At 41.7% G+C, this 72,089-nt stretch overlaps 3 protein-coding genes across 3 annotated transcripts; 1 reads left to right on the top strand and 2 right to left on the bottom strand.

Annotated features, from left to right (window-relative positions):
- Nucleotides 1-24,856: 24,856 nt before the first annotated feature.
- LOC131693143 (uncharacterized) lies at nucleotides 24,857-35,966 on the top strand. Its single transcript, XM_058980724.1, has 5 exons — nucleotides 24,857-28,748; nucleotides 28,914-30,073; nucleotides 30,165-30,251; nucleotides 35,013-35,057; nucleotides 35,832-35,966. Exons 1-5 carry the CDS (start codon nucleotides 24,857-24,859, stop codon nucleotides 35,964-35,966), a joined length of 5,319 nt encoding a protein of 1,772 aa, XP_058836707.1.
- Nucleotides 35,967-36,373: 407 nt separating this feature from the next.
- On the bottom strand, nucleotides 36,374-37,087 carry LOC131693146 (uncharacterized). Its single transcript, XM_058980730.1, has one exon. The coding sequence runs from the start codon at nucleotides 37,085-37,087 to the stop codon at nucleotides 36,374-36,376; it is 714 nt and encodes a 237-aa protein (XP_058836713.1).
- Nucleotides 37,088-37,196: 109 nt separating this feature from the next.
- LOC131693150 (uncharacterized) lies at nucleotides 37,197-41,325 on the bottom strand. Its single transcript, XM_058980745.1, has 3 exons — nucleotides 40,988-41,325; nucleotides 39,093-40,798; nucleotides 37,197-39,031 (listed from the first exon to the last, which is right to left on the bottom strand). Exons 1-3 carry the CDS (start codon nucleotides 41,323-41,325, stop codon nucleotides 37,197-37,199), a joined length of 3,879 nt encoding a protein of 1,292 aa, XP_058836728.1.
- Between the last annotated feature and the right edge of the window lie 30,764 nt (nucleotides 41,326-72,089).

A 72,089-nucleotide genomic window follows, 5' to 3' on the forward strand; every position in this document is an offset into this window, starting at 1 on the left:
AGTAATAAAAGAAAAAATACGTTTTTATCCATTTAGTGCGCGTTAATGGAAAACGCGCATAACTTTTATATTATAAGTTTTTATGTGTTTATTTTTGCATATGATTGATTATGAAATATACGACAATATTAGGCCGAAATGACATTGAAAATCGATTGAAAAGTCACAGTTATTTTTTTACATCATACACAATTTTAATTGGAAGAACAACTCATCGGCAGAATCGATGCTACCAATCGTGTCGCATTAATTTTTTTTTTTATTTAAGGACCTTTTTAACCAATGTCATTTAGGTCCGTTGAGAAGCTATATGTACATTTCATTTTTCAAAAATAAATTTAGATTCCGTTGTATAGTTTGATTTCTTTGAAGAATGTGAGAATTTTCTCCGCTCTTTCCTGATCGTCCGCCAGTGCTTCCCTCATGTTAGTCGGTATTCCTGCGCGCGTCCGCTCTTCGATCAGTCCTGTGCAGTTCACGATTACGTGTTTCACCGATAAGGCGTCATTGCAGAATTGGCATCGAGGTGCCTCACTCCTCTCGAGTAAGTAGCTATGTGTAAACGCTGTGTGTCCTATTCGTAGTCTCGCTAATTTTACACTCTCCTGTCTGTTTCTTCCTGTCGCCTTGGTAAAAGGTATGACGGTGTTTTTAATTTCACGTAGTTTGTTAAACTGTTCTTGGTCCCAATTCCGTTGCCACAAGTAGCATATACGATTCTTTATGACAGTTTTAAATTCATTTATGTCGATCGCCTTCTCGTCAATCTGTTCTGCTTTTAGGGCCTCCTTCGCCTCTCGGTCCGCCCTTTCATTCCCTGTGATTCCGATATGGCTTGGAACCCAACACACAATCACTTCTGTTCCGTTGTTCTTAGCTTTCCTGTACAGTGCTCCAACCTCATCTTTCCATCTACTCAGAGTTTTCCACCTTTCAAGAGACGTGAGTACGCTCATGGAGTCGGTGCATATGAGAAAGGCTCCAATATGCTCTTGGTCTGCCTGTTGGAATGTTATGCCTCTCCCAAGGTGCAATACCTGGGCGCGTAAATCGTTTTAGCTTTGGCAGTGTTAATTGAAGTTCATTCAACACTTTATCTCCTCTGGATCCTGTTGAATTCACTTCCTTAGCCGTGCTCGGCATTGTTCCCCAAAGCTCTCCACTATCCTGTGTCTCTTCACTCGATGTGAAATCATCATTGCTTACCATCTCATTTTCCCTGCTGGTAGCGTCGTCCTGAGCATCATCGATGGCTCTTCTCCGCGCCGTAAATATTGCGGTTCTCTGCTCGAACAGAGTGCGTATGTCCGGGATGTCTGTTTCTGCTAGCAAGCTGCTGATAGGACTCGTATGGAATGCTCCTATTATCGTTCGAAGTCCAGTATTGTGGATAGTCTCCAGTCTTTTCAGTGAAGCTTCGTTCATTCCTGAAATTACCGTTGCAGCGTACAGCAGTTTTTCCAGTACTGTTGCGCGATACAGTTTTAGTAACGTACTTCTATCCCCTCCACAGTTCCTCGCGGCTACGCTGCGTATAAGCTGTATCCTTTGCTGGCAACTGGCTCTCACTTCTTCTGCATGTTTCCTAAATTGTAAGAATTGGTCAAAAGTCACTCCTAAACATCTGTGGCTGTTGTCTCGTGGAATTGTTGTACCGTTCAGTTGTAGTGCATTCGCGTTTCGTGGTTTGCGAGAGCGCAGATTTCTAAATATCACTGAAGCACTTTTTTCGGCGGATATTTTGAACCCGGTTTCCGCTTCCCATATCTCGATCATGTCTAGAGCGGATTGTAGTTGGGACTCGACTGCTGTTGCATTTTCTCCGCTAGCGAGAAGAACTATGTCGTCTGCGTATATTAGACATTTTACATTCGGCGGCAAGTATTGGGTTATAGTGTCTATTGCGATTAGAAACATGCTTACACTAAGCACCGATCCCTGACAGTGTCCTGTTTCCATCACTTTTTCGTTGGAGAACGCGCCGTTCGCTAGAACTCGAAACGTCCTGACACTTAGCATTTTTTCCAGGAATCGGAGCATCTCCCCTCCAATATTCCACTCCTTTATTCTCTGAAGAATTAGTCTCCTCCATGTGGTATCGTAAGCTTTGGTTACGTCCAAGAAGACTACTTGCGTGTAGTGATTTTTGGCCATCGCGTTTCTAATTTCTTCCTCCATTGTCGCAAGATGGTCGACCGTGGTTCTACCTTTTCTGAACGCGTACTGATGCTGGTGGAGCAAATTTCTTGTTTCAATCAGGTGGATTAAGCGGTTGTTTATCATGCGCTCAAAGACCTTGCCCATACAGCTGTTGAGATATATGGGTCTATAGCTTCGCGGGTCCGTGCGCTCTCCTTTCCCCTTGTAAACTAGTACCACTGTTGATTTGGTCCACTCTGCGGGAAAAATCGATTCTGACCACAGCCGATTGTATGCTTCAAGGAGTTGCATTTTACAGTCTAGCGGTAAATGACTGATCATCGCGTAATGAACATCGTCGGGGCCGGGGGTAGACCCACGGAGTCCTTCCAGCGCTTCTTCCAATTCGTGAAAACTGTAAGCTTGGTTGTACTCAGCTTCCGGTTGTTCTGGGATGTCTAGAGAAATTGCTTCGTTTCGATTTTTTCGTTCCAGGAAGTCCGGATCGTATGCAGCATTGCTAGAAATCTCTTCGAATGAGTTTGCTAGAAGTTCTGCAATCGCTGGATCCTCATTAGCGGTGTGTCCATTTAGCGTTATAGCATTGATGCGTTCGCTTTTCCTTTTGCCCTGTATCTGGCGGTATTTACTCCACATTTCTTTGGTAGGTGTTTGTACGGTGAAGCTATTCGCCGTTTTTTCCCAGCACGCTTTCTTCGCATTTAGAATCGCCTCTCTGGCGGAGGTTCTAGCCTTGCGAAATGCTTCGGTAGCCACTTCCTTTTCAGTTTGCTCGTTTACTGATTTCAGCTTCCTTAGAGCCTTTTTCCTTGCTTTGATCTTGGAAGCTATGTCGTCATTCCACCAATGGACGCACTTTTTGCCTGTAAAACCCTTTGTTCTCGGAATAGCTGCATTTGCTGATTTGAGTATCTGCTGCGTGATTTCTTTGATTTGGTTTGCAGCATCGTTTTTCCGTTCGAAATTCACTGAGGATTGGTACAGCTCCCAGTTAGCCTTTTCGATTTTCCATTTAACTCGCGTCTTTTGTCGCAGGGGCTCTCCAGGCAAGGTAATGCACATAGGTATGTGGTCACTACCATGAGAGTCGTCGTACATGGACCAATCGAGTAATCCTGCTAGGTCAATCGAGCAGCAAGCAATATCAATGCACGATAAGGTCCCTGTAGCATGATTGACGTGGGTGGGTTCACCGGTGTTCAACACGGTTAATTCACTCTGCTCTACGAAATCCATTACGATCTGCCCGCGTGCACTGATATTAGTGGAGCCCCAAAGGGGGTGGTGGGCGTTCAAGTCTCCAACCATCAGGAGAGGGTTTTCTGTCTGTGAGGTCAGCTCAGTCAATCCACTGCAGGTAACTTCTTCACTGGGTGGGAGGTAGATGTTCATTATGTTCGGGTTCAACGGTTGGCCTACCTTGATGGTCATGGCTTCAAAGCTAGTGTCGGTGTGTGCTTCCTCGCTGTCTATTCCGTTTTTGACAGCAGTGATTATGCCGCCAGCGGCTCGTCTGCCACCTTGTCGCTCACGGTGGTATACGGTATACCCATTGATCTTGGGGGCGTTACGAGATGAACACATACTCTCTTGGAGGCAGATAACTGCCGGATCCCTTTCTTTGATAATTATGTCCAATTCTGCTTTGCTCGTACTTAGTCCCTGAATGTTCCAGGATATCACTGATAGTGGTTGCGTTCGGGATGCTTCCTTATTGTGGTTGGCAGAACGTCTGAGTGACCGTCGGAGCACAGGTTGGGGTATAGCGTCCTCGCTCCCGTCCTCAAAATCGTTCTCTCCTTCTTGAAGGAGTGGGGAGGCTACTTTCTCTTCACTCTGCCCCAACCAACCTGTATCGTGTATCACGTGGTTCTCTTGTTCGTTGGTTGTATCGTGCAGTCCTGCATGCGGGGAGGGTATTTCATTATCGTTAATAATTTCGTTATTAATATCATCTTCGTATCCGTTGTCAGTGCCAATATCGTCGCCAGAGATTTCATTTAGTGTAGGTTTGGTTTGTTCGGTCATTTCAATGTTTTCGCGGTCTACCCCTTCCCTTTTTGACAAGGATGGGGTGTTTTCCAGGCTTCGGTATTGCTCCCGTCGATTTCTCGTCAGCACTTCCTCGGGGATCGGTTTCACTGTCCGTCCCTTGAATTTTTCTTTTCGCAGCTGGTGCCTTCACTTTTTCATCCTTTTTGGCTCTGTCTTCCTTAGAATCACTTGCATCGGACATCGTCTGGTCCTGGTAGTCTTCAGATATATCGACGTACTCCATACTTTTCATCTTTTTCATTTCTTCCAGCTCTTGTTTCATTTTGTTGAATTCGGCTATCATTTTTTGCATTTGAGTGAGTTCGCTGCGCAGTTTCCGGATTTCAATGTCCTTTTCTGTCTCCTTTGGCAATTCCTTGAGTTTAAGAATTTCTTCTTTCAGCATTCGAATTTCTTCATCCTTCCTTATGTTATTCAGTCTGTCTTGTGCACTGCAATCTGCTGCGAGTGATTGCTGTCCGTTCTGTTTATTGTACTCCTTTCTAGCTTCGCTAAACGATATCCCCTTCTCGATCTTCAGCTTTAGTATTTTCTCTTCCTTAATGTACATGGGACACACCCTGCTGGTAGGTGAGTGGCTACCTTTGCAGTTTTTGCAGTGAGCTGGTTCTTTGCACGCGTCTTTCTCAAGTTTGTGAGCACCTGAGCAGTTTTGGCACACAGTATTGCCGGGACATTTGTCTTTTGTGTGGCCGTAACTGCAGCAGTTGAAACAAATCATTGGATTTGGGATGAATTCTCGTGTTTCCACTCGTAGGGGACCAAAGTAAATGTGCTTGGGGAATGTAGTTCCGTGGAAAGTTAGAATCAATGTGGGCGTGTTCACTCGAGTATTTTCTATCCGTCTTGTGATTCTACGAACATCTATCACCCCCAATGGTGCCAGCTCTTTAAGTAGAACTTCTGTTGGCACGTCAATAGCATCTCGACAACTCAACACGCAGCGTACTCGGTTCAAGATTGGGTGAGAGTCAACCACAACCTCCGTACCATCGATCAATTTATGCATGTTCATTAGCTTTCTCGCTTGTTCGGTACTTCTGGTTCTCAGAACATATTTGGAACCCCTATCCTCTGTGTGGGCTGATTCAATTTTTCCTCCGCAGATATTCTCAATTGATTTGCCTATAACAAATGGGTTTTTTGGTAGTAGCCCTTCCCCAGCGGCTCGAAGCTGTAGAACTATTCTTTGTCCGTGCATGCCAGAGTGGTCCATCCACTCAGGCAGCGTTCGTTCGTTGGCGTTTATTCTACCGGTTTCTGGTGGATCACCTGGCGGTGGGTCCCCCAAAGAAATGGCACTTGCTGACGCCATTTTGTCAGCAAGCCCTGTCGGGGTCGTGATTAGGCGACGATCAGCACAGCAGATTTTCAATCAACGGGTTTCTCGACAAATGCTTTGGATGCGTTCTTGCCTAAGCAAGTAACGTCTACCCTTTAACCTAGTTTTAATCTGATCCACCCAAGGGTTAAAGGTACTGATGGTCAGTTATGCGACTCCGCCGAGGCGGATGGCGACTACGCTTTTTCCTTCAACTATCCCGGCCAAGCGTTAGAAGGTCCAGCCGAAATAGGAACGTTTTAACCTCGTTAATGTATCCTGCCCAATGCGTTCAAAGGTTCTGACAGGTACAATGCGCACCAACGCAAAAAATTTTAAATGTGGTTTCTTGGTACTTTGTGCGTACTCGCAAACACGTGGTCTACCGCAATCGGCTTCTGCTTTGATGCCTCCAACGGTCAAAGGCAGGTGGCTCTCGGAGTGACAGAGAGCTCTGTTTTGTTGGAGCTTTCAATTGCGACTAGCTGTGGGCGGGCAGAGCCTAGTTGCATACAATGTTGCAAGCAAGCCTGCGAAAGCTAATCGGCTTGTTGGTCTTGTATGGGTGCGTACTTTGCTTCACTGACAGATCAGCTGACTAGTGTTTTCTCCAGCTGAGTGAAAGCGAAACCCGGGGTTCGATTTCACTCTTACACACACGGAGCAACGCGCACTCCGTAATTTCCAACTTCACCGCCTGTTGAACTATTATCACCACTACAATTTATCACCGATCTCGACCGATAAGAACTCGAAAATAAGAATCGAAAAACTAACGAAACTCAGTACTGCTTTACTGTGGCACAGATATAAACAGATCTGTGTCGCATTAAATAAAATTCAAACTCATTGTTGAATAAAGTAAATAGCTATAACTTTGAAACTAATTCGGATTTCGAAAGTCTGTTCAAATTGTATTTTTTTATTTACCATTGTGAATCCATTAAAACAAATTTTACAGAAAAAGTTCGACTGACGAAAATTTGTTTGCACACTTGGGAGATTTAGACTCATTTTGCAATTGGTTCAGAAGGGGTACGAGATGAAAGGTCATGTAGCCTTACATCTATATAATCATTTTCAATACATATATGGTCAATAGAGTGGGGCATGGTTATATGAAAAAAAAATATAATTTCGCTCCGAGTAACTTTTTGGGTACCATTTAGCTCCCAGAACAACTCTCCAAATTTTCAGATCGATCGGTGGAACTATATTTTTGCGCCCACTGTTTAAAGTTTGCATGGGAGTTCGCATGGGAAAATCGTATTTTGCAAAATAATTCTGCCAAGAGTCGCCCATTACCTCCTAAAAATAAATAGATGACTGATTTTTATAGAAAATTTGTCAAGGGAACAAAATCTATAAGACAATGAAACGATCTGATGTTTGTGGAAAAAGTTGTTAAGCAATAACCGATTGATACCCTGAAGATTGATGAAAATTTTACTTTTCATAGCGTCACTGCTGCTGACGGTCGAATTATATACAAAATCTTCAACTTTCCCTTATTATGTACAAAAGAAGCCACAATTTATCCCTCAAAACTCTTGCGAAGAGGCCAAACAGTATAGATAAATGATTTAGACATATTAAGAGAAGATCGAAGCAAAATTGCATATAATTAGGCAACCAACAGCAGTGCTGCTAGAAAAATTGTCAGAGCAGCAATCGGTTTCTGCTTAATTACTTTTTTCTGAAGCGTCAGATCGTTTCGTGGTTCTCGAGACATTGTTTCTTTGCTAAATTGCCTATACAAGCCACAAAACAATTTATTTTTAGCAAGTAATGGGCTACTCCTGGAGGAATTATTTTGAGAAAGTTAATTTTTCCATACAAAATCCCATGTAAAATTTAAACAGTGGGCGCAAAAATATAGTTTCAGGGATCGAGCTAAGAATTTGCACAGTTGTTCTAGGACTCAAAGGTTGCTCGGAGCTGGAATCTATTTTTGTTCCACCCTAATGGTCAAGGCTTCTGTCTGTCACGTTATAAGTTTACGCATATTTCATAAGATAAGTACGTGAAAACGAATAAAATCCGAATCAGTTATTTTGCATCATGTACGGTTTTCGCTTTATTGTCATTTTAATACGTCTGTAACGTTACACAATTTTTTCGCAGTGAGTTTGGAGGTCACCCGACTAAATTGCATAGGTCTGTTCCGTTGGCCTCCAAATTTGCGTAAACACAGCTTTAAGTTGAAGTTTGGAAAACAAAGTAGAGTTTGGTATATAGTTTTCCTGAAGAAAAACTTTTTTCCGAGTTTATGGAATATGCTCATTGATCTGTCACGTTACAACGAAAATCTGTCACGTTACAGTTGTATATTTTTATTGAAGCAAGGATATCGGGACAGTCATACACAAAACATCCTTACTCCAGAAACTGAGCATTTACAGGAAATTTTATGTTCATTTTGAAAAACATATTGGTTTTAATGAAGAAACGTGAATAACTTTTGAAAAGGTCGTAATTTCACGAAGAAACACTTTATGTCTAAAAAAATCTAAAGTAAATTGAAAACAGCTTCATTTTAAAGTGCAATTTTTCATGAACATTTTGAATTGAAAAAACATTTTGAAATACATTCTATAACTAAATTATTTAAAGACGTTGCAAATTGAATGAATTTTTGAAATATGTTTCAAGTTTTTCTTATAAAATCTTTTATTGTCATTTGCTCCATAAAACAATTATATTTAAGACATTTGCGATTATATTTTAAACGTTTTATGTGTTTTATGTTTGGTATTTGTGAATAACTTATTAGAAGGGCGAATTTTCATTACTTGATATTTTTATTGAAAAAAAAAAATGCAATATTTTGGAAAATTTTCTTTGGAGCATTTTGCTTCAAAATGACATTTAGTAGCAATATTGTATAAGAAAATTATATTTATGACAGGCAATTACTAAGAAATTTAGAAACATACTTGAAATCGTTGATGAAAATGCTTTCTTACTAACAGTTTCTTCATAATGCAATCACGGTTTCTTCTATTTTTAGGCTTTTTTGTAATTGCATTTTTATCATTTTTCTTGCTTATTTTTGAAAAAATGCCTCATACAGAGGAATTAATTCCCAACAACTCGCTACCGATATTCGATCAATATATTTTAAAAGTAGTGCTTCAAGATCTCATACGGCCTGTTTAATTATTATACTTGAATAAAAAGGGTTTGTTTAACTGTGGAAAATACTTAGTCTTCCATACAGATAAATTGTAAAATGCTTTATTAGAATAGAAGATGGTCACCATGTTTGACGTAATTGAATTGATCTTGATGGAATTGCTTAACAGCAGAAAATATCTGTCGAGTTACATGAGTTCAACTGTGTTTTCTCAAAAATGAATAAAACTTTAAGGTTTTCACAATAGTCTTTCAAAAAGTAGACTCAAAGTAGTTAGAAAAAACGTATGTTAGACATTCTGTTAGTGTGGTCCATAAAACTTTTTGGAATTTTCGATCTGTCACGTTACAAAGTTATTTATTTTTCATTACATCACAATTTAAAATAAGCATTCATCTATTTTCACCTCAAATCTTCAAGCAATATCATTAAATTTAAATTAAACTACGATGGAAAAATGTGGTTCCAGGCAATATGTTGAAAATGTCGGTTTTATTAACCTTTTCATCTCCGTGCGTCGCGTTGCGTTTCGTAAGCACGGTATACTTCGTAGATTGCAGAATGATAACTCTCATTTCCAGCCAGACTACTTGAGGAGCATTGTTTGGGAATAACAATTGATCCAGTCCAAGTGAGAGTTTCGCCTGAGAGCCACCATTGCGGGCCACGACCATCTTTACCGTAACTTGGAATGAGAAAGGAAGTGTTGATGTGGTACTTACTTAACGGAAGGCCCCGACTCAGTGACACTCCCATAAGTACCACAGATTGGGTAGTGGGTGGGTTGTTAGTCAGGATTCGCTTCAAGCAAGCGATGCGACTGAGACTATATTTTCGTGCATGTTTGAATAGTTTATTGACTGTAGGATACATAAATCTTCTAGGCGTTTAAACTCTGGCTAATCGTTTATCGAGATTGTTTCATCGAAAACAACTTGATCTCCGGACAGCCGGCTGTCGGGAGTGTTGTCGACAATGTAAAATGGACCGTAAACAATGAGGTTAAAAGTGGGATGGTGGAACATTCAAAAATTATGTCACGCGAAGATTACCCAATACTAGCTAATTCTCTGTCATATTACTACGTTATTTTTCCCCTTGGTCTAATACGAATCAAATTCTTTTAGTTTTTCCTTCGTTTTGTAGTGGCACTTTTACGCTACTCGCAAAAGTGTTCATGTTCTATGGAATTTTCTTTATACATGGCGCAATCGTGCGTAAAACGGTCGATTGCGTCAAAGCACATGACGTGCTCCCCTCCCATTTATGTCACAATTAGTCATATCTCTTCCTCCTAATAGCGTGGCAGAATTCATAAATGGTCCTTATTGGTATAATCACAAGCATATTGAGATCCCGTAACATGAAATTTGCCACCTCGTTCGAGTTAAACGTTCCGATATTACAATGAAGACGAGAAACAGAAAAAATATAAATGCTGCGTTCCTAAACGAAATTAACATCATGCACGAATCAAACACCCCTCGTTTCCAAACAGTACGTACTTATTCTTAGCTCAGTATAATTGACTGATGAGTTAATGGACTAAAAGTAAAGCATTAAATATGACCATAAAACATGTGTTCTTCGTGCTGAAATGATTGCCGCAAATTGGTAATTGGATTTGAATTGATCTTTCGAATTGTCAATTCTCCACCCAGACAAGACCAGGTCTTTCACTCAGACAAGACCATGCGTATTTCCCACCCGTATTAAAGACCCAGTGGATCCGTTTCCTAGTTGGTCAAATAAACACTAAACAAACAAATAAATTAGTTTGTTCAGTCTAAAGAAATGTCAGCTCGATTGGCATCAACCGGCGGAATGCTATCAAATGAAAGTACATTTAAAATTACATTCGACAAAATATGTGCAATTCAGAATATAACGAAATGAAGATTGCTTAATTATTTGCATATAAAAAAGATCAGAAAAAACTAGTTGCATAACCAAGGTGGTTCATTTTCAAAGATAGCACTGCAGATGAATCACTATATAAAAATTAGTGATAAGGGACGCGGACGAAAATAGCTGACCACCGCCTATTAACCTTTTTATCTCCTTGCGGTCTTTTAGTCTTTTTGAGATCATGCAAGAAGCTTCAACAAGTTTAAATAAATGATAAACATAAACAATTTTTTGGACTTGCCATTCATATTATTCAATATTAGAGGACATGTACGAAGGGAAGAAAAAAGTTTGGCGCAAAAAATGATAAAAAAAATCGCCTTTGGTTGCCATTTAGGGAGCCTTGACCCTATACGGGAATCTTAATTCCAACGTTGTTACTTTCAAGCACGTGTTTTAAGTTGCAAAACGAAACGCTCGGCTTCTGCTAACGTGTTAAATGATATTAACACTGCATTGCGAAGATGATAATTCTGAAGGTACAAGACTTTCGTAAGCTGTTGCAAAGTTCAAAGTTTCATTTTTTCATTCAGAAGGTATTCCACTTCATAAAAACTCGGTCGTATTGAACAAAATTTAAGACAGCTGCGTTATGTCGAAGTTGAGCTTTTTTGTCAACTTTACTCATGGATAGAAGCATAATCTGATGCTTGCTTTGTTTTCGAGACAATGCACACTAGATCGAGAGGCCTGTTGTTCACTTGGCTAGCTTGTAGGTTTGTCTGCGGCAGAGATGGAAAGCAGATGGAAAATTGCCACTTTCGCCGGTAATGTCCCTTCGTAGATGTTGGTGACAAACTCACTAGCTGGCCATATTAAAAACAGCACATCATGGTCACATTCCGTACACTTGAGCTTATTTATTGTAACGTAAAGGATCGGGTTTATTAAATTTTATAATTATACATTCATATTCTGAAACGTCATCTACTACTAAAATAATCTATGCCATTAGGTTCTGGCTTCTTCATTGGTTTCGCTTCGGTAATTCGCAAAGGTTGCCCAATCTGACGGAAACGATAAGACAATATCACTGGTGTTACATCAAGTATTGGTATTGTTGGACTCTGGACCAAGGCACCTTCATCGCACAGCATCAATTCATTCGTCGTAGGATAAGTTTCTACAATGTTTCTTGATACGGAAAATATTGCAATCGTCCGATACAAATTATGATCGAAGACTGGTTTTTCTACATTTATTTGAAACGGTTCGTGCGTTTAGCTTAATTGAGCTGTGAATCTTTTATATTCATAGAAAATGTAAGAAATAAAACAAAACAGATCAAAATTTAAAAAAAATTAAAGTGAAAAACGATTACTGTTTTGTCTGGTCTGGGCACACTGCATGCCGTTACGCGAGTGAATCTTCTTTCTTGGTGGTCCTGAATGAGGGACACTTCCTTAAGCTCTAGTTCCCTCTTCACTTTTATCAAATGTACCACCTCGTGAACTGTTGGTTTAATACGGGTATGGGCAAAGTCAATGGCGATTGTATTTTCTCTTAGTGGGCGTACATTATTTGATTAGCTCACTCGCCGTACTGTGATAACGAGCTTTTGCTGTTTTTAGCGTTTATAAGTAATGAAGTGACGTGGATAGCATTTATTCATTTCCGTTGCTGAGATCAAACGGTGTGTTTTTTGTGTCTGGCCTGATTAAATTGAAAAGACGGACTGAAGACCGGTTCTCCTGGGTTGCTCTTCTCCGATTATGTGGATTAACGTTCTGTTGAAGAAACCTATTGAATAAATTCAATATGTGACATTTTCCAGGATCAGGCTGATTCTTCAAAAAGTTCAATTTGATTCAGTGTGGCCCATGTTCATCATTTTAACATGATGGGAGCAAAGATAAGAATTCCATCATCGGAAAAGTTAAGCCAAAATATCAGATTTCCGGCGTCGGGCGCCCAGAGACTCCCAAAATCGTGACTTGCGCGCAAACTCCGGCATAATTTTGAATCGAACCCCTTATATCTACTAACAATCTCCCTCTTTCTGTGACACTAGCGGAGTGCGCAGTAGTATACACTGCTTCTAGCAAAAACAAGTGTCGGACTAACATTGCTTCCATTTACAGCTGCGATCTACGCTCGAACCTTGCCGGTGTCGCTGTTGATTAATAAATCACTTGGGATTACCACGGATTGTACACTCAAGGATGATTTGCTGCTCCTATAGGCATAATCATCTAATCCAGTGATTCTTAACTGAAAATAATATTTTGATAGCATATAAAATCGATATTTATCCGTGGGGGTCCGCTGCAACCCAGAGTGTCTTCTAGGGGGTCCGTGGTACGGAAAAACGTTGAGAACCGCTGATCTAATCAATTCTCTGTGCACTTTTGATCAGTAATGATGTATCAACCAAGGGTAGTCGAGCAAGCTCAAGCTCAAGTATTAGTGGAAGTATACATACAGGGTGTTTGGTTCACGATGAAGAACCTATTGAAGGGTGATGATCGTATTTGGGGGAAAAATCGTTCCACATTCGCTTTGCTGTTGAGGCTGTAGAGAATGCAGAGCCTAGTGTCTTGGTGACCCAACAACAGAAATATATATATTTTGATGTTGTAATGGTAAAATTGTAAACATTTTGAACTAGTGAGACATTTGACCCAACGTTTACCGAATATAGAAAATATCTCCATCGCTATCTTGCATGCAGAGCGATCAGGATTTGTTTTAGGCGAGGTAAAATGTATATAAACAATACACTGTAAACGAATCGAAAATTTTAATTGATAATATCCACATCGAAAACATTGAATCGATCTGATTTTAAAGTTCCACTAAATGTTGTTATTTTTCTCATTTCCTTGTCCGGCACGCCGAGCTTCAAAAAACGTCCGGACAAAACTGCATTTTTCTACGGTTGACCCCATCCCCAAAGCAACAATGTCATCCACCCAGTCACGGAATCGTGGCGTGAATCCTAAGTGCGGACTAGCTGACTTGGGCGATGGAAAATTCTCTAGCTTGCCCTCGTCACGGCGACGTGCTACAGCGTAAGAACACGGAAAGGATTATGAGTTTCTTTTTAATTTTCTTCATTATTTCATCCTGCTACTGTCTCGGACAGGCGGCGGAACGAACTCCCCGATCCAGTCGAATTGTGCGATGTTTCTTTCAACAGTGGCAGCGCTGATATCATTCCGGGGGTAAAGAAAAGGAAGTGATTCTTTGTGGGATTTTCTCCGGTCGATTTTTCACACTTCCCGCTGGTTCCTGCCCTTTTTTTTCGCCAACAGCGCGGTACAATTTTCATCCATCGTGTGCTATAAAAACTAAGTAGACGGATAAGAGAAGAATCCTGAAAATGAGATTGCTTCAGCTCGGAGATTTTCTCGGTTCATGGCCCACTTGGTTGACGCCTTCTGCCCGGCTTGCTTCGACTTAGAGGGAATGTTTTTTTCTTCTTCTTCTTCTTTTTCCGTTTATGATTCTCGGGGGAATTTCACTCACTTCACTCGCTGTCGTCTCGCAATACGGGTCGTTGGAATAGCACTATACTATCCGCCGGCCAGATCCGTTGTTTTGCTTGCCTTCCTCATCCGAAGCGTCGTCGTTCGTTCGAAAGATTATATCTTTGCTCATTGAAAGTTCCATTTAGCTGAATCGGATGTATTTCAACCAGAAGCGAAACATTTGACGGAATGAGTGTGGGAGGGGGGTTTCGATAAGTTTCTAAGCTAGCTACATCCTGTGCGTTTGCTGGAATCGTTGGCTAATATTTGTATCAATATGGCTAATAGTTAAGTGGGTAAGCTTGGTGTTTATGATTAAGAAAATACTTATGTTTTTTCAAGATTGAATATCGAATAACGAGATCATAGTAGCCCTGGGTGCAGGACGCAAACATTTGCTTCTGACGTCAACATTTCAAATGCGTTTTTTGTGATTTTTCGACTAATTTCTGATTTCATATCCTACTGAAAAGTGATGTTGAAGACGTTGGAATGCAACAGAGACGTTCGCAAAAGTGAGAATTCTCGGTGCATTCAGTTCCGCATGAGCTATTAGGGCATTGCAAAAAAAAAAAAAATTGAATTCTCAAAGGCCCGCCCTCTCATATTGTGCCAAATGTCAAAGTAAGCTCAGATGCCAAATTTCACATCATTTGGACAATTTTAGACCCCCGCCCACTTCGCTTGAAATTTTTTGAAATTGGTACTATGGGAAAATATGGAGGAAAAATACATTAAATGCTATAACTTTTGAAGTAGCAATCAGAAAATTACAATTTATACCTCTTTCGAAAGAAAATAATCTAAGTATTTGAATGAAGATATATTTGTTTCTTGAAAAATACGGGAAGGTGGGGTACTGGGTCATTTTGGCCCCAAAATCCCCTATTTTTAATGATTTTTCTGCTCCGTGAGGCAAATCATACATATTTTGTAGTTGTTCTAATGTGAAAAAATCTCAGAAATCGAACGGAACCCTTTTGACCTTAGTTCGAATACGAGAAGTTGGGGTTATAGGGCTTTTTGTCAGTCATATTCAATTTTATCATTTTCTCATGCATATATCTCCATTATTCTTCAATCAATTTTCATAAAATGTAACTTATTGAACGTGTAAAATTCTGCGGAATAAAACAAAAATAAAAACGTTAAAGGTAAAATTCAGAAACATCAAACTTTTTGATATTTACTTTACAAATCTCATTTTTTTTCATTTTTTGTCCTAATACCTCAACTTCCCCTATTTTTCCAAGAATGAAACTTTTCTCATGTGATCCCTAAGCATATTTTACACTAAAAGTAGTAAATTAAATAAGAATTTTGTTGTTAAATGGAGTTAATATGTGCGATTTTATGATAAAAATGTGAAATCGACATTATATGTCAGATAATTTGATGTTCCTGAATTTTACCGGTAACGAATCTATTTTTGTTATAATCCTAAGGATTTTCCACGTTCAACAAGGTATAGTTTATGAAAATTGAGTGAAGAATAATAGAGATATATTCACGAGAAAATTATGAAGTTTAATATGAATGACAAAAGGCCATTTAACCCCACTTCTCGTATTCGGACAAAAGTCAAAAAGGCTCCGATTGATTTTTGAGATTTTTTACATTAGAAAAACTACAAAATATGTATGATTTGCATCACGGAGCAGAAAAATCATTAAAAATAGGGGATTTTGGGGCCAAAATGACCCAGTACCCCACTTTCCCGTATTTTTCAAGAAACAAATATGTCTTCATTCAAATACTTAGATTATTTCCTTTTAAAAAAGGTATAAATTGTAATTTTCTGATTGCTACTTCAAAAGTTATAGCATTTAATGTATTTTTCCTCCATATTTTCCCATAGCACCAATTTCAAAAAATTTCAAGCGAAGTGGGCGGGGGTCTAAAATTGTCCAAATGATGTGAAATTTGGCATCTGAGCTTACTTTGACATTTGTCACAATATGAGAGGGGGGCCTTTGAGAATTAAAAAAAATTTTTTTTTGCAGTGCCCTAATGAGCTATTTTTTTTTTTTATTCATTTCGTTTATTTGATAGGCACAAATGCGTTAGCTTGGCGGTGCCAAATTCTTTTGTTTTTACATTTTGTATATTTTAAAACTAGGAGGTTACAATGTTGAAATATTTTTTTAAAAAAGAAAAATTTTACAGCTATCTTAAGACTAGAAATAAGATTCTATATACAAGAGAGGGGGCGAAAGATTTTTTTTATGAAAAATTTTTAAAACAAGGAATTCAATAGTAATAATTTTTAGGAAATATTTACAGTTATCTTAAAACTAACAATATAGTTTGGTACACAAAAGGGGGAACAAATATTTATGAGAAAATTCGCAGGTGTTTTAAGACTAGGGATACAATTCTATTTACAAGATGGGGGACAATAGTTTTAACAAAGAGGTAAAATTACAACTATCTTAAAACTAGGAATACAGAATACAAATTTGAACTTTTTTAGCGGAGACTTATGCTTGGTCAAGATATTCAGAGGGGGGCTGTAGAAGCAGTTGTATCAAGGACAGGGGAGAGAAAGCGTAGATGGTGACCGGGAGAGAAGAGCAAAACTTGCAACTTTCGCTCAAACGGGAGATCAGCGAAAGATTACCGCCTCAGTCTAGTAGGTCGGATTGGCGGATGGTATTCTTCGGACCCGCGGGGAATCCTTCAAAAGTCATCGGACCTTGAGTCGCTCTCGCTTCAGTTTCCGTAGTGGTAAGTGCGACGGCGGTTACATAGTTGCAGTCTGGAGCTGATCGGTCCCACAAGGCAAGAGAAAGCTTCTAAAACGAGAAATAAAAAGAGAGGGGCTAAATTGGGATATTTGACGTTTTTATGAAAGTATAAATAAGGGACATATAGGGGAAATCACGATTTGCCAGTATATCTCGGACTGGGACATTGGGTGGTCTACCTCGGGCCCGAAGGGAATCCTTTAACTGAGACCTGGCGTCCAAGTACCCGGCGCATACCCAGACAACGTGCTCGATGTCGTGATATCCCTCGTCACAAGCGCACAGACTACTCTCCGCAAGTCCAATACGCCGCAGATGCGCATCCAATGTGTAGTGGTTGGACATAAGTCGGGACATTACACGAATAAAATCCCGACCCACATCCATCCCCCTGAACCAAGGCTTCGTTGATACCTTTGGGATAATGGAATGTAGCCATCGTCCAAGTTCACCATTGCTCCACGAGGTTTGCCAACTGTTGAGTGTCCTCTGACGACAAATACTAAAAAATTCGTTGAAGCAGATTGGTCTTTCGTATATGTCACCATTTAATGCGCCCACCTTTGCTAATGAGTCGGCCTTTTCATTGCCCGGGATAGAGCAATGAGAGGGGACCCAAACAAAGGTAATTTGATAAGATTTTTCAGATAACGTACACAAGGACTCCCGTATCTTCCCCAGGAAATATGGGAATTGCTTTTTGGGCTTCATCGCACGAAGAGCCACGATAGAGCTGAGGCTGTCCGAAAAGATGAAGTAGTGATCTGTGGGCAGAGTGTCGATGATCCCAAGGGTGTACTGAATTGCAGCTAACTCTGCGACGTAAACTGAAGCGGGATCATTGAGCTTGAATGAAGCGGTGATAGTATTGTTGAAGATACCGAAGCCAGTGGACCCATCGAGATTTGATCCGTCAGTGTAGAACATTTTGTCACAGTCGACTTCTCGGAATTTATTATAAAATATATTGGGGATCACTTGCGGGCGTATATGGTCCGGGATTCCACGAATCTCTTCCTTCATGGATGTGTCGAAGAATACAGTAGAATCAGAAGTATCTAGGAAACGGACACGGTTGGGATTGTACGAAGAAGGATTGATGCTCTGTGCCATGTAGTCGAAGTACAAGGCCATAAATCGGGTTTGAGAATTAAGCTCGACGAGCCTCTCGAAGTTTTCAATCACCAACGGGTTCAGAATGTCGCATCGGATGAGCAATCGATATGAGAGTTCCCAAAATCGATTTTTTAGCGGAAGAACGCCCGCCAGCACTTCGAGACTCATCGTATGGGTCGAGTGCATGCAACCCAAGGCAATGCGCAAGCAACGATACTGGATTCTCTCCAGTTTGATGAAGTGTATGTTCGCAGCGGAGCGGAAACAGAAACACCCGTACTCCATCACCGACAATATCGTTGTTTGGTACAACCTGATCAGGTCTCCTGGGTGAGCACCCCACCATGTTCCAGTTATTGTTCGGAGAAAATTGATCCTTTGTTGGCATTTCTGTTTCAGATACCTAATGTGACATCCCCAGGTACCTTTAGAGTCGAACCAGACCCCGAGATATTTAAATGTGAAAACCTGATTGATCGTTGCACCCATTAATAAAAGCTGGAGTTGCGCCGGCTCACGCTTCCTAGAAAAAACAACCAACTCAGTTTTCTCCGTGGAGAACTCAATACCCAGCTGAAGAGCCCAAGCAGACAAATTGTCCAAGGTATTTTGTAATGGTCCTTGCAAGTCGGCAGCTTTGGGTCCTGTAACAGAGACCACCCCGTCGTCTGCAAGTTGTCTTAGCGTGCATGAATTGGCAAGACAATCGTCAATGTCATTCACGTAGAAATTGTAGAGCAGGGGACTTAGACATGAGCCCTGGGGAAGACCCATGTAGCTAAATCGCGATGTTGTTAAATCGCCATGCGAAAAGTGCATGTGCTTTTCAGACAACAGGTTTAGCAAAAAGTTATTTAAAATTGGCGAAAGACCATGCTGGTGCAGCTTCTCTGACAGAATGTTGATAGAAACTGAGTCAAAAGCCCCCTTAATATCCAAGAAGACTGATGCCATCTGCTCTTTGTTAGCATAGGCCATTTGGATTTCTGTAGAAAGCAACGCAAGGCAATCGTTCGTCCCTTTGCCTTTGCGGAAGCCAAATTGTGTATCTGACAGTAAGCCATTTGCTTCAACCCAATTGTCGAGGCGAAACAAGATCATTTTCTCGAACAACTTCCGAATACAGGACAGCATTGCAATCGGCCGATACGAGTTGTGGTCGGAGGCTGGTTTTCCTGGTTTTTGGATGGCGATGACCTTCACTTGCCTCCATTCATAAGGGACAATGTTACCCTCAAGAAACTTGTTAAATAAATTCAACAAGCGCCTTTTTGCAGTGTCAGGCAGATTCTTCAGCAAGTTGAATTTGATTCTGTCTAACCCTGGGGCGTTATTGTTGCACGATAAGAGAGCAAGTGAGAACCCCACCATCGAAAACGGTGTTTCGTTCGCGGTATCGTGAGGAGACGCGGCGCGGCACGTTTTCTGTACCGGGACAGAGTCCGGACAGATCTTCTTGGCGAAAGCGAATATCCAACGGTTTGAATATTCCACGTTCTCGTTGGTACTATTACGGTTACGTATACGTCGAGCCGTACCCCAAAGAGTGCTCATCGCTGTTTCTCTCGTTAACCCGTCGACGAACCGGCGCCAATAACTGCGTTTTTTGGCTTTCATTAGACTCTTCATTCGCCATTCTAACGACGCGTACTGTTGATAGCTAGCGGGTAACCCGTCTTCCCGGAAGGCCTTATATGCAGTGGACTTTTCCGCGTATAGCTCTGAGCACTCTTTATCCCACCACAGGGTGGGAGACCGTCCATGGGTATTCGCGCTGGGTACTGGTTTAGTCTGAGCTTGATTCGCACTGTCGAGAATCAAGCCAGCCAAAAACCTGTACTCTTCCTCCGGAGGAAGTTCTTGAGTGGATTCGATTTTAACGGATATCGCGGTCGCGTAACTCTTCCAATCAATGTTCCGTGTGAGGTCATACGAGACATTGAGTGTTTCCGATGGTCTTGAACCGTTAGCAATTGAAATCACGATAGGCAAATGATCGCTACCGTGGGGATCAGGGATCACCTTCCACCTGCAATCTAACTGTAGCGATGTCGAGCATAGCGATAAATCCAACGCGCTTGCGCGTGCTGGTGGTGTAGGAATCCGCGTCATTTCTCCCGTGTTTAAGATGGTCATGTTGAAATTATCGCAAAGATCTTGGATTAATGTTGATCTATTATCATCATGAAGACAGCCCCATACCGTACCGTGCGAGTTAAAGTCTCCCAGAACTAGCCGCGGTGCCGGTAAGGATTCCGTGATATTACAAAGCGTTCGGTGCCCTACCGAGGCTCTAGGAGGAATGTAGATGGAAGCAATGCAAAGGTCTTTACCTTTGATTAAAACTTGACAAGCGACAATTTCAATGCCTGGTGTCGAAGGGAGGTTAATTCGGTTGAAAGAATAGCACTTTTTGATCCCCAAAAGTACTCCTCCATAGGGGTTTTCTCGATCCAGACGAATTATATTAAAGTCGTGGAAGTTGAGATTTATATCGGAAGTTAACCAAGTTTCACATAATGCGAAAGCATCACATTTTAAACTATTTAGTAAAAATTTAAAGGAATCGATTTTCGGGAGGATACTTCTGCTGTTCCACTGTAGAACAGTGATCGAATCGGTGACCTCGTTCGATGACTTAGCCATCGAAGGATACGATCGCTGCAAGGAGGGGCCATTTAGTAGTCAACTGCTTCAAAAATGTTTGCACTATAGGGAGAAAACGTATCAGAAGGCTTTTAAGAGGATCAGTAACATTGAAAGCTGTGAAAATTAAGTCCACTATGTCAGAAAATTTCATTAGTCCGCTACTGGACTGAGTATCTGTTTGAAAAAAGGGGACACTTGGGGTTTTTGGTGTCCCTGGAAGTGGTGGGTACTCCTTGTTAGAATTAATATTTCCAAGTCCTGGAGCAAATTGCTTCGGCTTTTGTGCATCACTTCCGTTGGATTTATTGGTTGTAGATGGCGCACTCTGAGTGGACGACACCTTGGCACCCTTACGAGGCAATGTAGGGGAGGCTGGATTTCTCCTCTTCCTGGATTCCCCTGGGTTAACCAATGATGTTCCCTCTTGTGGGTCGTCAGATTCTTGCTCAACGCCAGCCAAAAGAGCAAAGGAATTTTCGGAAGGGACAGATGGCGAAGCATTCTTTAGCATTTCTGCATAAGAGTGCCTCGAGCGATCCTTAAGGGAGCGCTTAATTTTATCCCCGCGCTGCTTGTACGCCGGGCATGACTTAAGAGCATGCGGAGGGCCCCCGCAGTAAATACACTTCTCAGTTTCTCCACCGCAAGCGTCATCCTCATGCTCTCCCTCGCATTTGCCGCACCGTTTTTTATTGCCACAATAAGTGGCTGTGTGGCCCAGTTGCTTGCAATTGCTGCAGTTCATTACCCGCGGTACAAATAGGCGAACAGGTAGGCGAACCTTATCCAGGAGGACATAGTTGGGAAGAGCAGATCCGGAGAAAGTCACCCGAATCGAGTCTGACGGAGAATAAGTTGTCTTATCATTTTCAGTTTTTGCGGAATACAATTGCTTGCATTCCAGAATTTTCACCTTTTGAAGTGAAGGGTCCTTAAAGCAGCCAACCCCGTACTTCAACAGGTCTTCGCACTTTAGACCCGGTTCGGCGACGACCCCATCGATCTCCACAACTCTACAAGGCACATACACTTTGAATTGCTTCGTAAAACGCTCGCTGCGAGCAATCTGGTTTGCCTGGTCGAGGTCATTTACTATAACGCGTATCTTATTAGCTCGAACACGTGTTATCTGAGCCACGGACGGGTAGTTGGCAGTCAGCTCCCGTGAGATTTCTAGAATATTGGGCGATTTCGTGTTGGGCCGGAAATACACCACCCAGGGTCCAGTCGAACTGGCTGGGTATGTTTTAATACGGGGAGGACTGGGGGAATCAGGGGAGGGAGTAATTTCGGGTTTATCCGGTATATCCATGGGAATATCATTCCCATCCAATGTTACTTCGCCCTCGGCCATTTAGGCACGAGGATAACACGTGGTGTAAACGAGAGATGAAACTTATATTCAGGGGAAAGGGCAGAAGTAGAGACCGATCGGGGAAAGGGAAATGAAAGAAAAAAAAAAAAAAAAGAATACTTAGCTTATATAGCGGCGATTCCGGCTATTCTGGTATTCACTTCACCAGCCTGGGCACCGGCGAACAAAGACTGCCTCGAACAATGGTTGACCTTCACTGACAATTTATTCTTGTTCACTTTATGCACAGCACCAGAAAACGAACTGCTTCGATCGAGAGCTCGGAGAGTTATGACCCTAATGAGCTATGCATTTGAATTGTTTTTGTGGACTGGAATACAGCGGTCAACTCTTTCAGCAGAGAAAGTAACCAATCGGTGGTACCAGTGCCTGGTGAAGAATATCTAAGAAAATGTGGTGAGATCGGTCCAATTTATTATTTTGTTTTATTGTTTGAAATTAATTTTTTTTAAAATCCGCATACATTTCAAAATGCGTGAACTTGTTTCACAACTAAGATTTTCATCTATCTTCAAACTTTTAATATATTTCCACGAAGTTTTCTTCTGTAAAAACTATTTCGTCCAATTGAAATAGTTTGCACAAATTGCAACAACTTCCATCAAGTGCCGGAGAATTCATTCATCCCCTGATACTTCTTTGAGTCCACTTGAGTGCGTGCCTATTTAACTCTTTTACAATCTTTCAACTAACCACCCACTTGCATTGAGCCACTGTGGCTTTAGCTCTGCCGACACAGAGCCCTCGACTTTGCCATCGGCATTCGTTCGACATTGAACAGTTTGATACTTCAATGCCAGCCTTCCTATTTGCAGAGTGATCTTTCGCCCCAAGACCGAAGATGCAGCAGCACATTGTACATCAATACATAAGCAGTGCCACATTATGTGCAGCATTTGTGTTACCCCTATATCTATGCAGTATCTTCCCTGTCGAACGAAACTTATCTCAGTATGGCAACAGGAAGGAAGTAAATTTTAATGTTTACATGCTTCGTCTAATGTGCAACTGATCCAGCCAGTGCTCGACCAGCAAACAACGGCAGCTGCGGGATAAGCATCTTGGTCTCATATCGCTTATGGACCGTAGAATCCTATCCTTCCCTTCGCTTCGGTTTGATTCGATACACAGAAGAAGAAGTGAATTTTCTAGAAAATATTTAATTTTGATCGAATGAAGGGGATGATTCAATCCGCATCCCTGCAGCATATCAGCATGGTTGGACCCCAGTCGATCAATGAATGGGATACAACGACGACGACGGCAATCTGCTCGGATGCTGCAAGAAGGACGTAACACAATTTGATGTAAGTTGGCTCGTGGCTGATGCACTACTGGAAAACACGGGTTGGAAAACTGTTTCGCCTCATGCAACGATACTTTTGCGGCTTGCTGGCTTGTTTTGTTGTGGTTCTTGGCTTATTTTGTTGTTACTCAGTGAATCAGCAACACATGTGCCGACATGGAAAACGAGCGTTGTTCTGGAAAATCTAATCGAAACAGATTTATGTCCAGAAAGAAGATTCAGTAAACTGAACTGCAGTCTGGCTAGTGTCGGTCATGGAGATAAAGCTGAATGTAATCTGTGTTCTTTCTATTTCATAGCTGCTTTGCAGTCTGCTATTTCCATGCCATCGTTCAGTCAGTGCGATTCTTTATTGCTGTTGTGATGGAACAAGTGAACTTTAATTTTCAATAATGCCAATTTAATCCAATCAATTACAATGTATCAATGCAACTTATTCAATACATGTCCAATTCAAACACTGGATCCAATCAACGGATTCGCTCTGCTTTGCAATCATCCTCACTCTGCTGAAGTGGGTGGAAATCCACTCGTGATTTATACTTAACACCTAATAATAATGACAATTATTATATTCACGCGTGAATTAACCACTGGGCTCCAGGATGAAATGATTATACATGAAATTCCTGGTACACCCTCTTTCACCCATTCAGTTCATTGGTTTATGGATTGTACGGTTGAGTGCGTATTGTTTTGTATAATCAAAAATGTTATTACTGCATGTTTTCCCATTCAGGTCTATTCGACGTTAATCATGAGTAGAAATTAATGATTGTCTTTAATATGTTCAATTGACCACCATAGGCAATACTGAAAAAAGTGTGTCGCCATGGAAGAAGTTTTTTTATGCTTTAATAACCCGTTTGATTTGCGTGATGCGCAATTGGTTGCAAATGAGATATTCTTCGGTTTTGATTATTATAAGCTATTATAATCCATACAATACATTTTTGGCACGATGGTTTTAACTAGCCTATTTGTAGCTAATCATACTGTTGGGTAACTCGCTACAACACTCAACCAATAAAAATTTTGGACATCCCCAGACGTTACCAAACGTTACTACAAACTTTTCCCACCAATAAATGTACCCATACTATACGAATTACACACTTGAACTTGAACAACCAATCGAAGTACACGCGTTTCATTTATTATCCCTGTGTGGTGATACCCTTTACGTTCGCTCGTTTCCTCTGAGTGAGATTGAAATTACTTTTCGGACATCGTTGCTCCCGCCAGCTCTATCGACATCGTCGCTGACAAGATTCGTCATCCGTCCCATCGTGAAGCTGCCAGGATCGCCTTCATTTTTGGTGCCGAAACCCGGGACTGCCAGGTCATACAAAGCTCGGCCGATTTTTGAGGTTAGCGTGGGTAGGCCTCGAACAATAGACATCACATTTCGACGGAGTATTCCATCTTTAGCGTCGAATCCACGCAATCTTCAGATCGGAAATTATCATTAGTGGCAGCCCCACTGGCCTGGAAGCAGCACGGCAACGGACAGATCGGACAGTACGCAGGTTCGAGCGACCACAGGTAACCTCACTGGATCAGTAAAGGTGAGTGGCATACTATACTGAGTGGCTAATAAAGTGTGCGGCAACATGAAAGAAGCCAAGAAAGTTAAAAGGCTTTTAGTTCGACGGAACAATCTTGTTGGTTCCGTAAAATTGATTAAAGAGTTCGATGCAAATTTTGTGTTCGATCGAGATTTTCCACAACTCAAATTTCGACTCGAAAAATTAGACAAATTATGGGATGAATTTAATGAGGTACAGGCAGAAATTGAGTGTGATGAGGAATTAGAAGATGAAATATCATCCGTACGTATTGCATTTGAGACGGATTTCTTCCAACTTAAAGGATCCTTAGCAGAAAAGTTTGACGCTGTTGTACCCGTTGTGAATAGGGCGCCACCTTCACCCACCGCTCCACCTGCTCAAGCCGCTCCCATTCGTTTACCAGAATTGAAAATCCCCGAGTTCAATGGAAGTTTCGATGAATGGATGAATTTTCATGATCTGTTCATCACACTCATCCACACCAACCCACACCTTTCATCAGTGCAAAAGTTTCAGTATCTGAAAGCTGTACTGAAAGGAGAAGCATTACGTCTAGTTCAGTCTCTAACCGTATCAGCGGTAAATTATACTATCGCGTGGGATACCTTGAGAAGACGTTACGACAACAAAAATCTACAAATCAAACAACATTTTTCGGCCCTTTTGTCTACTCCTGCTATCCGGAAAGAATCGGCAGCTGCACTTTCGGATCTGGCAGATGAATTTGATAAGCATGTTTGTGTACTGAACAAGCTGGAAAATTCCGATGATCACTGGAATTCCTTCCTTATCGAGCTGCTAAGCAGTAAATTGGACTCTGTTTCCCAGAAGGAATGGGAATCACAACTGGACAATGAAGGTCGTCCAGCGTACAATGACCTGATTACCTTCATTCAAAAACGCTCTCGTATTTTGCAATCACTAACGCTCTCCCAATCTTCGCAACATGTCGCTAAGCCCGAGTCGAAGCTGGAGCCTAAAGCTTGGCGTAATAAAACCTCGATATATCACTCTAGCAGTGAAAATCTCTCAAAGTGTACTGTATGTAAGCAAACGCATCCGCTGACACAGTGCGACGATTTCAAGAAGCTATCTCCACAAAAACGGTTCGATGTGGCCAAAAAACACGGCCTTTGCTTAAATTGTCTACGGTCATCGCATATGATGAAAAACTGCACTGCTGGCTCATGTCGTACGTGCAACAAACGTCATCATACACTGTTGCACTTAAACTCAACTCCTCAGAAGACAGACCAGACTAAGGATAAAACGGCTTTATCGATTCAAATGGTCCAATGTGATACAGCCCCACGATCGGCATCGGTCGTCGAACCGTCGTCGTCGGGTTCGCAAAGTATACCGTCAGGGTCGGCTCACAGCTCTTCACAGGCGACAAATTGTCAAGCTGTCGTTCCTGTATATTCACATTTTTCGAAAAACAGTACGTCTGCTGTCTTCATGCTGACCGCATATGTGAAAGTTAAGAACATCGACGGTCAATACATTCATGCTAGGGCTCTATTGGATTGTGCATCCGAAGCCAACTTCGTAACCGAATCTCTCGCACAAGCTCTCCGGTTAAAACGCGCACCAGCAAATGTCGATGTGTATGGCATCAGTCAGTCTGTAAAAAGGGTAAAACAGCAAATACCCATTGTTGTGTCATCTCGTACTGGCCCGTACACTACCAGTATGAACTTTTTGATTCTACCATCTTTAACGAGAATACTACCAACTGTCGATGTAGATGTATCAAAGTGGATTATCCCTCGCCACCTTCCTCTCGCTGATCCAAAATTTAACATCGCCCATGACGTTGACTTGATAATCGGTATAAAATCATTCTTCGCCATCCTAGAGGAAGACCAAATCAATCTTGGCAATGGCTTGCCAGTACTTCGTAAAACTGTTTTTGGATACGTCGTCGCAGGTGAGGCGTTTGAAACGAATAATACTAGTGTCGTCTGCAACGTTTCCACTATTGACAACATGGCGTCAATAGTTCGCAAGTTTTGGGAGGTGGAGAGTTTCGAAAGCGGCAAAGCCCTTTCTCTCGAAGAGCAGTACTGCGAGTCACACTTTTCGAAGACCCACTTTAGAGCCCCTGACGGTCGGTACGTGGTTCGTTTGCCGATTCGTGAAGAAATGTTGCTTTCTTTGGGAGAATCATTCACGGTTGCGAAACGCAGATTCAGTGGCATTGAAAGGAAGCTTAGTATGGACCCACAGCTCCAATTAGAGTACACACGGTTTATGGAAGAGTACCAATTGTTGGGGCATATGACCGAAGCTGTGCCCGATCACTCAAAACCCTATTTCTACCTTCCTCACCATGCAATCCAGCGACCAGAGAGCACAACAACCAAAACACGTGTCGTTTTCGATGGCTCATGCCGAGGATCCAACAGTCTGTCGCTAAATGACCTGTGCTACATTGGCCCTACTATCCAACCTCCACTTTTGTCCACATTGCTGAACTTCCGATTGCCGAAATATGCAGTGACAGCCGACGTGGAGAAAATGTATCGGCAAGTCATCGTTAATGCCATCGATCGTCCTTTACAGCAGATTATCTGGCGGAACTATCCAAATGAGGAGCTGAAAACTTATCGATTGAACACCGTGACATACGGCACAGCACCAGCGCCGTACCTGGCTACTCGAGTCTTGAACCAGTTGGCAGAAGATGAAGCCAACAACTACCCGCTAGCATCGCCGAAAGTGAAGCAAACCTTTTACGTCGACGATCATCTGTCGGGAGACGACGACGAACAACGATTGATCGAGACCAATTGTCAACTTATCGCTCTTCTTCGTTCGGGAGGATTCAGTCTGCGAAAATGGTGCAGCAACAGTGCAGACGTACTCACTCACATTCCCGAATCGTTACGGGACACTCGTACGGAGTTTGGAATCGGTATAAACGATCCGATTAAAACGCTTGGACTCCAGTGGCACCCAGTTCCAGATCACTTCAGTTTTAATGTTCCTGTTTTCGGAAGTACCGAACCGATAACAAAACGCCTTATTCTCTCGGAGATGTCACGTCTATTCGACCCGCTCGGACTTGTTGGCGCAGTAATTGTAAGCGCAAAAATATTTCTTCAATCGCTTTGGTCCCAACAATTCAATTGGAACGACCAGTTACCAGTTGAGCTCCAAAATTGGTGGATAAATTTTCGCTTCGAAATCAGAGAACTCAGTTCGCTCTACATTCAAAGCCGGGTTCTCGTGGATCATCACAAGGTCATCAGTCTTCACTGTTTCGCCGATGCATCCGATCGCGCATACGGAAGCTGCATATATGTGAAGACAACGAATGCTGACGGTACATCGAAGAGCAATCTGCTCATCTCAAAATCACGAGTCAGTCCTCTAACAAAATTATCCACTCCTCGACTGGAATTATGCGCGGCTGTTCTCGCAGCGCAGTTAGCAGAGTTCGTTTTGGAATCAACAAAATTAAACTGTCCAGTGATATATTGGACAGATTCTACAATAGTACTACACTGGCTCGCCTCATCGTCATCGACCTGGAAAGTGTTTGTGTCGAATAGGATTGCTGAAATTCACAGACTTACTAGGGGAAGCTGCTGGCGCCACGTACCAACCAATCTTAATCCAGCTGACCGGATCTCCCGTGGCGTTCTTCCATCCAAGTTGGTTGATGACGAAATCTGGTGGCACGGCCCACGCTTTATCTGCACCGAGCCGGAACATTGGCCACCAAACTGCATTCAGCTCTCACCACTCCACTTGCAAACGCGGGAGCTCGAAGCTCGCCATACGGTGGTAGTAGTAGCCACTACAAACTCAGCTGCACTTGAACTCATCGAGCAGCATTCCACACTCTCTCCCCTGCAGCGAAAGGTTGCCTGGATTGTGCGGTTCGCTTTTAATTGTCGTACCAAGTTGCCTGAAAATCGTCGTATTGGTTCGCTTTCATGCAAAGAAGTCGATAGCGCTCTAAAGCTTTTGATTAAACAAACACAAGCACATTATTTTTCGTCAGAGATTCGTTTTTTGCAAAATCACAAAGGATCAGTGCAAAAGCTAATATCGTTTAAATCGCCACTCAAAACTCTCAATTCCGTTTTAGATGTAGATGGTATTCTTCGAGTGAACGGACGTCTCCAAGAGCTTAATGCTTCATTCGATACTAAGCACCCTATGATCCTGCCGAAAAACGCACATCTCACGCTTCTCGTAGCAAGAGCAATACACCTACGGATGCTCCACGCAGGTCCACAGCTGCTCTTATCAACGATGCAGCAACGATTCTGGCCAATCAGGGGGAGAGATATTGCAAAGAAGGTCGTACGAGAATGCCTAGTGTGTTTTCGCTGCAAGCCGAGCACTGCTAGGCAGATTATGGGCCAACTACCTGCTGTTCGACTGACACCGTCGCGCGCGTTCGTCTCGTGTGGCGTTGACTATTGCGGGCCATTTTTCGTGAGACCACCTAGTCGTCGCGGTTCGTCGGTGAAAATATTCGTCGCTACTTTCATCTGCATGTGGTCCAAGGCAGTCCACATCGAGATGGTGTGTAGTCTGACGTCAGCTGCGTTCATCAACTCACTAAAGCGTCTCGTCGGTCGTCGTGGTCGCGTGGCTGATATTTATTGCGACAACGCACGTACATTCGTAGGAGCCAATCGCCTGCTTCAAGATCTTCGGTTGCAATTCAACGCAATGCATCGCTCAGACGAAGTCGCAGTACACTGTACCGAAACAGGTATCAACTTCCACTTCAACCCAGCTCGGTCACCACACTTCGGCGGCTTGTGGGAGGCCGCAGTAAAGACTTTCAAATACCATCTCTACCGGGTGATGAAGGACACATTACTCACGATTGAAGATTTCAACACGCTGATAATTCAAATCGAGGGAATCATGAACTCTCGTCCACTATCCCCGCTCTCATCAGATCCAGCAGACGTCATTGCCCTCACTCCTGGGCATTTTCTTGTGGGAGAACCTTTATATTCTCTCCCAGAGCCGGATCTTTGTGACATCCCTATTAATCGTCTCAATTCATTCCAGAAAATGCAACAACGGCTTCAACATTTCTGGAAAGCTTGGTCACGTGATTACATTGGTCAATTACAGAATCGAAAGAAGTGGCCGACTGTCATACCAAACATCGAGGTTGGGACTATGGTTCTGTTGAAACAGGACAACGTTCCACCAATGCGCTGGATTCTTGGTCGAGTCGAGAAGGTGTTTCTCGGCCCTGATGGACACGTTCGTGTGGTCCATGTAAGGACTGCAAACGGAAGTTACAGGCGGGCAATTACCGAAATTTGCCCACTACCAATTGAACAACGCGGTCATCACAACAACCCTGCAGTTACGGCATCAGCATCACCACCCACTGAGCAAGGAGAAGCTTGGTGATTTGTTTGAAAGTGCCTTTCAATGCTGGCCGGCATGTTGGGTAACTCGCTACAACACTCAACCAATAAAAATTTTGGACATCCCCAGACGTTACCAAACGTTACTACAAACTTTTCCCACCAATAAATGTACCCATACTATACGAATTACACACTTGAACTTGAACAACCAATCGAAGTACACGCGTTTCATTTATTATCCCTGTGTGGTGATACCCTTTACGTTCGCTCGTTTCCTCTGAGTGAGATTGAAATTACTTTTCGGACATCGTTGCTCCCGCCAGCTCTATCGACATCGTCGCTGACAAGATTCGTCATCCGTCCCATCGTGAAGCTGCCAGGATCGCCTTCACATGCTTTTGAAAGATTGTGACCGAAATCAGTTATGGAGTTTGTGTTTCGACTTCGTCTCATCAGAATCTGACGCCAACTTAGTGTCAGGACTATGCCAAACGAAATGTTTCGATTTCATCAGCTTAAACATGAACTCAAACATCATGTAACATCACAAAAGCAAAACCGAAAGAATACTTCGCAGTGAGACAATTCGTTTCAATACTAAACTTTCTAAGGATGCTGATATTTCGTATCATTGCTTCAGTCGATACCAAAAACCATGGGTTTATGGAATAATGATAGTAGTAATGACAATTGTGACTTTCTCAATCTGGCATTCATGTCCTCTATCTGTTAGTATTTTTGTAGTCAGAAAAGTGCGCGAACCATAGGCGGCTCCATTCGGCTCACAAAGGGGGGTCCATCTTTCTGAAAAAAGTGTCGAACTTTGGAAACTTATTTCTTAACACAAATCATATTTAGAGATATACGAATAGTTAGACGAATCACATCATCCTTGAATGCTTGAATTCTTTTTTTCTCTTCTAATCGTCATGGAGTCCATTGCGCTAATGATTTTGGTAACATAAACAAAACGTGGTGAATGTTTTTGTTTTCCAGATAATCAAGTCCAATTTTACGCAATCGATCAGGATACAATGGGCGATGTGAAGGGTTTCACTATAACAGGTCTGTTTGCAATACAAACTAAGAAAGCATTTACAGAAAAACGAAATAATATTTTAATATTAGCTTCACATTTAAATGTTAATTTGATTTCAGTTTATGATTTTCATTTAAGATATCAAAGTCAGTTCTCATTTTGTTGCGCTTTATTTGATTATTTATTTTTCCTCGGCAAAACATGAAATTGAATACTTGCTTTATTATCAATAAGAAATTATCAATATAAAATTTCAACATCTCAATGAATTTTCAATTTACTTTTACTGATTACACAAATAGAAATTCTGTTTGATGTCATGGGGCAATTTTTCTGATCAACATCGTCCCATATTGGAGCTAGTATTTTCAGTATAACCGCAGAAAACGAAATCAGGAACCAACTAACACAAGTCCAAGTGTTGATTAAAACACATTGAATAAAGGTCGGTCGGTTGAGAAGTGTCGTTTCTCACTCGTTTACCACAATCGATTAAAATCTAATATCTTAATGCAGCCTTGGAAGGATTAGAGTAACTCGGTCAATCTCAGTTGAAATGCCTATAGGTATCACACAAGTAAGTCACTTAGGTCAATTGATTTTTTGTTTATTCCTTAAAAATCTATGCCATTATGACGAAAAAACTGAACACTGAACTGTGCAGCCGATTCGAGGAGGCTATAAATGTCACCGAGCAACTAAACAACCTAATAGTAGCCCAAAACAACACGAACTGGCCAGAACTCGTGCTCGTTAGCTGTACGACCAGGTGCTGACTGCTAATGAAATTTGATGGATGTGTCTTGGTCGACGATGAAATTTATGCGAAAACCCATTTCAAATAAAACCAAATAATAATGCAAAAAATCAGCAGTTCCATGATGACCCAATTACGTAATGACCTAATCTAGTCAGCTGGCATAACAGCAAGAACTTGCTTCAATGGCCGACAATGGGGTCCAGTTGTGTGTGTGTGTGTGTGTGTGTTTTTTACTTCATGGTAAAGCTCTTACGCTGACGCAGCACACGTTCAATAGTTAGACCATACTTCCGATTTCGTCCATTGTGTGCCAGAGTGAGGGACTCTGAACAGATATTTGATTGATCCCCCGGATTTCATTTGAAATGACTATTTCAGGGGGAGGCTGTGCTCATGCACTTCACTGGATTCCAGGTCCAGTTGGTCGTACTAGTTCGCTGGTCTCATAACCGCCATATCAGTCCTGCACGGCATGGTATTATTCATGCGCTCTTCTCTGTGTTGACCAGCTGGATGCTTTGGTCGATCCAGTGATTCCAGTTGGAGGGTGGCTTTCGGTTTACTGGTACCCCGACGACTCTATACTGGTGGTTTGTCGTGTTCGGTGGTGGAGCTAGCCTCGGCCGATGTCTGTCCGACGATTCTGGATGGAGGATTGCGTCCGGTTCACTGGTGCCCCGACGATTCAAGCCGGCGATTCGCTACGGACTAGTCCCTGACGGTGGATCTTTGCTACTCCGACGAAGAGTTTCCCGGCAGTGGAAGATTTTCCAAAACCGATGCTACCCGGGCATATTCCGAGGGCGGTCTGGCGATTCTGGGTGGAGGGTTGATTTCCAGCCCACAGGCGCACCGACGCCCTTTGGACGGTGCTACTTCACGATTTGCTCGAGCTAATCCCCGGCGGTGGGCATAGCCTACTCTAACGCAGAAATTTCTCGATGTCGAAAGTCCTCTCGAAACTGTTATGATGCTGGTCGGTTAGGTGCCAAGGTCAGTCCTGCGATTCCGGAGGAGGAGGACTTCGGTTTCCCCGAAGTCCTAGTCCTCAGCGGTGGATTTTGCCTATTCCGGTCGCGCCTGCTGGTCTACCTTCTCTCTCTTCAGCCTCTTCAGATTTGTCGAGAGCCAAGGTACCGGCGATTCCGGTCGAAATGTAACTTTCGGTTCATCGGTGCCTCGATGACCCGAAGCCTTGTACTGCTACATTGTTGGTCCTTGCTTCTCTCACCTTCGTTGCAACGCTGACATGATCTGCCCAGATAAGAACTGTGTCATGTGGAAGTTCACTTTACCATGTACTTCTACTTCCTCTAGTGATTCGTCGATCACTTGGAGCATCACGTCGTCCGCAAAACCGACAATCTTCACGGACCTGGGGAGGCTCAGCTTCAGCACTCCGTTGTACATAGCATTCCAAAGAGTATTGAACCCTGTGGAACGCCCGTTGTTTCGGTTACATTTCTTTTTCCGGGATCAGTTTCGTAGATCAGTTGCCGGTTCTGAAAGCAGCTCCTCAGAATCCTACAGAGCTACTCGGGAACACTCAGTCTGTGCAGCGAATCAGCAATTGTAGCGAACTGTCATTGTTGAAGGCGTTTTCTACGTTCAGTGTCACCACTGTTTACTTATAATGCGTCATTCTACTTATGAGTGTGTCATTTAACTTCAGTTATCACCGGATAGATTTCTGTAGGCAATGGCATTTTGATTCTCGTCAAGTTTTAACTCTACATTAGTAATATTCTATACAATAGCGACGCGCGTGAAACAGGACACAACGTCCTATAGATGGACAACAACGAGCCCGTCGAGATTCCCGAATTTTCGTTATCGATATTAACGGTACGGTTTGGGAATGAGATTGTGAGCCCAAAAACAGAAAATCTGTTCGCTTCAGTTTAACCCATTTAAAACAAAAATCCATTCTGAAGCTTCTCTATTATAAACCTTCGCTTATCCACCAACATCTTCAACACCCCCCAGATTCCAGTAGATGCCAATTCAATTAAGTTTTCCCGTGCTTTAAACATACAAAAACATACCAGATGCCTTAGTGCCAAAAACACATCACGTATATCCGAAATATAAAACGTGTGTGCCAATAGGCTCAATACCCTACGTACATACCAACCACTAAAAACATTTGGCGTCTTAACCAAGGATGCAAAATGCCTACCTTTTCTACGGCTGTAATTTTTTTGCCTACATTCTCATTTCTTTTTCGACGCTGCTGTCGTTCGCTAGTGCATGACGCCCAACGATGTACGGCAGTCTGTAAGCAAAGCAGTAACATGACAAAAAATACTGCCCCCAGTACAGCCACCTGACGCGAGCGGTATATCTTCTCTTTCCTTATTTTACACTTATTAATATTTTAATTCTATTCAATATTTTTAATCACAAACGACGACAATGAATGCGGTTCGTTTACGCCACGACCGGCATCAATGCTTACGTGTGCGGGTCTCTCGCTTTGACTATGCAGAGAAAAATGTACAAAGCGAGAGAACAAACTTTACTACACCACACTCTGACCGAGCAGTCAGCAAAACAGAAATGTATTCTACTGCTGTACGGGAAAATGTACTCGGTTTGGCTACCGTTCTGGCAAGAGCTGTAGCGGGCTGTACGGCTTGTGCAAATGTAAATATACCGAAAAAAATGCAGTTTACCGGTACCGTTGGCATCCCTGGTCTTTACAACCGAACGCGCACACAATCATAAAAATAAATTAATTTGTCCCCGTCCCAACGCAAACACACAAGCGGCATACAAACACCCTGCAATGTTCAAACCAAAGGCTTCCCACCCACCCACTTTGCAAATCATCGTGTATACACAACTCGAGCATATTGCGTGCTCTTCACCCTGCTGTGCGATTTGAATCTGCATACACGAATGAGTTCGTTTATGCAAAGTTTGCCATGCCATCTGTCGATATGCACAGGTAGAGCAGGTGAATAAAACGACTTACAGGTGCGAATTCAAATCAGCGTAGAGGGACGGTTGCAGGTAAGTATGATTTCTTCCACTTTACAGGTACGCGCCGAGTTCGGTGAATCGACGAGCGGCACAGTAACACAGGTAAGTAAATTCCCTTTTTTTTACACTTACTGACACTATTTTATTTGTCTAAATTTATTCACCTTAAATTATTTATTTATTCACTAACTTACACTATTCAATTTAGCTTTAATGTATCGATTTAAAATCGCGCACTCGCAAATGAACTGCTCACTTATTAGATTGTTGATCGGTTTGACGTTTTGATTTCAGCTGACGACTAAGAGGCGCGACCACGGACGGCGCCCCCTTTTATAAGTTTTAACCGGGAGCTGGTTGCAGAAGATAGCTACCACGGTTTGGGCATCGATAAAACGATCGATGAACGATGGAGCCATTGGTCGTTTGCATGCGCCGCTGAGATATAGGTGGCGCGCTGTTACCATTTTTCGTTTTGCACGAACATACTGCCCCCGTCAGAAAGTTCATTCCTTTCTGACACGCCAATAACGTCGTCGATGATCCCAGGAGATATCTCGATGAGTATGCCGTGTATGTTGTGTTGTTGTTTCGTCACTCGAGCGATGTTGTGTGTTGATGACAGCAGCAACATAAAATTAACCACAAAAAGAAGACCCGGTAGAGGGTTTTAAATAAACTAAATTAGTTGGACAGGTTCTTACCTTGCCCAACTGGTATGAGGGCCTTAATGTTTTTGTTTTCAGGTGCTGCTGGCAGGAACAAGTAAGTAAAGTCGATGACGATGAAGGAAGCGATGATGTGTACATTGACGATGTGTGAATCGGAAGGTAAGTGATAAAATTTGTAGTGCGATAATGTTTACTCTGTCGATAGGTGGTTTATCTGGTGCAGATGAAGTCGGCGGCAGGTGTTTACACTTGTCTGATGATCTCGATGACAATTACCGTCCGTCGACAGGAACATGAAATCCAAAAGAGAAGACCCGGTAGAGGGTTTCAGGAAAACTAAAATTGTTGGACAGGTTCTTACCTTGCCCAAACAGTATGAGGGCCTTGTATTTATGGATTGCAGATGCTGTAATGCGATGATGATGTTTGCATCGAACAGATAGGTGATTAATTTTTCTGGTACTTGTCCGATGGTTGGATGATGACCGTCCATCAGCAGCATGAAATAGGAAAACAAAAGACCCGGTAGAGGGTTTTTGGAAAATGAAGGTGTTGGACAGGTGCTTACCTTGTCCCAACAATATGCGGGCCCTAATTATTTTAGCTTTCAGGTGCTGCTGGCTGGAACAGGTGAGTATCGACGATCGTGCTGGAAGTTGATGATTCGCGAAGAATTTACATGTTTACAATGGGTAGGTGTTGAATTTAATTTTTCTGCTGCTGATGAAATTGGCAGCAAACAAATTTTTATTCCAAGTGCCATCGTTTCCACAGCTGTTGGAACATTTTTTGAATTTGCTGCCACTGTCGAAGTCTGTTGAAAGGAATGTCGGTGACATCTATGTCCGGGACAGCCTTCAGCGCAGCTCCAGTGAGAAAATGACCTGGTGTGAGTACTTCCAAGTCGGTAGATTCGTCGGACAGTGGCACAAGCGGGCGGGAGTTGAGGCAGCACTCGATTTGTGCTAACAGAGTTTCCATCGAGTCGTAGGCGAGCGTGTGCGTTCCAAGTACTCGAACGAAATGCTTTTGAGCAGATGCTATTGCGGCCTCCCATAGGCCACCAAAGTGTGATGCTCGTGGGGGGTTAAAATGCCAACGAATTCCATTTTCGGCGCAGTCGCGGGCGATTGTTTGCTGATGATCCTTGCTTCGCACTATTTGACGAAGTTCGTTGGCTGCTCCTACGAAATTGCGGCCGTTGTCGCTGTAGATTTCGTTGCACAGTCCGCGTCGGGAGACGAATCTGCGAAGTGCTTCGATGAATTTCGCTGTGCTTAAGTCACTCACCAGTTCAATATGCACAGCTTTCGTTGCAAAGCATACAAAAACTGCAACGTAGGCTTTGGTGGGTGCAGCTCGTCGATGGGGTGGTTTTAAAAGAATTGGTCCCCAGTAGTCGACGCCGGTCGATGAGAATGCTCGAGCTGCGGTGATTCGCGCTGCGGGTAGTTCAGCCATGAATTGCTCAAGCAGTTTGGGACGCGCTCGAAAGCAAATCACACACTTGTGAACTGTTCGTTTGGCCAAACTTCTGCAGCCTGTTATCCAGTATCGTAAGCGAAGAAGGTTAAGCAGAAGTTGGGGTGCTGCGTGTAAATTCTTCTCGTGATAGTGGCGAACGAGTAGGACGGAGAAGTGATGAGAAGCCGGAAGAAGAATCTGATGTTTGCTGTCGTACTGCGGCCTTCCCCAATCTACCGCCGATGCGAATCAGCTGATCTGTGCCGATAAAGGGATGAAACCAACGGATGCGAGATTTTGCGGATACAGTTTGTGCTTGTTGGAGGGCCTTGTACTCGTTGCTGAAGCTTTGCTGTTGGATGAGTCTGATGATCGTCGCTTCTGCTTCCTTCTGCTCGTCGACTGTGAGATGTGCTGATTCCGCTCGTGCTGTAGAAGTTTTCCGACAGTTCTGAAGAAATCGTCGACAGTAAGCGGCTACTCGAACCATATGCTGGAAGTTGGAGAATGTTTCAACGAACTGGTCGACGAATGAGGGTTCAACGGCGGCGGAAGTTACTACTGCTGGTACTTTTCGTGCTTCCATGAGGACTTCGGGAGGCTGATTAGCGTTCGGTTGTTGAATTGGCCAGTCGCGTTGGTCACTCTGCAGCCATTGAGATCCTTGCCACCAAAGATCGTTTTGTAGAAGGGTTTCTGCGGGTATTCCTCTGGAAATGTGGTCTGCTGGGTTTTGCTGGCCTGCTACGTGGTTCCAAGAGCAGTTTTGCGTGGCGGTCTGAATCTTGGAGACTCGATTGGCCACGAACGTTGTCCAGGTCGACGGAGAAGAATTTAGCCAACTCAGCACGATGGTAGAATCGACCCAAAAGAACGTTTCAGTGTGTATTTGGAGCGATGACGTCACCTTCTCGTAGAGTTCAGCAGACAGAAGGGCACCGCAGAGCTCGAGTCGAGGAATGCTTTGTTTTTTCAGGGGTGCGACCTTCGATTTCGCAGTCAGCAGACAAACTTTGACTGCACTAGAGGCATCTGTCGAGCGGACGTAGACACACGAGCCGTATGCGTGTTCCGAAGCGTCGGAGAAGAAATGCAGCTGGACTGATACGGGATTGGCGAGAAGAATGCAACGGTCGATGCGCAAATCGTTCAGCCGATGGAGTTGCGATTGGTACTCTTGCCAGCGTTCTTTGATGGCGGTCGGTAGTTCGTTGTCCCAGCTCCAAATCTTGCCGTCGTCGTGCTTCAAGGTCCAGAGAGTCTGCATGAACATTTTGGCGGTAGTTACGACGAATCCGACAAGTCCAAGCGGATCAAACAAACGTGCGATATATGACAGTGCGATGCGTTTCGTAAGCGGTGCATCTGTTGTTGACGGAGGAAGCTGAATTTTGTAGCGGAGCTGGTCGGTGGACGGTTCCCAGTGCAGTCCAAGCGTTTTTATGCACGGATCTCGGTCTAAGTCGACTGACCCTTGTACAGCACGATTTTCTGCTGGGATATCCTGTAGTACTGCTTGTTCGTTGGACGCCCATTTGCGGAGTTCGAATCCACCCTTGAGCAACAATGCGTCGAGCTGCTTGCGTAAAGCGATTGTTTCTGCTACGTTGCGTCCACCGGAAAACAGATCGTCGACGTAGAAATCCTTGCGTAGAACTTCAGCTGCTTCAGGGTACTCGTCGCGTTCGTCGTCGGCTAGTTGCTGGAGAACTCTCGTTGCAAGGTATGGTGCGCTGGCTGTGCCGTATGTTACGGTCTTTAGTTCAAAGGTTTTCATCGAAGTGTCGGGAGAAACTCGCCAGACAATTCGCTGCAGTGGAGTGTCCTGCTCGTCTACCAGGACTTGGCGGTACATCTGCTTGATGTCGGCGATCAGCATGACTGGGTGTGTTCGGGCTCGCATGATAATTGATCGCAGGTCTTCTTGCACGGTTGGTCCAACTAGAAGCGCGTCGTTCAGCGATGGTCCGTTGGGGGTTTTACACGACGCGTCAAAAACTACCCCCCCCTACAGCATGATGCGGAAGATGGTAGCATGGAGTGGGAGGATTCTCGTAGTCCGTTACGCGCTGCATGTGCCCTAGCGCGTGGTATTCCTCGACGAAGACTCGGTATTGTTGATGTAGGTCGGGATTACGGACTAGACGACCTTCTAGCTGGTGAAAACGTCGTAGAGCGGTGCGACGGTTGTCGACGAGGCTAGACAACACATCTTGCTTCAGTGGCAGTCGAACTATGTATCGCCCTTCGGTGTTGCGGGTTACCGTGCGACGGAAGTGTTCCTCGCAGGTGGCTTCTTCGACGGAATAGCACGGAGAGGCGTTGTCTTCCTCGATGGACCAAAACCTTTCCATTAGACGGTGCACGTCGTTGACGGTGGCGACATTTGCGACGATTGGAGCAATCGGTTGACCATGAGAAGACCTTCCCGACACTACCCAGCCAAGAACGGAGTTCACGAGTACCGGAAGGTTATCGCCAAGCGGAATTCGACCAGAGACCTTGAACAAGTCGAAGAAAATTTCTGCTCCCAAGATGAGATCGATTGGGTTGGTGCTGCAGAATGACGGATCAGCTAGCTGTATACTCGGCGGAATCTCCCAGGCCGAAGTATCAACAGAAGTCGACGGCAGATCGATGGTTATTTTGGGAAGAACTAGAAATTCCAAGCTAGTCGAATACCTTCCTGTGCGAGAGCGAATTGTGGTTGACAATTTGTGCCTAGCATGCGTCGACGATTGACCGATGCCAGCTATCGGAAGATGGACCTTCTTCCGTTGCGCTTTGAATCGCTGGGAGAATGATTCGGTAACGAAACAGCATTCGCTACCGGAATCTAGCAACGCACGTGCTGTGTGCTCGCTTCCACTGTCGTCGACAACGATGACTACAGCAGTAGCAAGTAGAATTGCCTTCCGTCCTTGACTAACGGAAGCGAAACTGGCAGGCTCGATGGTGGCTGACACAGATGCAGTGGGTGGATTGCTGGTAGATGCAGCAGGCGTAGACCTTTCATCTGTGTAGTTGGTTGTCTTCTGACCTGAGCTGGTTGGTTGTTGACTGGAACAAAGCTGAGTATGATGCTTGCCCCGACACTTGCGGCAGGTACTCGTTGACGAACAGTCCTTCGCTTGATGACCCTTCCGCAAGCAGTTCCGACAGAGATGATTGCGACGAACTTCCTTCTCCTTATCCTCCGAACTCATCTTGGAAAACGTCGAGCATTGATAGAGTGGATGATGGTTGTTGCAGACGATGCACTTCCTTGTGTTGAACTGTGCTGCATTGTTACTTGCGACTGGTCGTTGAGAAGACTTTTTCGCTTGGCCGGAAAAAGGGACATCTACCGTACTGCCCTGGATGTTCTGCAGAACGGTGACACTACGTTGGATGAATGAGGTCAAGTCCTTGAACGAGATGGCATCCTTCGTCGTTGAAAATTCCTCCCAGTCCCTTCTCGTCGTCGGATCGAGGCGAATGCTCAGCATCCGAATCAGCAGAATGTCCCAGCATTGGACCATCTCCCCCAACTGCTGAAGAACCTTGACGTTGGCCTCGAATTTCTCCACCAGTGAATGCAACTCAGAAGCATACTCTTTTTTCAGCGAAGGGAACTCGAACAACGCATCGACATATGATTGCTTTAACCGCGCAGGGTTTTGAAAATGTTCGATCAGCAAATTCCAAGCCACCACGTAATTGTTTGCGCTGAGTGGAATGGTTTGAATTAGCTTCAAAGCGTCACCCGACAATGACGAACGTAAATAGTAAAACTTCTGTATGTTTGAAAGTTCTACCGAAGAATGGACCAGCGAAACGAATAAATCGTGGAAATTTAACCAGCTATCCAAATTCCCACTAAAGACCGGAAGTTTTACGTCAGGCAAGCGCACCTACGATGACGACGAAGGGCCACGACTAGTTGATGGAGAACTAGAGACGCTCGGAACTAAATTTTTATTTTTCGCCAGCAACATTCCCTTGGACCGGTAGTAGGCCGACTCGAGCTTGGTCCGTAGCTTTAGTTGCTCGTCCAAGTTAGCTTCGTCGAGGGACTCCAGCTCCATCTGGACTATGTTGAGGTCCTCCCAGAGCTTGATGATGCTCTCTAACCGTACTGGTACTTGGATGGCATCCCTTTCATCGTCGAACTCGAATCTAGTAATGGCGTTGAATGACGTCATCAAGCTCCGTTGTCTTAGCTTGAGACTCTTGATGCGACGCTCGGTGGACATCGTAATGGCGGAATGGATCTGCAAAGCAAAGACCGCGTAGCACAAACGAGAAGCGTGAAGGTTTTGGAACCCTAATTACCTGTGAAAGGCAATGCGTATGCCTTGTATTTTTTTTAATTAGCAGCGTCCTGCTTCTCTGTCGGGTATATAAATCCAGTGGCAATTAGCGTAAGCGTTCCACCAGCAGAAATGAGCGAACGGAATCGTCCTATGTTAGTGTCGATAGCAGCAATCTATTTCCTCTACCGTGTCGTGTGGGTGAATTGAAACCCGGCTGGAACGGGCGGTCCGCCAGCCAGCAAACTTGGTGGACCAGTGGGTAAAGGGACTGCGTCGCAATCAGTAGCAACAGGCACTCACAGAAGGTAATGAACGGGTTCTGAAATCAGAAGACCGCGCAGCTCAAAAGGGAAAATTAGCGGGTAATGGAACCCTAATTACCTTGGCAAGGCAATGGAAATGCCTTGTAATTATGATATTTCCTCCAGCAGTTGCAGCTGCGGTCGAAATTGTCTCCAACAATTGTTTAGAAGTAGCGTCTTCTTTCCGAACAAAGGCTGCTATTCTGAAGGACTGGTCGCGATGGCGTTCCCGACAAGCGTCAGGGATGGCGGACGTAGTGGCGTCAGGCGAGCGGTGCAATGGCGGACAAACGGAGTTCGACGCTTATCCGGTTCGAAGGACCAATGTCGATATGCACAGGTAGAGCAGGTGAATAAAACGACTTACAGGTGCGAATTCAAATCAGCGTAGAGGGACGGTTGCAGGTAAGTATAATTTCTTCCACTTTACAGGTACGCGCCGAGTTCGGTGAATCGACGAGCGGCACAGTAACACAGGTAAGTAAATTCCCTTTTTTTACACTTACTGACACTATTTTATTTGTCTAAATTTATTCACCTTAAATTATTTATTTATTCACTAACTTACACTATTCAATTTAGCTTTAATGTATCGATTTAAAATCGCGCACTCGCAAATGAACTGCTCACTTATTAGATTGTTGATCGGTTTGACGTTTTGATTTCAGCTGACGACTAAGAGGCGCGACCACGGACGGCGCCCCCTTTTATAAGTTTTAACCGGGAGCTGGTTGCAGAAGATAGCTACCACGGTTTGGGCATCGATAAAACGATCGATGAACGATGGAGCCATTGGTCGTTTGCATGCGCCGCTGAGATATAGGTGGCGCGCTGTTACCATTTTTCGTTTTGCACGAACACCATCACTGCCATGCCCCACTTATCGCATCGTCCGGACATTATTGTCCAGATCCTACTCGTGCGAAAATCGAGTAAAGACTGACGCAAACGAACACGCGGTATAGCCTTCCGTATCTTTTTATTTTTACTTTATTTTTATTTACGTGACTTTAGAAGTTTTTTTCAATCGTCACGCCGCTTAGTATATATTTTCATTTCATTGAACAATTTTAAATGCTTTTCAGTAAGTTTTCTTCTTTCAAACATTTAATAAGTTTCACTTCATTTGCTATTCCTAATATTTCGCCTGATGTGTTTGATTTCTAAAATGTTTTTCTCTGTTGTGTTTGTTTTGTCTCACCGTGAGGTCCTCACCGCAGCACTGAGGTTTGTCTTCTTGATCGAGAAGAAAGTTGTGCGTCAGTTTCGTATGGCCTATCCTCAATCTGGGAATTGCAGTTTGTTCAGAACAGTTTGTCATATATTTCTATGGTAATGTCGATGATTTAATGTTTCTGGTGAATTAATTTTCCAAGCCAGCCGGAGTAAAGATTTAGTAGATTTCACAAAGTCTTTCGCTGGAACAGGTATATCAGTGCATTCCTTCGTTCGATTTTCGGCGGCTAGGAAGTCAGCCCGTTCGTTCAGTATCTGATTGAGTTGCTTAGGTGCTCCCTATTGACGGCTCTGCCGGGGATAGCTTGACTGATGTATGGGAGTTTTCACGTTTTCCGAGATCTATTCATTTTTGCTTTTCAATAGTGTACTTTTGAAATACAAAAACAGTATAGCAATAAAACATATTTTCAGTTAATTCCGAATTGTTTGGTGATAACCAGACGGAAATCCGTTCATAAATATCAAAGTTATTAGTGTTAAAAATAGTGACGCAAAAACGTGACATCGTTTGATTTTAGATTTTGGAATGACATCATGCCCCAGATAGTGCAGTAAGACATTTTCAAAAATGTCCCGGGATCCCGGGAATACATAAAAAAAATTCCCGGGATCCCGAGAATACATAAGAAAAATAAAAAAATGACTTATTTTCTTGAAAATAAATGAATAAATTTAAAAGTTTTCGAACCTGATTCTGTATATCTGTTCTGAAACAGTTGTCAGAAGATATCGGCTTAATAGACTACACAGCATTGAATCATTTGATAACTCTTCACTCAGTTTATAGAATATCAACTTCTTTTGGTTGATTTTTTCTTGAATTCACCTTGGGTAGTTGTTGTAACGGTATTTAATTAGCAAGGGACTGGAAGGTGAAGTATATTTTTAGCTATTAAGAGCCATAGTACTCAAGGGAGAGCAAGGAGTTAAAGAAAGACAGTTTAGAAAAGCTTGGAATAGGGGTATATGACCAAGCTTACAGTTTCCCGGCGACCTAACCTTTTTTTTTTTTTATTCATTTCGTTTATTTGATAGGCACAAATGCGTTAGCTTGGCGGTGCCAAATGCTTTTGTTTTTACATTTTGGATATCTTAAAACTAGGAGGTTACAATGTTGAAATATTTTTTTTTACAAAGGAAAAGAAAGTTTACAGCTATCTTAAGACTAGAAATAAGATTCAATATACAAAAGAGGGCCAAAAGATTTTTTTATGAAAAAAATTTAAAACAAGGGATTCACTTTGATATACAAGAGGGGGAGTAATAGTATTTTACGAAATATTTTACGGTTATCTTAAAACTAACAATATAGTTTAGTACACAAAAGGGGGAACAAATATTTATGAGAAATTTCACAGAAATCTTAAAACTAGGGATTCAATTCTATTTACAAGATGGAGGACAAGAGTTTCAATAAAGAGTAAAAATTATAGCTATCTTAAAACTAGGAATACAGAATACTAATTTGAATTTTTTAACTAAAACTTATGCTTGGTCAAGATATTCAAAGGGTGGCTTATTTCCGCATCAGTGTAGCAGCAGTTGTATCAAAGACAGGGGAGAGACAGGGAAAGAAGAGCAAAACTTGCAACTTTCGCTCGAACGGCGGGGGGGGGGGGGGGGGGGGAGGGAGATCAGCGTATCAAATTTGCGCCTCAGTCTAGTAAGTCGTCGAGTACCGGATTGGCGGATGGTATTCTTCGGACCCGCGGGGAATCCTTCAAAAGTCATCGGACCTCGAGTCGCTCTCGCTTCAGTTTCCTTCTATGCAGGCGTAGTGGTAAGGGCGACGGCGGTTACATAGTGGCACTCTGGAGCTGATCGGTTCCACAAGGCAGGAGGAAACTCTAAAAACGAGAAATAAAAGAGAGGGGCTAAATTGGGATATTTATCGTTTTTATGAAGGTATAAATAAGGGACATATAGGGGAAATCACGAGTTGCCAGCATATCTCGGACTGGTACATTGGGTGGTCTACCTCGGGCCCGAAGGGATTCCTTTAACTGAGACCTGGCGTCACAATACCCGGCGCACACCCAGACAACGTGTTCGATGTCGTGATAGCCCTCGTCACAAGCGCACAGACTACTCTCCGCAAGCCCAATACGCCGCAAATGCGCATCCATGGTGTAGTGATTGGACATAAGTCGGGACATTACACGAATAAAATCCCGACCCACATCCATCCCCCCGAACCAAGGCTTCGTTGATACCTTTGGGATAATCGAATGTAGCCATCGTCCAAGTTCACCATTGCTCCACGAGGTTTGCCAACTGTTGAGCGTCCTCTGACGACAAATACTAAAAAATTCATTGAAGCAGATTGGTCTTTCGTATATGTCACCATTTAATGCGCCCACCTTTGCTAATGAGTCGGCCTTTTCATTGCCCGGGATAGAACAATGAGAGGGGACCCAAACAAAGGTAATCTTATAAGATTTTTCAGATAACGTACACAAGGACTCCTGTATCTTCCCCAGAAAATACGGTAATTGCTTTTTAGGCTTCACCGCACGAAGAGCCTCGATAGAGCTGAGGCTGTCCGAAACGATGAAGTAGTGATCTGTGGGCAGAGTGTCGATGATCCCAAGGGTGTACTGAATTGCAGCTAACTCTGCGACGTAAACTGAAGCGGGATCATTGAGCTTGAATGAAGCGGTGATAGTATTGTTGAAGATACCGAAGCCAGTGGACCCATCGAGATTTGATCCGTCAGTGTAGAACATTTTGTCACAGTCGACTTCTCGGAATTTATTATAAAATATATTGGGGATCACTTGCGGGCGTATATGGTCCGGGATTCCACGAATCTCTTCCTTCATGGATGTGTCGAAGAATACAGTAGAATCAGAAGTATCTAGCAAACGAACACGGTTGGGAGTATATGCAGAAGGATTAATGCTCTGTGCCATGTAGTCGAAGTACAAGGCCATAAATCGGGTTTGAGAATTAAGCTCGACGAGCCTCTCGAAGTTTTCAATTACCAACGGGTTCAGAATGTCGCATCGGATGAGCAATCGATATGAGAGTTCCCAAAATCGATTTTTTAGCGGAAGAACGCCCGCCAGCACTTCGAGACTCATCGTATGGGTCGAGTGCATGCAACCCAAGGCAATGCGCAAGCAACGATACTGGATTCTCTCTAGTTTGATGAAGTGTATGTTCGCAGCGGAGCGGAAACAGAAACACCCGTACTCCATCACCGACAATATCGTTGTTTGGTACAACCTGATCAGGTCTCCTGGGTGAGCACCCCACCATGTTCCAGTTATTGTTCGGAGAAAATTGATCCTTTGTTGGCATTTCTGTTTCAGATACCTAATGTGACATCCCCAGGTACCTTTAGAGTCGAACCAGACCCCGAGATATTTAAATGTGAAAACCTGGTTGATCGTTGCACCCATTATTAAAAGCTGGAGTTGCGCCGGCTCACGTTTCCTAGAAAAAACAACCAACTCAGTTTTCTCCGTGGAGAACTCAATACCCAGCTGAAGAGCCCAAGCAGGCAAATTGTCCAAGGTATTTTGTAATGGTCCTTGCAAGTCGGCAGCTTTGGGCCCTGTAACAGAGACCACCCCGTCGTCTGCAAGTTGCCTTAGCGTGCATGAATTGGCAAGACAATCGTCAATGTCATTCACGTAGAAATTGTAGAGCAGGGGACTTAGACATGAGCCCTGGGGAAGACCCATGTAGCTAAATCGCGATGTTGTTAAATCGCCATGCGAAAAGTGCATGTGCTTTTCAGACAACAGGTTTAGCAAAAAGTTATTTAAAATTGGCGAAAGACCATGCTGGTGCAGCTTCTCTGACAGAGTGTTGATAGAAACTGAGTCAAAAGCCCCCTTAATATCCAAGAAGACTGATGCCATCTGCTCTTTGTTAGCATAGGCCATTTGGATTTCTGTAGAAAGCAACGCAAGGCAATCGTTCGTCCCTTTGCCTTTGCGGAAGCCAAATTGTGTATCTGACAGTAAGCCATTTGCTTCAACCCAATTGTCGAGGCGAAACATGATCATTTTCTCGAACAACTTCCGAATACAGGACAGCATTGCAATCGGCCGATACGAGTTGTGGTCGGAGGCTGGTTTTCCTGGTTTTTGGATGGCGATGACCTTCACTTGCCTCCATTCATAAGGGACAATGTTACCCTCAAGAAACTTGTTAAATAAATTCAACAGGCGCCTTTTTGCAGTGTCAGGCAGATTCTTCAGCAAGTTGAATTTGATTCTGTCTAACCCTGGGGCGTTATTGTTGCACGATAAGAGAGCAAGTGAGAACTCCACCATCGAAAACGGTGTTTCGTTCGCGGTATCGTGAGAAGACGCGGCGCGGTACGTTTTCTGTACCGGGACAGAGTCCGGACAGATCTTCTTGGCGAAAGCGAATATCCAACGGTTTGAATATTCCACGTTCTCGTTGGTACTATTATGATTACGCATACGTCGAGCCGTACCCCAAAGAGTGCTCATCGCTGTTTCTCTCGTTAACCCGTCGACGAACCGGCGCCAATAACTGCGTTTTTTGGCTTTCATTAGACTCTTCATTCGCCTTTCTAACGACGCGTACTGTTGATAGCTAGCGGGTAACCCGTCTTCCCGGAAGGCCTTATATGCAGTGGACTTTTCCGCGTACAGCTCTGAGCACTCTTTATCCCACCACAGGGTGGGAGACCGTCTATGGGTATTCGCGCTGGGTACTGGTTTAGTCTGAGCTTGATTCGCACTGTCGAGAATCAAGCCAGCCAAAAACCTGTACTCTTCCTCCGGAGGAAGTTCTTGAGTGGATTCGATTTTAACGGATATCGCGGTCGCGTAACTCTTCCAATCAATGTTCCGTGTGAGGTCATACGATACATTGATTGTTTCCGATGGTCTTGAACCGTTAGCAATTGAAATCACGATAGGCAAATGATCGCTACCGTGGGGATCAGGGATCACCTTCCACATGCAATCTAACTGTAGCGATGTCGAGCAAAGCGATAAATCCAACGCGCTTGCGCGTGCTGGTGGTGTAGGAATCCGCGTCATTTCTCCCGTGTTTAAGATGGTCATGTTGAAATTATCGCAAAGATCTTGGATTAATGTTGATCTATTATCATCATGAAGACAGCCCCATACCGTACCGTGCGAGTTAAAGTCTCCCAGAACTAGCCGCGGTGCCGGTAAGGATTCCGTGATATTACAAAGCGTTCGGTGCCCTACCGAGGCTCTAGGAGGAATGTAGATGGAAGCAATGCAAAGGTCTTTACCTTTGATTAAAACTTGACAAGCGACAATTTCAATGCCTGGTGTCGAAGGGAGGTTAATTCGGTTGAAAGAATAGCACTTTTTGATCCCCAAAAGTACTCCTCCATAGGGGTTTTCTCGATCCAGACGAATTATATTAAAGTCGTGGAAGTTGAGATTTATATCGGAAGTTAACCAAGTTTCACATAATGCGAAAGCATCACATTTTAAACTATTTAGTAAAAATTTAAAGGAATCGATTTTCGGGAGGATACTTCTGCTGTTCCACTGTAGAACAGTGATCGAATCGGTGACCTCGTTCGATGACTTAGCCATCGAAGGATACGATCGCTGCAAGGAGGGGCCATTTAGTAGTCAACTGCTTCAAAAATGTTTGCACTATAGGGAGAAAACGTATCAGAAGGCTTTTAAGAGGATCAGTAACATTGAAAGCTGTGAAAATTAAGTCCACTATGTCAGAAAATTTCATTAGTCCGCTACTGGACTGAGTATCTGTTTGAAAAAAGGGGACACTTGGGGTTTTGGATGTCCCTGGAAGTGGTGGGTACTCCTTGTTAGAATTAATATTTCCAAGTCCTGGAGCAAATTGCTTCGGCTTTTGTGCATCACTTCCGTTGGATTTATTGGTTGTAGATGGCGCACTCTGAGTGGACGACACCTTGGCACCCTTACGAGGCAATGTAGGGGAGGCTGGATTTCTCCTCTTCCTGGATTCCCCTGGGTTAACCAAAGATGTTCCCTCTCGTGGGTCGTCAGATTCTTGCTCAACGTTAGCCAAACCAGCATAGGGATTTTCGGACAGGACAGATGGCGAAGCATTCTTTAGCATTTCTGCATAAGAACGCCTTGAGCGTTCCTTAAGGGAGCGCTTAATTTTATCCCCGCGCTGCTTGTACGCAGGGCATGATTTAAGAGCATGTGAAGGGCCCCCGCAGCAAATACACTTTTCAGTTTCTTTGTCGCAAGAGTCATCCTCATGCTCTCCTTCGCATTTGCCGCATCGTTTCTTATTTCCACAATATGTGGCTGTGTGGCCCAACTGCTTGCAATTGCTGCAGCTCATGACCCGCGGTACAAACAGGCGAACTGGTAGGCGAACCCTGTCAAGGAGGATGTAGTTGGGAAGAGAGGAACCGGCGAATGTCACCCGAAGCGAGCCTGATAGAGAGTAGGTAGTCTTACCTCCCTCGGTGTTTGCGGTATACAATTGTTTGCATTCTAAGATCTTAATCTGTTCAAGAGAGGGGTCCTTAAAGCAGCCAACCCCGTGCTCCAACAGTTCTTCGCATTTCAGGCCCGGTTCGGACACTACCCCATCGATTTCACAGGCCACACAAGGCACGTACGCTTTAAATTCCCGCGTAAAGCGCTCACAGCAAGCAATCGCGTTTGCCTGGCCGAGATCACTCACTAGAACACGTATCTTGTTTGCCCGAACACGTGTTATCTGAGTTACGGCCGGGTAATTAGCAGTCAGATCTCGAGAAAGTTTTAATATATTAACCGGTTTCTCTCCGGTCCGAAAATATACCACCCATGGCCCAGAGGAACCTTTTGGGTACTGCTTTATACGGGGAGCAATGCGAGTATTAGGGGGATCAGGGACTTCCATGATTGCATCAGATGGTATTTCGCCCTCGGCCATTTAAGCACGAGGGCAGAGCGTTATATAAACGGGAATGTGTCTTATTATTTGATTACAAGGTAGAGTAAAAGTAGGGAAAAGGAAAGAAAGCAAACGAGGAAAAAAAATAAAGCAAAACTTATCTGCAAACAACGTCGATTGTTCCGCACCAGCGAAAACAATGTACTGGATTTACTGTCGGCACCAGCAGAACGGCTGCTAACGAACGAACAAAGGATGACCTTGACTCACTAAAATTTACACACCGAGCACCACTGTGAAATATAACGATCCGTTCCGTTCAAAGGTTGGGAGACGTATGACCTAACCTTTTGTCTTCTACCGCAGGAGTCAGGATCTTTTGGCATTAGAAATGCGAATCACCCGAGTCTGCGGCATGTCCGGACGAGCGTTCATGCTGTCGGAACCGACAAAAAGTTGTTTCACGGATAGCTTAAATTCTGCTAATCACGATTACGACTGGGACGATATCCTGAACGCACCTGCTGAAGTTACTATCCAAAATTGGAATTCGTTGCAGGGCATTTCGATTGGAACTGATGAGTCCACTGTTCCAGGGTAGTGTGCGATCAAATGAAAAACGTGATATATCGAGTTCGTTCCCGGCACAGTTGGATCAGTATCACTCCGAATTAAGATAGAGTCATAATATCGCGGATAATGGACCAACTACTCAGCGATGGGTGAAGTCTACCTACGATTTCTTGTTATGGGAACCGAACTGCTTGGTCTTAAGGCAATTCACAAATACTGCATCATTGAAAGCGACATTAAAAGAGTTTGAATGTGCATAATGTTGGAAAGATACGCGTTCTGTTCTTCTATTCATACCAATTTAAATATGTATGTATGTATAATTAATATAATAAAATTGATATTACAATTCCAGTGTAACACATAGGACGAAATATGCATTCTATGTTCGAACCAAATATTTGCTCGTCGTACGAATGAGTAAATAAATATACAAATGTTTAATATCTCAGACAAAGATTTAGATTTAAAATTAAAAAATTATTTCTAGTTCTCTGTTTAAACATTTCTAATTTAAATCGTAAAAGAAGAGTACCGAAGCTTTCGTTTAGTTAGTGTTTCACCAATACTGATGAATATTTCTTTTATCCAAAACTGAAATCAACCCACATTCAATATAATTATCTCGAGCTTGGCATCTTACAATAGCACAAGTCCTCGCAAAGCATCATAGCAGATCAATAGCTGGCTGGCGGAAACGTTACCTACTTCCTTCGAATGTTCTACGACAGCATCCGGCTCCTATCAGAGTACATTTTATAACCCATCCGGCCGGAAGTTTACTCCACTAACCGTTAGCAATAAACACATTGGAGTTGAAAATTGGAAAATAGTTTTCCTCCTTCGTCAGCCCTCGCTGCTCGGTAGTTAGTTGGCAAAACCACTAACCCATAACCCAACAGCAACCAGTTTCGCGGTTGGCAGTACTGTACACCTCATTCTCTCCTTCTGCAGTCCTACCACCCCCGCCTCGCGGGCACCGGGAAAGACTCCAATTATGTATGTAGTTAGAATTACCAAAAAACCGCAGGCTGTGATGGAATAGAGTTATTGCCAGCAAGTGGAGTTGAGCTACTCGAGCGTAAAATAAATAGGGAAGTTCATTGCGAAACGTAAACACAGTCAGTTGGTTTACGGGGGGCCGAGTTAATGTAACTAAACAGTGTGGCCGAGTGAAGCGGGAAAAAGTTGTAATTTGTTATCATAAACCGGAATACATTTTACTGTTGCCATTGTTGTTTGTGGCAACAATGGTTAATTTATTTAACTTCAATTGATTCGAATGGAGACTCGAATATGAGCTGGGGAAAAGTTCAAGAGTACAAATTTTGATGAGAGGAACGTGAATAGTCAAAATATCAATGATATTCCAATTTTTTTTGAGATGAACCAAGTTAAAAGGAAGTAGTTGCTTTTTCGGTGTGGAAATGTTAGAATCGTCATGAAGCAATCATAAAAAAAATCACGATGACCTTTAGTTAACCTTCTTCTGGATGGATTGTTATCATTTTCGAGAATCATTTTAGGGAGTCGCCCACGAAGAGTACAGCAATAAATTCCTTTTGGTGTTTTTTGCCATTTATTTGCTTTCGTAAGAAACCTCGCCTGCAGCAGTTAGCTGCCAAGTGCTGATGCTTTATAAGGATGTTGATGTAGAAGTAGAAAGTTTTCGGTTTATTCAACCATCTGAAATGTATTAACTTTGAGTTGTGATCGGGTAAGGAAATGAAATTGTTTAAGGGACCTTTCGATTTTTGAAATAAGATGAAATGTGGAATTTCCGAATGGCGACCATATGGGATCAATCCTGCTTCATCACGTACTTTCGAGTTTTTGAGAATTTTTTGCAATTTGGGAACCACTTGCATCGTATTCGGAAATCATTCTTAAACGAAAATTATCCAATATTTTGACCGGAACAGTCAAAAGCAAAGCTAGGAATACCATTCTGGAACGATTTCCAGAACTCACATACAAACACCCAGGAAAAAAGTATACCAAATATCGTAAAAATTAGCTAATAAATGTAAATGTAAATTATTGAAATAAAAAATAAAATGCACATATTTTTTCAACGTATACTATATTAAAATGCCAATTACTAAGAAGACTCTCCATTGGAGGTCAGATCCGTAGATTTTGAGTTTAATGCACATGAATCCATTTTTTTAAAAGATTATGACATGTGAATTTTAAAAATTTTTGAAGTAACTTTATTTAATACTTTTCAGTTTTACATCAGAAAATTATTTTGTCTTTAGGAATCTGTTTTTGCCTTTCTTATATAGAAAGGTTATGCAATCACTCTGAAAAACGTCAACCTAATCCCGGCCAAATTTTTTTTTCGACTCGCATAAGGTTTCTGGATTTTAACAGGGGCGTAGTTGATGGTTTACGGAGAGGGGTTACACCCCCTCATCATCTTTAAACCACCACTGTATCACAAAGCATACCAATTTAAGCTGGGGAGTCGTTCGTTCATGGGACTTTCGCCCTCCTCACATACCCACCCCCGCATGACAAAATGAGTTAGCAAGCAGATAACATTGATCTAACGCTGATTAGGCTAATGGAGTATGATATTTTTTGTTTCAAGTGTTTCACCGTCGACACGTAGCTCATCAAGTTCGTGGCTGGCATGCCATTGTGTATAAGTGCAAAGTGTACTAAGAATGTAATGGACATTTCCACAATTATGTTGAACATAAAAAGCCTCCGTGCCATAGTTTAGAGAAATGAGAAAGGCACAATTGCACCGCTAGGTGGATTAAAACAGGTTTTTTTTTTGGTTTTCACTGGAATTAGCACGTCATAAACAACATAATTATGTTCAAGATCTTCTCCTAATACGTTTAGATACGATTCTTTGCATCACGTCTTTATTAGATTTGCACATAATTATTTACATACAAAACAACAAACACCGACTCTGTTTTATACTTGGCTAGCGAGCGGAGCGAACATTGGTTTTTATCGGTGCGAGAAGAAAAGGATGCAAGCATTCCCGAGTAGAGTTTGACGACAAATTGAAAACTAAACTTGACGTTGTGATGTTCGGCAGTTACTCAGATTTGTTACTCAGGTTGTTGTCGTTTTGGCCGTTTCAACGGTTAAAAGATCAAAATGGAGAGCATCAAAATTATCCTATGACAGAAAACTAATTCTGCTATCAGTGAGAGTAAATTGAAAGCTTATTGAGATGTTTAAATTTTTCTTGATAACAAAATTTGTATTCACTTTGATGGTTTCACCAAAGAAATATAAACAGAGAAAATTCTTCTAAGAAACAAGGATAGCAAAATGAGATCAAAATTTGAAGTCATATTGAAAAAATCTAAAACTGATAGCAGAATAAGATTTCAATTTGATGCTATTATCAAAATATGATTTCTACTTGTTGTAATTTTGATGTTCGACTTTGCTCGGGTTGCGCTGCATAAACTCGTTAGTTGGTGTATGCAAGAACCCGAAAATATCCTTCAGGTACTTTAATACGAAATTTAAGCGATCAGTTCATCCACTACTAGATGCTGAAGTTGAGCTGGACCTTACTTCATTGAAAACCAATTCGATGTCCTTCTTGGAGAACTCGATACCCGACTTTACAGCCAGAGTGCAAAAATTTTCAAAGTTACTTTGCATTGGTTTCTGCATATCTGAAGCTCTGTAACAGAAACCATGCCATAATTCGCCAGTTGTATTGGTGTTCATGAGTTGGCAAGATATTTGACAATGCCGATCAGGCAGAAATTGTAAAAAAGGGGCTTGAACAGGAGCATTGTGGAAAACCTATGTAGCAGCTTCAAGGTATACCGTATCGCTATAAGAAAAGATAATGTGCATTTCTGACAACAAATTAAACGAATAGCTGTTAGAAATTGACGGTTACATTGATCCGAAATGAAAATTTCCTCAGAATCGTAAGCGTATGCTAGTTCAATTTTCACTAAAAGCAGCGCAAAACAATCGTTCGTAACCTCCTCTTTGCAGAATATTGAATTCTGATAACAAGCCGTTTACCTTAATCAAATAGTCTAGGCCTCGTAGAATAGCATCCATCGGCCAATACGAATTGTGGTCGAAAACTGGTTATCCCAGTTTCTGAATAACAATCAATACTATTTGTCTCTAGTTCCGTGGACCAATGCTCTGTTGCAGAAACCAGTTGCATAAATTCAATCATTGACTCTTTTGTGAATCAGAGAGATTCTTCAAAAAATTTAGTTTGATTCTGCCTGACCGAAGAGTATTATTTGTTCGTGTGAATCGAGTACTGATACACAACCATCCACTGTTAGGTCCCTTGCAAAACTGACTCAGACATCACTTCGTTTAAAGTTTAATAACTTCTTTTAACAAAGCCGGATTTACTAGCAGTCTTCGACAAAGTTGTAGACAATTAAATTATCTTTCTTATTTTCACTTACAGTGATAATACGATGCATACAGTACTACCTAGCGGCGAAAATGCTAGCTGGTCCGGTAGTTAGACATGTTCGATTTGCTCCAAATTTAGTGCAAGTACTCCTGGTGGGACTAAGAATCGACTCAGAGGTGGGCCGATAGGGGTCATTTTTTCCTGTCACTATACTCTGGAAATATTTCGCTGCAAATCAACAAACAAATGACTCTTTTCTTAGATATCAGAATAAACATTTACTGATAACTCGGCTGTGCGGGAAATTGTCAAGCTGAAGTAAGTGTGCAGGGAGTACCAGTGATATGAATGGAGAAAGTTTTGTGCGAGACGTAGGTTTCGGAATTTCCGCTGAATACGCAAATCGTAAGAGATCCCATTTACAGTCGCAAATCGCTTTATATTCTCACGGCTATCTTCGTTATCAAATACCACTAATTTCACTAGTCTTCCAATATATATGAACTCGTTGAAAACTTCGTACCTCTATCGACTACCATTTACTTTTTTTTCGTCAGATTTCTTATTCAGTCCGATTTTGGCAGGCCCTTCTGTTGAAATTCACAGACTTCTTCCTTTTCTGTGCGTCGCACCGTTTCAATACCGCTAACGTAACAAACGAGTTGTATGTTTCTTTGGCTATTGTGAATCTTGTTTTCGATTTAACCTACTCAGTTTTTCAGGAACAATTTCTGGTATTATGTGGCACCGCAGTTCGTTTCGTTGCACTGAATCGTGCACTGCCTTGAAATCCACAAACAGATATTGAGTTCGTAACTTTTATTCCCAAAATCCAGGGCATTTTTTGAAGGAGCAACTATTGAAATCGGGATCCATTGCTTCGTTGTATTGGTTCGTATAAATGCCAAATTTCACATCATTTGGACAATTTTAGACCCCCGCCCACTTCGCTTGAAATTTTTTGAAATTGGTGCTATGGGAAAATATGGAGGAAAAATACATTAAATGCTATAACTTTTGAAGTAGCAATCAGAAAATTACAATTTATACCTCTTTTGAAAGGAAATAATCTTATTATTTGAATTGAGATGTTTTTGTTTCTAAGAAAATACGGGAAAGTGGGGTACTGGGTCATTTTTGCCCCAATATCCCCTATTCTTGATGATTTTTCTGCTCCGTTATGCAAATCGTACATATTTTGTAGTTTTTCTAATGTAAAAAATCTCAAAAATCGATCGGAGCCTTTTTGACTTTTGTCCGAATACGAGAAGTGGGGTTAAATGGCCTTTTGTCATTCATATTAAACTTCATCATTTTCTCGTGAATATATATCTATTATTCTTCACTCAATTTTAATAAACTATACCTTGTTGAACGTGGAAAACCCTTAGGATTATAACAAAAATAGATTCATTACCGGTAAAATTCAGAAACATCAAATTATCTGACATATAGTGTCGATTTCCCATTTTTATCATAAAATCGCACACATTAACTCCATTTAACAACAAAATTCTTCTTTAATTTACTACTTTTAGTGTAAAATATGCTTAGGGATCACATGAGAAAAGTTTCATTTCTGGAAAAATAGGGGAAGTTGAGGTATTAGGACAAATGATGAAAAAAATGAGATTTGTAAAGTAAATATCAAAAAGTTTGATGTTTCTGAATTTTACCGCTAACGTTTTTATTTTTGTTTTATTCCTCAGAATTTTACACGTTCAATAAGGTACATTTTGTGAAAATTGATTGAAGAATAATGGAGATATATGCATGAGAAAATAATAAAATTTAATGTGAATGACAAAAAACCCTATAACCCCAACTTCTCGTATTCGGACTAAGGTCAAAAGGGTTCCGTTCGATTTCTGAGATTTTTCACATTAGATAAACTAGAAAATATGTACGATTTGCATCACGGAACAGAAAAATCATCAAAAATGTAGGTTTTTCGGTCCAAAATGACCCAGTACCTCACTTTCCCGTATTTTCCTAGAAACAAAAATATCTCAATTCAAATACTAAGATTATTTCCTTTCAAAAGAGGTATAAATTGTAATTTTATGACTGCTACTTCAAAAGTTATAGCATTTAATGTATTTTTCCTCCATATTTTCCCATAGCACCAATTTCAAAAAATTTCAAGCGATGTGGGCGGGGGTCTAAAATTGTCCAAATGATGTGAAATTTGGCATCTGATCTTACTTTCACATTTGTCACAATATGAGAGGGGGGCCTTTGAGAATTAAAAAAAAAATTGCGATGCCCTACTTAACATAGATGCCCTAACACCTTCTTCGAACTTGTTCAAAGTTTTCGGAGTCGCATTCAGTAACGAATTAGAAAATATACCTCACTGAGATTTTTCAAATTACCCTCGAAACATTTATATCGTATAGATATGAAGAAGACATAGAGGGGGTGAGCGTAGCGTAGTTGGTAAATCGATTGCCTCGTACGCAGCGCACCTGTGTTCGAGTCCCGACCCCGCACATAGGGTAAGAAATTTTTCATAAGAGATTTTTCTAACCCGAAGAGGCGAATGACCTTAAGGTTTAAACCTCTATAATCGAAATAAAAAAAAGAAGATATTATAAATTGCAAAGTATCTTAATATTTGTTTCACCTTCTTCGACTGTGTACTGTCCTGTAACACTATGTATAACAGACTTTTTCCGATTAGAATAATCTAATGAGATATTCAAAGAAGTTCAGTTGTAGGGTTTGATAGGGTGACCATATCAGGCGAGTAAAAACCTAGGACAGTCAAAATGGGACCCCCCTTCCGTTACCTCTATCGAACGTTCATGATGAAATACTCCCTAGGTTTTCGCCAGTTATAATAGAAATTCTGTGTGTCCGATGGACAGAGCTCTGCCAGAATGTCTTTCGAGGAATTTTAATGTCCGTGCACTTTTTCGGATTAAAAACACATCTGGTTCTTGCTAAACCACAATCACCGAAGGCTTCAAACCGTTGCACAGTGGGTTTTTCGCCGAAATCGTGTAATCTATTAATTACGCCTAAATCGTTAAATTTGGATCAATGGCGTCTTCGCAGGATTTTGCTGAAACTAAAAGCCCTTTCATATGGTGTTGTTATTTTAATGATTTATATACCTATAAGTGAGATATATTTTCCAACTTTCTTGCAAGCGCATATATCAAAATAATGTCTTCGACGAAGTTGTAGAGCAAGCTTTTGCTGACAACTTTGCTGAAGACACTAAGTCTTTATCTTTAATATCTGCGACATTATGGCTGGTTGTTTGTGGATGGTCTTTTTAAGGTGAATTTAATAATATAACTTTTGAAATATCATTCTGATAAGTTTGAGATTATCAAAATGAAAAACTTTTTATGCTACAAAAATGGCTTATTTCTTGTATTTTCAAAGAAATTTGACATTTTTTGAAAAATAAGGTGTTTCAAATGGTGATTGGATGTTAACGAGAAAACAGCTGAGTTTACGTCAATAGTGATTTCAAACTACTCATAAAAAATCACGAAATTTATCATTTGCTATGATTTTCGTTAGAATACATTATCCAACGTCTTTGGAAAAGTTATGTAGATTGCTTTTACGAATATCTTTGCTGAATACAAGAAGTCTCTTCTTTAAATGCTTATGAAGTTATAGCTCGTTATATTTAGATGAACCCTTGAAATTTTTTTTTAATATCTTTTCTATTATCATACCTACGGGTTTCATATATGCTACGAAGTTATTTTAATCGTCTAAATACACAATTTTTATTATCTCGAGTATTTTCGGAGATATTTGACATTTTTTGAAAAAAAAACAATAGTTTTTTTTCAAATCATCTATAATTCTACTCGATACAACGAGGGACAAGTGAACTCTATTTCATTTCATAGTGTTGATGTAGCATTTCTAATTTCAAAGTTCGAAATCTTCATGGATATCTGCCCGCGGACTACAACTCATTCATATGCCACGTTCATCTGAATGGCTCATAGTTTCTCTTCTCAATTTTCATATGGAAATAAAGTTGTTTATATGAAAATAAGGTAGTTGAAAAGAAAAATAACGATGCACTGTTGAGAGATTTAAAAAAGATATAGCATTTCACAATTGAGAGATTCAAGTGTATGATTAGGCATTGCCTCTCGTACTGAAAGTGAATTTACGTTGCAGTTATTGTTGTGGTCGGCCGTTACTGCGACCTGGACCAGAGTGAATGAAACGAAGACTTAAGCAAATCATATATTTTAGGTTTAGAGGAGAAAAAAAAACAAGACAAATCAAACGTTGTCTTCAACTTCCCAGGACAGCCAGTTGAAAACCAGGACATGTCCTGGGAAACCAGGACGTATGGTCGCCCTAGAATTTGATAATGTTTAATGAATTTGTTTTGCAATGAAAAAATTATCCAGTTTTACAGTACTATAATAAAATTCCAATTACTAAGAAGACTCTACCAAAATGTTTCCATGTAACAAACAACCATGCGCTTCCTTCTAAGTGAAACGATCAAAGCAGTCACAGTGGATGCCGTGCAGTAATTAATTACAGATACGAATTTCAATTTATTTTTATTGGTAACTGACACAAGACGCACAAAGAAGTAATCAAATTTATCAGCTTCTACTGTCGAATAGCTTTTTGTCGACAGCTTCTTCAAACACGCAAAGTAGCGACATAATGCTCCTTTCGCCATCAGTCATGTTGATTGTCGAAAAAAAGTCAACGTGATCGTACTCGCCCTTGTCAAATTTAATTGAAAAGCGTTCAATGGAAAACAGTCAGCTTCTCTGATCGAATATTGCCAAATTTCGTAATCTGGCATTGCTTTTGTTGGCCCCGCTCTCTCTCTCTCACAGCGGGACGGGTCACCATTCAATCAACCACGTCTCGGGCATTGTCCTCGCGACACAAGGGGGCATCCATAATAACGTTCGTTCTAGCAAACGAGAGCTGCATCCTAGTAGGCCGAGTGGACCACAATAGCGCGGGATATAAGAAAAATCGTCACGGAGCTCACCACAAAAGATGAGGCGATGAGTTATGAATTTTAAATTGAACCACAAATCGAACAACGGGAAACAAAATCTTACCGAACAGAAGGTGGAAGTTTGGCTACTGTTTTCTTCTCCGAACAAAGTTAGCAGCAGAATTTCCGCATCCACTCCACGTTCCTGGAATGAAAAAATAGGGAAAATATCATTAGTAATCGAATGACAAGCTTTTCTGGACTGCCGAGGCAAGGTACTTTTTTTCTATATACATATATGTACGACAGTGATCGGACCGGTCATTAGCGGAAAAAAGCCGCTCTTTCATTTTGTGCACCATTGAATGTTGTATTTGCAGAGCTCGGTAAGGTAACATGCTGTATGCTGTTTGGTAGACAGTTTCACTGCAGTGCAGTTGTATACGTTGCCATCCAGCAAGCAACCAGGACGGGCGGAGCGTAGCAACCATTCTGCTTTGAATCAACATCCGTCAGCAGTCAGTGCGCCCGAAACGGATTGTGTTTTGTGGACGGTTACATCAAAGTCGGCCACATTCCGAGGTAATTGGGTAAAGTTTGGTATGGTTCGAATAGTTCGGTTAAAAAATGTTACCTTCTTTGAGCATGTTTACGTAAATATTCTGACAACTTGTAGAAAACTGTTGTTGTCAAATGTAATCAATCCATTTTTCTCTGTAAATTCCGGCATTCAGCTGTCGAGTTCTTTTCACAACCAAAAAAAAAAATTTGAATCAAAAACTGTGTCGCTTGTTGGCAGTTGGTTTTGCACCGCTGACTGCTGCCAGTGAAGCAGTAGGCCGGTAGAATGAGGCTTGCGAAAAAAAGGTCGAAAATTTAGTCTGTTCTGACAGACGGACGGACAGAGGGATCGATTGGGGAAAAAATATGGCTGTCGGTACAGAGTGGCATGGTGAAGTTAACAGCACACGTTCCAACTGCATAGACGGAGACGGCTGTTGCAGAATTTGCAATGAAGAATTAATGTTCGTTTGGGTGAAGGAAGTAACATGAACTGAGCTAGAGGATGAGTAATGCTAGCTTTTTTTAGACGCGTATCATGTCATCGATGTTTGCCAAACTAGTCTGTTAGGGAGGAAGTTGATATTACGAATCAGTTTGTTTTGAAGGTTCATGTAAAAAGGATTTTCCTTTGTATTGATAATATCGATTTCCACCCACCATTTATTGGGGGTTATGACTGATTCAGAAATTTGTGTAGGTAGATTTTGGTCAAAATTCTTGATCTTTTTGGAAAATTTTTAAGTTTAAGTTTTATCTATTTAATATAACCGATTAAAAGTTTAGCGGTACAAATATACGCCAACATTTTATAAAGTTACCATCTTCTTTCTTTTTCTAGTATACGACTGCAATCGGATAACATCGATTTTTCAAAATAATAATCAAATACAACATGTTTCTTACTCAAAATAATTTAGCTTAACCATTTATTAATATCAGCAACGATAACACAACATAAAAGTACGATCCACAGTAATTCACAACCATTTCACTCGTTATTACAATGTGTGGAACATTGCGAGACACTTCTGTCAACTCAAAAACAGTCAACAATACAGCAGTTAAATAATCATAGCAACCCGTGTTTTTGTTTTGTTGAACACCATGTTACATCGTGGTATATTTCGGCACAGGCTATCACGCTGTTTGCTTGCTTGCTTGCAAGCATAGCTCGATTCGTGACTCACCCCTGACCCGTGTTTTTGTTTTGTTCTAGCTCGCCTCAACCGAATCACGAAAAAAGGTCGTTCACCAGATAAATTGGTTAAGGAGTAGCTATTGTAGTAAAAACTTAGAAAGGTAAAGAAAAGTTCAAATCGTGAGAAGCACAAGTGGACAACAGGTAAAAGCAGTGTTGCCACAATTAAATCTGTACTGAGAGCTGTCTTCTTTTCTATCGAAAAATCTGTATCTACTCTGGATAGAAACGTATTGATTCATTCCAGATCATTTTTAGTTTTTAAGCTCGCTTTATTAAATATACGATTTTTGTCCAGAATTCAGTGTGTTCTCTGGGGAATCGAAAAGATTTTTTCATGTGCGTTTCTGACATGAAACAGATGGGATTACTTGCTAAATATAGTTGTCACAGAAAAATGAACGTTTCTTTTGTTATCACCATGGTAACGAAATAACATCGAACATTGACGTATGAATTTTGGTTTTAGCATAATTTTTATTGTTCCAAAATATGAGGTTCTCTTCGAACCGATTAAGAAACATTTGAAACACCCTCACTTTACCAATGCTACGCCCGCGACTTTATTGCGTCCTCTTCTTTCAATAGTTACTAGCCCCTAATAAATTTGAATGTTGCTGGATCGTCTTTCAATTTCTTTCTCTTTAACTTTTCGATTTGCGCTGGCCTTTAGGGACGTTCTTGAATGACCTCGCCAGAAAAAGATCCAGCTAATGATAAAATGAATGTCGAACTAGCTTCGTTATCGAAGACACCATATAGTCACTGGAACAAACATAATCCAATAAAGTATTCCAAAGGGTTCCAAAGATCTAACTCAGAAATATTCAGTCTTGATAGATACCTAGAAAGGTCGCCTAAATGAGCACAGCATTGTGATATGCTATCTAAAGCAAGCAAATGACATTACAGACGAGAATTATTTTCTAAAGGATTGCTGTGTCTACATGCCCGTCCACAAAGTAGAGATAGACGGCGTGTTGCGTTCCCTTAAAAGTCGCTCTAAGCTTTGTGCCTATTGTGTTATTGCGAGCACGTTTCTAATTTGGAAAAAAATAAATAATTCTGCCATTTTTCAACCAATTTCGATCATAAATCGGTCGTTGGATGCGGATGTAGTACAGAACATAACATACCGTTGAAAACACTTAAAGAATTTTAAAAAAACTGACCGCGCAGAAATTATTTTCGTGCTGAAAGTCCTGAAAATGTTTTTTGCTATAAACCAAAGTTTTGAGGGTATATTAAATTAATCAATTTTGCGTTGTATTTGACGAGATCTACAACCTTTCCTTTTTTTTATTTTGTAGTACCGCGTAATCAATTAAAAATTTTTGTTTCGAATCATTTCTCTTAGTTAGAGGACTTCCACATCTCCGGTGGAGCATACTGTCATTGACCGGACACACAAGTAGTTTATGCAAAAAATTACGAAATATTCAAGATTGCTTTAAAATTAAAATGAAAAAAAAATGAGAATTCTTTGTTGTTTACGGGTGCACGACGTTACGCATAAATACGTTAGGCACAAGTTACAAAACAAATGTATAGCTATCTGGTATTGTAGAAATTTTTTGCGTTAGAAAAATTTAAGCTATACAACACAGTCCCATCATATAACTAAGTTGACTAACTCTGTCGAAAACATTCTACCTCGCATCAGACAGTTTACGTTGTTTTGTCTTTGATTGCAAAAAGAATCGTTGGAAAGAATAATATGGTAGGTAAGTAGTGTAGAAGCAGTATTATTTGGATGTTCATTGAACAAATTATAATAATAATATGGATCATTCTTCATGTCATGAGCTGTTCTTCATGACAAATATTTCCCTCTTGGACATAAGCATCATGTATGTAAACACTAATCACGGCATATGTATATTTTAAATACCTAAATACAAATGAGTTTATCGCTAAAAGCGTTCGGCCCGCTTCTTTTATTTATGCAAAGGTTTCTTTAGGTTTATACAGCGCCGATCGAAGTTGGTCAGCTTTCCGCGTAATTCTATATAAAATATATAAACATTCACGGTCATACCACCCGACGCTATCAACGGCGAAAAATGAGTTTCTTTAAGTGATACTTCAATATGATAAATTATGCCCAACGTATTTATGCCAAATGGGGTACGAACGAGCCTAGCTCTCCTCCACAGTTATTCGCTAAGGAGAACGAATCCGGGCGGACAAAGGTTCCCTCTGGGAAGTGCACTACGGTGACTTCCGGGATCGCTTCCCGATCAGAATGAAATAACAAGATTATAACAGAACACAATTTTTGTAACATATTGTGTTATAAATTAGGTCTCGTTAGTAGTTAAAATAACAGAAAGTTATAACAAGTAATAATGCGAGATATAATTTTGAAATATTTCTGTTATGTGTTTCTGATCGGGTTGCGGCGAGCAAGTCGATTCGGCGATAATTCGCCAACGTCGCTAGGGAGGTTCCAACGAAGGAGCCAAGCTCGCCTCCCTAGTTAAACGCAAAGGACCGCTGGCGGAGCAGCCAACGCCATTCCGGGACAACTCGGCCGGTCGGACGAGACGACCCACCTTTCTGCCCAGCAGCAGTGGAGAGAATTATTAGAAAATAAACACGGTAAACTTATTAATTTATTTTGTTTGTTTATTTTTTTGTTGTGGAACGAAAATCCCAGATTCTGTAGAAGCACCTAGGCCGCCCTGAAAAGAAGGGTCCGCCGGGCTAATATTTACTTACATGCTTGAAATTACAAGTCTTAATTTTTTCCGAATAAATATATTTCTAGTCACTTTGGTCATGAAAAGGGGTCCTTCGGGTTCATTTGTTGCTACACAGTAATGTGTGTGGCAAAAATGTAGTCAAATCAACTAAATCCTCGCTAATTTGGTTGTACAATAGGGAGAACTCAAACGAAACGTGTACTATTTATCCTAAGCCTCTCTACTAATTGTGACTGTCTTTGAAACATCAATTGAATTGTACTCTGTATAGAGCAAAAATAGACAACGACAAGTTAGAAGAAACATTGTACTTGCATCCCCCATCGAGAGTTGGGTCTTTGGGAGACTTCTTTTCCTGGATCTAATTCGTGGATATTTTTGGGCTTTGGGCCGTTATTTTTCACAATAGTTCCTTCCAATACAACGAATATGTATTTTCAATAATATTATCACAAAAAAGGTGTTCTTACTTTTTTCATGACATTTTTCCGAATATTTCATTCAAAATTCAATGGAGATACGGAGAGTTTAAATAACGCACGTGGACTGTGTCTTTTCAGAATTTTCATCTTCAAACATTCATATTAAGTGAAATATTTTTCTGATACAGACATGAATTTCCTTAATTATAGTGTATATAAAAGCTCTGAATAGAACTGAATTAAATTGGAGTTGATGTGGTTTTCGATTTTTGGTCTACCCATAGTGCAACGTTTCGAAGGAATACTCCTTTCATCTTAAGGGTGTGGGCATTTAAAACTAGGTATAGATTTCTCATAATACAAACACTTTGCAAATTTTCTCAAGACTACAAATATTTTATCCTTTTTTATTTCGACTAATATGTAGTCACATCGTCGCTGTTGTGCTAGCGGGTAACCCGTCTTCCCGGAAGGCCTTATATGCAGTGGACTTTTCCGCGTACAGCTCTGAGCACTCTTTATCCCACCACAGGGTGGGAGACCGTCCATGGGTATTCCCGCAGGGTACTGGTTTAGCCTGAGCTTGATTCGCACTGTCGAGAATCAAGCCAGCCAAAAACCTGTACTCTTCCTCCGGAGGAAATTCTTGAGTGGATTAGATTTTAACGGATATCGCGGTCGCGTAACTCTTCCAATCAATGTTCCGTGTGAGGTCATACGAGGTATTGATTGTTTCCGATGGTCTTGAACCGTTAGCAATTGAAATCACGATAGGCAAATGATCGCTACCGTGGGGATCAGGGATCACCTTCCACCTGCAATCTAACTGTAGCGATGTCGAGCAAAGCGATAAATCCAACGCGCTTGCGCGTGCTGGTGGTGTAGGAATCCGCGTCATTTCTCCCGTGTTTAAGATGGTCATGTTGAAATTGTCGCAAAGATCTTGGATTAATGTTGATCTATTATAATCGTAAAGACAACCCCATACCGTACCGTGCGAGTTAAAGTCTCTTAGAACTAGCCGCGGTGCCGGAAGCAATGCAAAGGTCTTTACCTTTGATTAGAACTTGACAAGCGACAATTTCAATGCCTGGTGTCGAAGGGAGGTTAATTCGGTTGAAAGAATAGCACTTTTTGATCCCCAAAAGAACTCCTCCATAGGGGTTTTCTCGATCCAGACGAATTATATTAAAGTCGTGGAAGTTGAGATTTATATCGGAAGTTAACCAAGTTTCACATAATGCGAAAGCATCACATTTTAAACTGTTTAGTAAAAATTTAAAGGAATCGATTTTCGGGAGGATACTTCTGCTGTTCCACTGTAGAACAGTGATCGAATCAGTGACCTCGTTCGATGACTTAGCCATCGAAGCATACCATCGCTGCAAGGAGGGGCCATTTAGTAGTCAACTGCTTCAAAAATGTTTGCACTATAGGGAGAAAACGTATTAGAATGCTTTTAAGAGGATCAGTAACATAGAAAGTTGTGAAAATTAAGTCCACTATGTCAGAAAATTTCATTAGTCCGTTACTGGACTAAGTGTCTGTTGGAAAAAAGGGGACACTTGGGGTTTTTGGTGTCCCTGGAAGTGGTGGATACTCCTTGTTAGAATTAAAATTTCCAAGTCCTGGAGCAACTTGCTTCGGCTTTTGGGCACCACTTCCGTTGGATTTATTGATTGTAGTTGGCGCACTCTGAGGGCACCTTGGCACCCTTACGAGGCAATCTAGGGGAGGCTAGATTTCTCCTCTTCCTGGATTCCCCTGGGTTAACCAAAGATGTTCCCTCTTGTGGGTCGTCAGATTCTTGCTCAACGTTAGCCAAACCAGCATAGGGATTTTCGGACAGGACAGATGGCGAAGCATTCTTTAGCATTTCTGCATAAGAACGCCTTGAGCGTTCCTTAAGGGAGCGCTTAATTTTATCCCCGCGCTGCTTGTACGCAGGACATGATTTAAGAGCATGTGAAGGGCCCCCGCAGCAAATACACTTTTCAGTTTCTTTGTCGCAAGAGTCATCCTCATGCTCTCCTTCGCATTTACCGCATCGTTTCTTATTTCCACAATATGTGGCTGTGTGGCCCAACTGCTTGCAATTGCTGCAGCTCATGACTCGCGGTACAAACAGGCGAACAGGTAGGCGAACCTTGTCAAGGAGGATGTAGTTGGGAAGAGAGGACCCGGCGAATGTCACCCGAAGCGAGCCTGATAGAGAGTAGGTAGTCTTACCTCCCTCGGTGTTTGCGGTATACAATTGTTTGCATTCCAAGATCTTAATCTGTTCAAGTGAGGGGTCCTTAAAGCATCCAACCCCGTGCTCCAACAGTTCTTCGCATTTCAGGCCCGGTTCGGACACTACCCCATCGATTTCTACGGCCACACAAGGCACGTACGCTTTAAATTCCCACGTAAAGCGCTCACAGCAAGCAATTGCGTTTGTCTGGCCGAGATCATTCACTAGAACACGTATCTTGTTTGCCCGAACACGTGTTATCTGAGTTACAGCCGGGTAATTCGCAGTCAGATCTCGAGAAAGTTTTAATATATTAACCGGTTTCTCTCCGGTCCGAAAATATACCACCCATGGCCCAGAGGAACCTTCTGGGTACTGCATTATACGAGGAGCAATGCGAGTGTTAGGGGGATCAGGGACTTCCATGATTACAGCAGATGGTATTTCGCCCTCGTCCATTTAAGCACGAGGGCAGAGCGTTATATAAACGGGAATGTGTCTTATTATTTGATTATAAGGTAGAGTAAAAGTAGGGAAAAGGAAAGAAAGCAAACGAAGAAAAAAATCAAGCAAAACTTATCTGCAAACAACGTCGATTGTTCCGCACCAGCGAAAACAATGTACTGGATTTACTGCCGGCACCAGCAGAACGGCAGCTAACGAACGAACAAAGGATGACCTTCACTCACTGAAATTTACACACCGAACACCACTGTGAAATTTAACGATCCGTTCCGTTCAAAGGTTGGGAGACGTATGAAGTTGCCGAAGTATTATTCCCAAACTAGTTTCATTTAAACAACTACATGTTTTGTTTGATGATTTCTGAAACATGGCTCTGCCTAGATAAATACAAAAGAAGTTACGAGAATCCCCAACCTTCCAGCTCGGAAAAGCAAATTGGACGTATCTCTGTGTTCGAGCTCTATGCTTCTTGACTGCACGTTGAAAGTTATTTAAGATCCTTATACTGCCCATGATCGCATATCAGTCCCATAAAGATAGGAAATCCCATAAAAAACGGGAAAACTATGCGATCATGGGTAGTATAGTAGTGATCATTTGTCGATCGCAAGTACTATTTCCAATGGTTAAAGTCCAGTAGAACATCCACAAATGACATAGCATTTTTTAAGTGATTGTCAACATCCCCCTCCCCCATCGTAGCCTTTCGTCATAAATCCGAAGTTAATCAACACTTCTTTTCTAGGACAGGACTAAAAGTGTTTGCTCAGAAACACAAATAGTTTGAGTTTTTTGGAGATTCAATTCAATGGAGGGTCAATCAAGCGCTAGCTTAGTTCTGTCGCTAAGTTGTCGTCGAATTCTGATGAGACGAAGTCGAAAGATTAGGGCTCTTCACGCGCAGATATGGTATTAAACAAGTTTTCTCCTCGGTGGGGATGATGATCTTGGAAAGTAATAATCAATTTTAAGTCGTCCAAATGTTGATCGTAAAACTTTTTAATGATCTCACGAAATTTTTAGTCGTTTTGAAAGCAGAGGATTTAACAATAATTCATATTTATCCAGGTATTGCACGGATTTGTTCGGATCTTTGTCTGGTTTCACTTAGAACACGTTAAAGAAAAAACACATTCAGACACATTCGGTGCGCTACAACATGGCCAGCCTCTGAAAATACAACGTCTCATTTGCTCGATAGTGCAGCTGACTTTCTTAGTTTCAAGGAAATCTGATTCAGGTGAAGAACATTCGATGGAGGTAGAATTAAAAGAAAAAAAAAGAAAAATGAATATATTAAGGACAAACGAGGAAAAAATAAAAAAATATGTACAATGGAATAAAATGAGAGAGCCCGAATCCAAAGCAACGAAACAACAGAACACGGACAAAATTAATACAATGCAAAAGATAAAATTTGGAATATGTTACAAATTTGCAGGCATATCAACATAAAACAGATTGAATTATTGTATGAAAAAGGAAATTAGACAAAAATTGAAGAAATAGAAAAATATTTGCAAAATGGTTAAAATAAAAAACTGCTAACGAACGATGAAGCTCGAACGTTCATCAAATGACCATGTTTTATTGAAATATACGCTATATACGAAAGTCTTTATAAAATATACGAGCACCATTCGTCAAACCATCAACGTCAAAAGAGCTTCAATAGAGGAGGAGTCCTTTTTGCTATACGTCAGATAATTGTGGATCATCACGACGTTCTCGGTCTGACTATTTAGTAACAGTATCCATGGCCGCCGGTTTCAGGAAGATTTACTGAACTTCTTTCGCTTCCAGTTGATCCAGAATCCGGAGCTGTACGGATTCAGTTGAACCATCGCGGGTTTTATACAAATAAGTTTGAGTTTTTCTCTGCGGTAGCAATGCAAAAAATTATATGCTATTGAGCATGAGCATGATGACCGTACAATTCGTAGTTGCTACTCCGTGATTGACCAGAACAAGCGAAATTGCACAGAGAATCAACGAATGGGGCCTGGAAGCAGCTATTCATCATCAATGTCCACGTTTCGAGAGTTCTATACATTCAAATGTCAATAACGGCGCCGGCCACATCCTTACAGTCATCGGAGACTGTGTATACCTCTGCATCTCCACGTTTGCCACGTGAAGGAGTTTTTGTTAGTAGGATGGGGTAAAGAGTTACACAAATCTGGGTTCACCTTGATAAGTGATACGATCTATGCAACTCTCAGAAGTGTTATCATGTGTTTATTGCTCTGGGCAGCCGGCTGCCGAGAATTTGATAGATTTATCGTTTGTTGAATCAATTTGTAAACGAACGGTTTGCAAAAAAAGCAACTTAATTTCCGGACTGCCGACAGTCGAGAGTGTTGCAATGTTATTATTCCTTGTTTCTTTATTCCGGCAAAAAAACGATATTCCAAGAAAATTCAATATTATGAAAAGCGATTACCTTTAGCGTCTTAAGAGATCTGTTGAAATATATGCGGTAATACCTATGTAATTGAAGACTTCTAAATACAAACACTATTTATCGTATATAAAATTTGGTATTTATATAGCAAATAAAATGACAATTTCTTTCTCCGCAAATAATTGAATAAGATACCGAGTGTTATCCGCGTGCGTTGTTTCTCCTCCGGAGATCGCATAAACGGCTCACTCAACTAACGGCCGCTAGTGCTCAAAGACGGTATAAAATAAACACTACCGAAATACCTGAAACGACTAGCTTTTTATGTCGAATATATAATTGATGACGCTAATTTTTGTAATACATACTAGAACAAGATTGGAAACAATAAGAACGAAAAGAAACTAACCTGTCACCTTTTACGTCGATAATCAAGCTAGAATATTTTTATACTCATGAAGAAATATATTTAACATGACAATCAATAATATAGTGAATGCACTACTTTAAAGCAAGTGAAAGTATTCAATGTAATGAGAACAATTAATTTGATTTAATTTAATTGATTTATTGAACTAAAAGTTAGCCAATGAATATGACAATGAAGCATGTGTTTTTCGTGCTGATATGACTGCTGCAAATTGGTAACTGGCTTCTGATTCTCAACCCTCATATATGATTCAACAGTCATCATTTCACTCATGCAAGATCATGCGTATTCCTGACGCACAATGCCCAGTGGATTAGTTTCCTGGTTGGTCAAATAAACACTGAACAAATAAAGAAATTAGTTGGATGAGTCGAAAGAAATGTCAGCTAGATTGGCATCAACCGGCGGATACGTGTTCCCTTACAATGCCATCAAATCAAATAACGTTTTAAATTAAGGGACACGGACGAAAATAGCTGACCACCGCCTGCAGAATAAAGATTTGTAAAAGCGTAAAAAATCAAAGTAGGGTTTGTAACGGCTAATCAGGTATTTCCATGCTACCCGTGAATCGACCCTGAGATCTTTGTTTGAGTTTCAGCAAGAAAAAAGTAATTATGGCTGCATGGTTTAATATGTTATTTAGTCTGCTAACTTTGGCCACTAGGAGTTTTGTGTAAATATCAAGTGACTTGTAGTTTGAATGAATACATGACAAATTCTTCGAACAATATACAACCATGAAACTTGGAAACTTCTTGATCTACGTTACTGAGCCCGTGTACATTTTGTTTTTGTAGCAGAATATTTCGCGAAAATATATCGAGAATGTATTTTATTAATAGCAACAATATTGCCGCACAGTTGGCTACTTTGTTGATATCATTCAAATGTTCAGATTTCGATATTAGAAGAAAACTAATCGATAAGTTGCAAATGTTCAGATTTCGCATCTGCTGGTTATAATTATTTTGCTAGTAGGTGTTTTTGCATGTAGCACGGTTGTCAAACTTGAGTAACGGAAGAAAAAAGCGATTACGTTACATTTTTCGTTTTCTTTAGCATAAAATACCAATATAGATACAATGGTTATACATTTCGCACTTTTGACCAATACTTAAACATATGTCAAAACTTCTAGTTTAAACTATATTTTTTTTCTTTTTTTTATTTCGACTAATATGTAGTCACACTTTCTTTTTTACCTTTTAACGACATTCAATTAGCTTTTGTCTTCTGCTGATTTTGCGCATTTTTATGGTGTGTTTACCGCAAATACTCAACTACTCATTTAACCCTTCGGAAGTCGCGCTTATGGCCTACTGAACGAGCAGCCGCTAGCAACCTAAGACGAACTTCCTAACTTTTCAGAGCAGCGTGCACTTTCAGTAGCGCAACTGCCGGAATGTAAACATCGTTGGAGAATATTGGATTTGGATTTGTGGGCACGGTATAAATAAAACAAATGCATTATTGTTGGATCCCTAACGCTACTGTTTCGTTAGTAATGGGCAATGTTTCAACTCTCTTCGGTTTCCCCTATTGATCGTTAAAGAACTTTGTTTATACCATGCTATATAATGATACGTAAAACGTTTTTCTAGTTTGCCCCGAGGGGCGAGGACTTTAAGCTTTACCAAGCAACTCGTATTAAATCATCAGCAGAAAAATTTATAATCAGCATGCAATAAGTCAACACCATACCCACTACATAGCGTAGCAACCGGTACAAATCGAATCGTCAATCGCATCCGCATTGCCGCTTGCCGGATAAAAACGAACCAAAGAACACACGTCAGTGCACACTCCAGAGAATACACCGTAGTGCAATCTAGTGCGCGCGTGTTGGTGAATTTATTTGAACACGCCACAGAAAGTGTTGCCACAATTAATTCTGTACCGGGAGATGAAAAATATTCGTCTTTATTCTGTGAAACCAAACGAGAAATTCCGACTCGAAATCGGTTGTTTTATTTCAGTTGGAA

This window comes from Topomyia yanbarensis, chromosome 3, assembly GCF_030247195.1.
Source record: "Topomyia yanbarensis strain Yona2022 chromosome 3, ASM3024719v1, whole genome shotgun sequence".
Taxonomy (NCBI): domain Eukaryota; kingdom Metazoa; phylum Arthropoda; class Insecta; order Diptera; family Culicidae; genus Topomyia; species Topomyia yanbarensis.

Excerpts from the sequence above, each read along its gene's own strand:
- LOC131693143 (XM_058980724.1), top strand. The coding sequence starts at position 24,857 with ATGAAAGAAGCCAAGAAAGTTAAAAGGCTTTTAGTTCGACGGAACAAT. Across the intron at positions 28,749-28,913 it reads GCCTGAAAATCGTCGTATTG|ATGTAGATGGTATTCTTCGA; the intron begins GTTCGCTTTCAT and ends ATTCCGTTTTAG. Across the intron at positions 30,252-35,012 it reads AATGCTGGCCGGCATGTTGG|GTACGCGCCGAGTTCGGTGA; the intron begins GTAACTCGCTAC and ends TCCACTTTACAG.
- LOC131693146 (XM_058980730.1), bottom strand. The coding sequence starts at position 37,087 with ATGGCTGAACTACCCGCAGCGCGAATCACCGCAGCTCGAGCATTCTCA.
- LOC131693150 (XM_058980745.1), bottom strand. The coding sequence starts at position 41,325 with ATGTCCACCGAGCGTCGCATCAAGAGTCTCAAGCTAAGACAACGGAGC. Across the intron at positions 40,799-40,987 it reads CGTGGCCCTTCGTCGTCATC|CGCAAACAATTACGTGGTGG; the intron begins GTAGGTGCGCTT and ends CATTCCACTCAG. Across the intron at positions 39,032-39,092 it reads GCATCATGCTGTAGGGGGGG|TTGGACCAACCGTGCAAGAA; the intron begins GTAGTTTTTGAC and ends ACGCGCTTCTAG.